Raw genomic sequence first — 72,089 nt, 5'->3', positions numbered from 1 at the left:
TATTCTCATCGAATCACACATCATACAAAAGATGGTATCATACAAAAGATGGTAATTCTGTTTTAGTGCTTAATCGTCTCCATCATCAAACAACCTAACTTGAACCTTTCAAACAGATCTGATGAACAATTAACTTTCTTAAACCCTAATGTGCGTGAACCCTAATGAGTATGCCAATCATGTCCGACAATCCATATCGCCTATTCATTCAAAATAATCACATACAATACTATGTCTCACATACACCACAATTAATCACATCATTCAATTAACATAGAGTCAAGATCATTCGACAAGATAACACAATCAATCACCATAACAAATGACTCGATTACAGGGATGATAACTAACCGACGAATAGGTGTGCTAGAACCAAGGACAGTCTTCACGAGAGGATAGAAGGCTTCGATGGAGTGGACTGCCATCGCAAGGAAGGGGAGGAGGGAAAGGATATTAGGGTTTTGCTATATTTTAGTGTTAAAAGGATTATGAGAAGAACCATCCCCAATATTGAGTGTGCATGCGATCCCCATGAGAGTCGGGCCCTTGTTGGGCTTCGAAGGATTTGGGCCGAGAGCCCCTTTTGGCGAAGGATCGTCTTGACGAAGCATTGTACTTCGTGAAGAGTGAAGATGACGAAGAATCAACTCTTCGTCCAGGAGAGTTGTGACGAAGGTCCCTTTTCGTCGAGAGGGGGAGTTGACGAAGGATCCTAACTCTTCGTCAAGAATTATGAAGCATGAACGTGAAACATTTAACAACTCCTAGGTTTTCATCTAACAACCAAACATATCAAAACTTTAATCATTCATAAATCGTGCACACGTTACACATAAAACAAATTATGAAAACAGGATTGTGAAACAAGTAATGCGTAGAGGAAAGACCTTGAAATTTCAGGTTGTCACACAGAATCTAGGAATGGACCTTGTGTGTTACACAGGTTGAATAAAGAAAACATTTCATATAAGTAAAAGATGATAAATACCATAAAAAATTTGCTTAAGCCCATCAATAATCAGAAAAATATCAATTTCTTTGAAATTTGAAGAAAAATAAAATAAATTAGCATAATTTAAAATGCTAATAATATATCATAGATAATTATTGTTATTTATAAATATATACATAAGTTAAAACTTACAATTTATAGAACTTGAATTATGAATAATTTGAAATTGAAAGCTAAACATGATAAATCTGCTAGTATACCTAAATCTTAATATTAGCTAGAGCACATATTTTATAATGAGTTTCACTTTAATATCATGTTTTGTTTTTTGTGCAAGGAATAGTAAAATTTAGTTTTTAAGTCTCACTCTAATTTAATCCAAATACAACTAATTAGCTAAGCAGTAAGTGGGTATCGAACACAGGGAGTTTGTGGAAAATGTGTTATCTAACTAGCTTATCTAAGTGACTAAATTTAAACTAAGTTGCGAAAAAGTAAAATTCAGAATTTGGATTGACTGATTTTGATTATCTAAATTGAACTAAACTAGATTGCAAATCAAAGATTGAGTTGTTTTAAACAGATTAAGAGATAGCGACCATCCTAAGTTTCAGGTTTTAATTGACACTAATGTTCATGCTTACTAGAAAGAACCACATAGACATGGCTCATGTTTGGTTAAATGTTTGTGATAAAAGGGAACTAAGTACTCGGATTACTAGAACGCGAGGTTGTTACCCGATGACAAATTAACTAATATCCAACCCTAATCTCTCCCATGATATCTCGATTGCCAATGGCACCAAGAACGTATGGTTTAGACTACGATCAAACACAAATTAACACTTTACAAACAAATATCCAAACACCATAACAAACTAAACAAGCATTGCAAAGTTCATTATTCTAGAAATTCAAACATAAACATAGTGTCTCAAACAAACCTTACACCTAGGATGATCACTAACGAAATTAGCCTCTCATAGTACGGTGAATCATCATAACATCAAGAGTATTGTTCATAGAAATAAAAAACATAAACCGAATGTTTGGAATCTTCAAAATCACCAAGAGCAAGCCAAAATTCCCCTCTAACGAGTTCCCTAACGAGAATGATGATTGGAATAATGAAAAGGCACACAAATTGTCCAATAAAAGAGGGAGTTACATTTTTTCTCAGGCGCTACCGTAAGCTACGGTTACGGTGGCTACCGTAGCTTACGGTAGCCTTCAATCTTGTACGCCCATATCCTATTGCCTTACGGTAGACATTTGTGACTGGAGGCTACCGTAGCTTACGGTAGCCACCGTAAGCTACGGTAGAGTCTGGGCCAGCCTCTTTTGTTTCTTCATCTTTGGTACTTGAAGCTCCAATCCATCAAACTCATCAAACAAGCTGCAAGTCCACTCCGTTTACGCCCCGGACATACCTGAAACACAAGCAATCGTAGTCATCTAATCATAGACAATTACTTGACTAAATGCAGGATTTCGCTACCGTTTACCATTTAGGGTCGTCCTACGGACTACCCATCAGAGGGAAGATGGTGGTAGTGGTGGGTGTTTAGTGGTGGTGGTGGTGATGGTGGTGGTGCTTGTAGTGGTGGTGGTTTGGGATAGAAGAAGTGGAGGTGGGGTGAGAGCCACAAAGATATATTTTTTTTAAAATAAACAATATTTTATTTTTGTTTTTCTTAATATGTTAGGGTACTTTGGTTATTTAACAAGTCTTAACTGGAGAACTTAACAGAGATTACTGGTAAGGTTCGTCCGAGGGTAAAAATTACAACCACCGAAATCACCTATATAATTATTGAAGTCTCGAGACCAACTCTATAAAAATTGCAAACCACAAGAACCAATCAGACATTTAACTCAAAATAATATAAAGAGTAAAATTATACATATATCTAAGTATAAAACAACATATAAAAATACTTTGAGTGGAGTGTGGACACATTGATATGTGGAAATTAATTTAATTTTAATATTACTCATATATTATTTATGTTAAAACGTCATCTCTATCTCATAGATTATAAAAGTTTGTGGCCTAAACACATCTTGTGTATAGTGGCGGAGGTTCTTGGTGGCCTGTCGGTGCTCCTATCTCACTGATTTTTCACTCGTAGTGTTAATTTATCGAAAATTTTTGATTTTTTTGTAGTGAAAAATATTTGATTTTTGAGAGTACGGTCTCCACTGATCTAGATTTTAAGAGTCCAACCCCCATTGATTTTTCGTTCAAGCTCCGCCACTACTTGTATACATACTTATCTAAATGTTTTAAACATATTAACAATTAAAACGAAATATAAACAAGTTAAACGGGTCACAAACAAATTGATAGGTTATAAGGGTTGAACTTGTTTGACTTTTATCAACAAAAATAATAACACGTTTATCAAACGTATTAAACTTGTTAAATCGAAACCTAACATATAGTATAAAATAAAGTTGGTACGCACACATAGGCAATGAACATGCAAGAACATGGTTTACAGGTGATACTCCGTTGGAATGAAGGGAACTTCGTCGTACATATTAGTCTTTATGATTCCCTATATAAAATAAAATATATTCAATCATTTCATATGATTATATACATTAATATATTAGTTTCAAATATCCTTTGATCAATAGTTTTTCAAGCGGAGATAGATATGATACGGTAGTTCCGCTGATAGCAAAGTTATATTTCAGTGGTCCGTCAGTGATATAAATTTGCTGTTTAAAATTAGTTTTTTATGTACAAATAAATTATTTAAACATTGTTCAATATTTGTTATTGACTCGGGATAAGAATATGTCATCAAATCAAACAAATAAATAATATATATTAAAGATCCCGTACAAATAGTCTTATCGTACAAAACGTATGAAAGACATGAAAGGTGAAAAAAACGTGGTGACATTTTCGTAATTATTTTACTCGTAATTACCCTACAGGATCAAAATTACCCTACAAGATCAAAATTACCCTAAAAGATTATTTGGAGAGTAATTATAATACGCTACACAATTACCCTACAAAATTAAAGTTACCCTACAATATAATTTGTACACTAATTATAATGCTTTACAAAATTACCTTATAAGATCAAAATTACACTACAAGATTATTTGTAGAGTAATTATAATACTCTACAAAATCACCCTACAAGGTCATTTTACAAAATTACCCTACAAGATCATTTGTAAGGTAATTTTGATAATTGCTATACAAGTAAATAATTATGAAAATGTCACCGCGTTTTTTACCTTTTCATGTTTTTCGTACATTTTGTATGATAAGGCTATTTGTATTTAATCTTTTTCCTTGTATATTAAACATGAATGATTGTTTTGTTGGTTTTTTTTTTTTTTTTTTGAACGGCAAAATTTTGTTGGATTTTAGTAGTTGAAGTTAGTTGATATGGTTGAGAAAATAAATGGAAATTATAATTCACTAGAATCGTATATAGGTATGTTTTATTGAAAAGTTTTCAAGGCTTGGTATAGTGGATTCATGCCAAAATCTACAAGATCCCATTTAGCTGGCCAAGAAAGATGTGAGATCCATGAGTTGTTGGACATATTCCCCTCTCTTCTTCGCGCTCGTTATCACAGTGACGCCCCGGCCCTTGGTGCCTGGTAACGCCGAGACGGAGCGGTGTTGTACGCATATGGTTGCTGAGTTGGACATTGGCGCCATTACACTACACTCAGCCTCAGTGGTGGACCCAGGATTTTTTTCCTGAGGGTGTGAAATTTTTTTAAAGATTTTAGACCCCTAGCTTAAAAAAATCGGTTCATAGCGGGTCGGGTCATGTAAAACAAGTAAACACAAACAAACGAAGTTTCATAGCGGGTCGAATCAGATCGGGTCGGGTGATTCAAGTGTTCAACCATAGCTAATTGTTATTTACCAACCAACAGTCATATAATTAACAAAACCACCCAACTAAAGACTAGAACAACCTAAAAATACATGAAAACATATAAAATTTAAACCTTTTTAACAAATATATATATATATATATCTATTTCTTTTAAAAAACCCAATAAAACATCAAAACAAATCGAATTACCTGTTTAAGTTCAATTTTTAAATTTCATCTTTTCAAACCCTATACTAGAATCATATAATTAATAAGAAATTAAGAAACAACAAACTCATCCTATAAAGACTAGAACAACCCCAAATTACCTAAAAACACATAAAAGTTTAAACTTTTTTAACCCATCCTAAAATCCTATTATCTCATGACTCTTGAACAAAATCATATAAACATCAAAAACAAAACAAAACAAAACAAAACATGTACATGTCAGAGGCGGCCTGAATTAACCAGTTTGCAGCTGGAATTTTGTAGTCGTCGGCCGGAATTATGCTATCGCTGGGCGCTGAAGTGAGGCAGAGGGAGGGTGGGAGTCACTGGTAAGTGGCAGCGATTTGAGTTTTTTTTTTATTATGTGGACTGATTTTGTTTAACAAAACTATTAGTTGGATTGGGCTTGAATGAGTATTAAGTTATTGGGCTTGATGGATTGAATTTAAGTTTTATTAAAGGGGTTAGTGGGCTAACTTGTTTACATAATTTGATCGGATTTCAATCAGTGTTAACAATTTTTTTATATAACTTCCTAAGGGGTGCGGACGAAAATTTCCAATGGGTGCGGTCGGAATTTTCCAAGGGGTGCGGTTGGAATTTTTCAAGGGGTGCAGACGAAATTTCCAAGGGGTGCGATCGGGATTTTTCGCGAAAAATACCACTAAATTTTTTTTTAAGGGGTGCGGCCGCCCACCCACCCCTTAAGGTGAGTCCGCCACTGCTCAGCCTAAGAAGTATACAAAGCAAATCCAGTCACTAATGTAACTAAAGCAAATCTAGTCCTCAGGGGCGAGGCTTTGTTTTTAGTAGATTAGGGTTTTCTATTCAGAAAGGGATGGCGGCGCAATTTGTTACTCGTCTACCTGCTATTCTTATGTAATTTCCCCTGATGATTGGAATGAAATAGAAAAGTATTCAATGAAAAAGATTGTAATTAGTAGAAAGTTATGAGAATGTCTCGAGTGACTAAATAACAAACGTGAATATAATCAGTTACATGCATTTACTTTCTTTTAAATTTGAACACATCACAGTTTGCATTATAATTTTTACCCTAAAATATATTAGTATACTTCAAATTCGAAGAAAAATAGCTAGCCGCTTAGCATAATTATCTAGGGACAATGCCTCAGAATTTTTACGATTTTATTTGTGTTCGTTTGTATTCGTGAACTGTTCATGAACACATTCATTTTATTAATGAACGAACACGAACAAAAAATCTCGTTCGGTAAGTGTTCGTGAACCGTTCATAAACAGATAATATCCTTAACGAACGAACACGAACAACGCCAAGACCTTGTTCGTGTTCGTTCGGTCGTTTACAACCCTAGTTTTAATTAGTATTGCGCACAAATACATAACACACAAATAACATACTACAGCGGCGTGTCTAACTTCTTTGGTTATAATTAGTTTTGACACAGATCTATATAAATATCAAACTTCAAAGGTTTGAGTAACTGTTATAATGAGTTGTGATTCATTGCAATGATGTGTCTATTCTATATATGTAATTTTGATCCAGATAACTCAAGTCCTTAAAGGGATGTCTGAGTAAGGAAGTAGTTTAAAATTATTTATGTAAAGTAGAATATGAGGAGGATTTGCTATTAAAAAAAAAAAAAAACTTAAACTCCTTTGTCAAACCTTATTGCTTTATTTTTAATCACTTTGCAGATTGCAGACTACAATTCAAACAGTACAACCGTTAAGTGATCTAACAAATTTTGCTTTTTTCTCACATGTAAAAGTACATATGAATATGTAGAAGAGACATGTGCTTGACTATAAATCTTTGTTATGTTTCCTAAAAAACATAAATATTTCATGTAAGCTGATAAAAAATAAATAATTCATGTAAGCTGATGAAATTCTAATTTTTTAAATCAATAAATTCTCAAGGTTCATAAATTTTGTATCTTCATTAAATTGTTTAAGAGTTAACTGTCATTTTGGTCCCTGTGGTTTGTTCACTTTTGCCATTTCGGACCAATTTTCAAAAATACACCAGTTTCAGTTTCCTCCCTGACATACTGGAAACGTGTCACTTCGGTTCAAAAATTAAAACCCAGTTAAGTCAGACAGGTTAAATGAAGGGTATTATTGTCAATTCGTATATCTTTATTTTTACCTTATTTTATCAATTGACAATAATACCCTTCATTTAACCTGTCTAACTTAACTGAGTTTTAATTTATGGACTGAAGTGGCACATTTCCAGTATATCAGAGAGGAAACTGGTGCATTTTTGAAAATTGGTCTGAAATGGTAAAAGTGAACAAACCAGAGGGATGAAAATGAAAGTTAACTCATTGTTTAATAATGTTTTTTTTTTTTTTAAATTGTGTATAAAAATCATACAAAGTACTACAAACTATGAGCTCGGTTCAGTTTGTGGTTAGACGGGCTTTACAGTTTACACCATTACATACAATGGCCCATTATGCTTATCATTTTTATTTTCTTGGCCCAAACTGGGACTTAATTTTGGGTTGAGATATATGTCTGAGTGTCTTAACTAGTTTCTATCAATCATTACAATAACTTTACCGTTAATGCAAAAATATACAAAAGGTCAAAAGGTGATATTTGGACTGAATAAGAACGTTGGGTCGAGCACAATTGAACGAATCTGAGATGGCCAGAGGCCTAGAGCCCAATATGAGCCCAGATCTATATTCTGGAGACGTCGATTTTTCATAATTCTGTAAAAATATGGGTTGTTATACTCAAATAAAAGTATACTTCTTTAGTTCTTTATGGTCTTACCTAATTAAAATTTCGCATTGTATTCTCCAATCATAAACTCACTCAGAAGTTGACTTAGATAGAATATGGGGTGTGGGGCGTGGGTTTGGGCAACGGATTGGGTTTAACGCTGGCTAAGCGTTGGATATGGCGTCGCCCCTTTGGCGTGGGGATTGTGCCTGGCGTACTGGGTGACATGGCGGGCCATGATTGGTTAGTATTTGATGACCGTTTGGCTAGCCATTAGACATAGCCGTTGGCCAACGGCTATTTAAAAAAAATCTTTTAATTATTTCCTATATAAACCTTTCATTTCTTACTCATTTTTACCATCCAAAAGATGAAAAACCACTATCAAACTCTAAAAATATATATATAGTCAACATAATGGACGACTATTTAAAAATGTCGGCACGAGTGGATAGGGAAAGTTTTCACAATTTTTGTGCGTATATCATTGAACTACATATGAAAAGATACTTGAGAGAACATGTTTCGACACTTCCTAGATTCGACTCCAATGAAGATGAAGATGAGGATGATTGATTTTTTTTTTTTTTTTTTTTTGTGATGTAATGTATTTTTTTATTGTAGTTATTTAATATAAATAAAATATGTTTTTAAAATTAGTTTATTAAATTTTATGATTAATATAAAAAATTAAAAAAAAAAGAAAATTAGGTGCCACATGACACCCCAATGCCGCCTGGTCACACCCCTTCCACACCCCACTTTTTTGGTGTGGACTGGTGGAGCCCACACCTGCCACGTGTCAAGCAATGCCCCAACCTAAGCCCCTCCACACCCATAATCTTAATGTACAACAATTTCATATCTTTTAAATAATTTCAAGTTTCTAACAATTTAAAAGATTGTTTATTATAATTTGAGTAAACTGCCATTTTGGTCCCTGTGGTTTGGTCACTTTAGTTCAAAACTCAAAATTTTGGCATCTGGATCCTTGCGGTTTCAGTTTTATTGCCATTTTGGTCCAAAAATGAAATCATATCATATTTGTCTTATAAAATCCTGCTATTTTGTCATTTTCTGTAAGGGCAAAATGATCATTTCTTTTTTATAAATAAATACCATATTTTATAAGACAAATATGACCTGATTTGCCTCTAAGAAAAATGATAAAATTGCAAGATTTTACAAGACAAATATGACCTGATTTCATTTTTGGACCAAAATGGCAATAAAACTGAAACCAAAAGGACCCAGATGCAAAAGGTTTGAGTTTTGAACTAAAATGGCAAAAGTGACCAAACCTCAGAAACCAAAATGGCAGTTTACTCTTATAATTTTTAAGATTATATAATATATATCAATATATTCGATTCTAATACGGGTAAACGGAAAAAAGACAATTTCAAGTAAGTGGATGTGTATCACCTTAGAGCATTCACATCCAATCCATCAAATTATACATACATTCCACTAAAAAACAACTCCTATATCAATATATTTTCATTAAAAACAAATACTTTTTCTCTCTCATTTTTAATTAAATAATATTATCATTACATTTTTCTCTCTCCTTCACTCACAACCACTTTCAATATATATTAAAAAATTATAGTGGGTGAACAGTGTCCCCTCAAATATACAGATGAACAGTAACATTTTCTCTCTCCTCCACTCACAACCACTTTTTATACCTTTTATAATATAAAAACTCCCCCTCACGTATTTTGATGGATAGAATGTGAATGCTCTTATACAAATTTAGAATATTCGCGTAGTATATCAATTTTATATCTTTCTAATAATTTCAAGTTTCTAACAATTTAAAAGATTGTTTATTATAATTTTTAAGATTATATAATATATTAGTATATTCGGTTCTAACACGCATAAACGGGTAAAAAGATAGTGTCAAGTAAGTGGATGGGTATCACCTTATACAATTTTTAGAATATTCACGTATCTGGCTTGATACCCGAATAACCATCTAAATGTTTCAAGTTTCGAGTTATTCTATTAGTTTGTGTTTTTTTAATCTATTGTCCATCATAAAAATAGAATAAGTAGAATCAGTTCTCAACCATAATCGTTTCATGTGATCTGCTATCAACTTATACATTTAAACTTTTACAAGTTTTCTTGACCAAAATCGGACGGTTTAGTTGATTTTTATAACTATAAACTAGTGGGATTACCCTGCTAAAGATCCAAAACTTGGAATGATGTCTGGTCTGGCGTGATTAGATCTCGAAAACTTGTGAACAAGATAACCCTGCACAAGCAACAGACTGTTAGGCTCGTCGCAGAGATGGGAGGGCCCCTCTGCGACAACCATGTGATGTAAGGATAAGTATTTGTTTAGGGAGAGAAAGATAGGACGAGGGTTCAGAGAAATCGTACTTGAAGTGTACTTGTGGAGGGTATTTATACTTGTTAATGTGGATGACATCACCCAGCCTAGATCCACCTTCTGACGTGTGTCCTTGAGTAAAGACCGGATACACTTTATGTGACTTGTCCGGATGTCTGGCAATCATAAATGTATGTTCGGTGTATCCGCCGTGGCCGATGGTCTGAATCGGCCATGTAGCTACAAGTCCCTCGGTATGCTTACCTTCGGACCTGCCTTGGAGGTTTAAAGATCTGACCATGAACTTTGAACTCAAAGAAGGCTTTATTTTTTATGAAGTTTTGGCCCAAGGTGAAGATACACATCCGAGGCCGGACATGATCCTCTAGGACGAACCAGGCATGTCCGTCCCCATGCTCTCTACTTGTACGTGCACCTCAGATATGTCCGCTCTCCTCACAACTCCGAGGACGAACCTTCGTTCGAGTGCGTCTGGACGAATGACATCATCTTAGTTGACCACTATAAATACCTCACCAAAGTACAATGTCAAGTACGATTTTCTGAACCTCCGTCCTTATTTTCTCTCTCTATTTTCTCTCTCTACCTATACTTATCCTCACGCCGGAGGATGGTCGCAGAGGGGCCCTCCCATCTCTGCGGCGAGCCTAACGGTTTTCTGTTTTGCAGGACCGTCATCCAGTCAGCTTACAGGAGCCAAACTCTCGATAACAGGCTCCGGCCTAACTTCGATTTCTTGGTTCTTCAATTGGCGCCATTTGATTTCACAGTTCACAGTCCTTCACTTTGGTGAATTTCTTGAGCAACGAACTGATCTATGGCGGTCTCGAGTTCTATGAATTCGGGATCCATAGCTGTTAGTACGCAAACTACAGCACTGGCAAGCATCACTTCCACAGTTTCAGCTCCTTTGAGCTCGGCACCAGGAACAACCTTGCCATTCATATTTGTCACACCCCCAAAATCCCACCTGCGGAGTACTACCGCTTGGAGGCGTGACTGACCAGGATCCAGCCACCAATCATACTGAACAAGCATATAAGTAATTATAAAAGTTTAACCAATACGATTGGTGTTCCAAAACAAATAAGTTTAAGTTGTAAGCGGAAGCATAAGTTTAAAGTTGTAACATAAGTTCCAAAAGTTTCAAGTTTAACATAGTCTTGTAGCAATCCCTGTCCCACAACGATCCTCCTCCATGCAAGCTCCCACTGAGTACCTATGGTCCTGCAAAGCATGTAGTAACGAGTCAACAACTAGTTGAGTGAGTTCACGGGTGGGCGTTCGTTTTAGTTGTTTCGAAAACAGTTTACTTTATCTGGCATCCTGCCGTGGGGGTTACCCCATAGTTTTAAAAACGTGACCAGTTCGTTCCCAGTTACTCCGGCACTCCGGCCGTGGGGGCTACCCCATGTAGTTATCAGGCATTTCGGCCGTGGGGGCTACCCCATGTACATCATCTGGCTCTCCAGCCGTGGGGGCTACCCCATGTGTATACTAGACTCGTTACCGTATCGATTGCTGACTGTAGTCATGTTTATGTGCCCTGAAAACATCAATGTCTATCATCATTGACGTGCCCCAGATCCATTAGTTCACGCCCGTCCTCTGCGGCACGGTGTGAGGCTTGTCAGACCTAAATAGCGCTATCTAACTAATGACCCGCTCGCCATTGGCCCGGCGATTAGTCGATACAAAAAGGAGGGACTTCGTGATAGAGTTTTAGTCTAGTACGTTTATCCGTCCATCCGGACGAGGAATCACATTCCTGAACCACTGACGTCCTGCCCAAGGAGGACGAGGAACCCACGTTCCTTAACCCAGTTCCCAACCCAGGGAATCCCATGCTTTGTAGAGGGTGTGAACTCACCTCGGTTTGCTCGGCAGTTAATCACAGAAAGTCAATCAAGTCGCAAGTAGTCAATAACGTCCTATCACGGTTATCACGTATAATCAGATTCGAACCAAGTAGTGCACAAATGTTCAACACATATGGCAGACACGTTTAATCAGTAGCAGTTCATAGGTAACAGTTAATCACATGTTCAAAGTCCAAACAGTTGGGCTCGTGATAACAGGCCCAAATAACTCATCAACAGTAGCACAGAAGTTCATAAGTCCGGCCCACTAACTAAGGCCCAAAGTGTGGTCTCGAGTCGCAACCGGACTCGCAAGCATGGTCTCGAGTCATGCTGTGTGTTGATCATGGATGGTTGCGAGTCGCAACCGGTGTCGCAACCGTAGTCTCGGTTCATCATGCTAAGGTCTCGAGTCGCAACGGGACTCGTAACCTGTGGTTTCGGCTTGTCCTGCTATGGTTGCGAGTCGCAAACCGCGTGGTCTCGAGTCATCACGCTGTGGTTGCGAGTCGCAACTGCGTGATTGCGAGTCGGTAGCAGTCGTTTTCAAGTTCACGTGTTGATGCAGATGTAGTCAGATTAGTGGTACAATATAATCAGGCCCAAATCCGGAAATAACCAATAGCATTCCACTAACAGTTTTCCTAATCAGGTTATTGGTCAAAGATGGATCAAAATCACAAGGGTTTTCAATCTTCAACTATCATTCAAAGTGTTCTTCACATATTCAAACATGTGTTCATCAAGTTCATAACATATTAATCACTTATTCAACCAACACTATGAACAACAATCAAAATACAATTTACTATCATGCATCCTATATGACAAACATGTTCATTAGCCGATTTGTTTAGTATAAACACCCAACTTTTCGGATCCAAATCCAAGTGCAACCAATATCATCATTCACCTTTTAACATACAATGAACCCATTTTTACATTAAGCATTTATGCATAGTTCCACACATAACAAGAACATTCATGAACCGATTTCTTTTCAAAACATCATGCATAACTAAGTTAACTACCATATTATCACATAATCTCATCATACAAACATAACATGAACATACTAACACTAAGCATTCAACCATAATCTTTAAAAACACTAACCGGTTAATGGGTTTCGAGGGTGTGTGTAAAGCTTCCAACCGGGTGTGTGTGTGTGAGCCGATCCAAGTCCAAAGATCCAAGAATGATGAAGTGTTTGTGTTCTTAGGTTTAGAGAGAGAAGTAGGAGGGTGTGTGTGTGTTCTAATGTTCAACAAATGGTAAAAACTAACTAAGGTGGTGTATATATAGTCAAGTTCCAAGTGTGCACCCTTAGTGGGTTTCGAGTGGGGGTTCACGGCCCAAAGGCCCAACCGGCCACTAGGTTCTCGGCCCAAGTCCACTCGAGACCTCATGGTCTCGAGTCGGGTTCTTTGTTCTCGGGTTGGGTTCTCGGTTCACATAAAACACGTACACATATATATACAAATGCACACATAACAAAGCACTTATCACATAAAAAGGTTCACGTTATCATTTTAACTAGTCACATAACGTACAAGCAAGTTACAACGAAAGGTTCTAGATTTCGAGTTGTCACATCATCCCCAAGTTGAAAGAAATTTCGTCCCGAAATTTGATGGCACTCACTGAGGAAGCTAGTTAGGTTGCAAGGTTTTCCCGGTTTTCCTGGGGTGTCACATCCACCCCCCGTTGATCTGGAATTTCGTCCCGAAATTCCGTAGCTTCAGCCTCAGTAGCGTTTGTACTGTTCTCAAACAGTTGGGGATACTTTTGTTTCATCCGATCTTCGCGCTCCCAGGTAAACTCTGGGCCGCGACGTGAGTTCCAACGAACTCGTACAAGAGGTATTCTAGTGCTCTTGAGGACCTTAACATCCCGGTCCGTGATCTCGACAGGTTCTTCGACGAATTTCAACTGTTCGTCGATCGTAAGTTCCTTCAGAGGAACTACGTGCGTCTCATCTGACAGACACTTCTTCAGATTCGACACATGGAAAATGTTGTGAACTGCACCGAGTTCTGCTGGTAATTTCAGTCTGTAGGCCACCTTGCCTATTTTCTCAAGAATTTCAAAAGGTCCAACGTACCGTGGGTTGAGTTTGCCGCGTTTACCAAAACGAACCACACCCTTCCAGGGTGAGACTTTGAGTAATACCCGCTCCCCAACCTGGAGCTCAAGTGGTTTCCTGCCCTTATCGGCGTAGGCCTTCTGACGGTCACGAGCCGCCGCCATGCGTTGTCGTATTTGAGCAATCCGCTCAGTAGTGTCTACCACATGTTCTGGACCAGTGATCTGACTATCCCCCACTTCTGCCCAACAGAGGGGTGACCGGCATTTACGTCCGTACAATGCCTCAAACGGAGCAGCTTTAATGCTGGTGTGGTAGCTGTTATTATACGAGAATTCCACGAGTGGCAGATGCCTTTCCCAGCTGTTGCCAAAGTCGATTACACAAGCGCGAAGCATGTCTTCTAATGTCTGAATAGTTCGCTCGGACTGCCCGTCCGTCTGTGGGTGATACGCTGTGCTCATATCTAAACGTGAGCCAAAAGACTTGTGCATTGCCTGCCACAGTTCCGAAGTAAAACGTGCATCTCGATCAGAGATAATAGAAGTGGGCACCCCGTGCCTCGAAACAACTTCCTTGAGGTATATTTCCGCTAGAGTGGAGAATTTATCTGTTTCTTTGATTGCCAAGAAGTGTGCGGATTTTGTGAGTCGATCCACGATCACCCAGATAGTATCGTTCCCGCGCTGTGATCTAGGTAAGCCAGTAACGAAATCCATGGAAATTTGCTCCCATTTCCATTGTGGTATCTCTGGTTGCTGAAGTAGGCCTGAAGGTTTCTGATATTCTGTCTTGACTCGCGCACAAGTCAAACACTTGCTGACGTAGGTTGCTATGTGGGCCTTCATGCTAGGCCACCAATACGTAGTTTTAATATCGTGGTACATCTTGTCCGAACCAGGGTGTACCGAGTAGCGAGATTTGTGCGCTTCATCCATCACAAGTTCTCGTAAGTCGCCATAGAGTGGGACCCAAATGCGTCCTGTTACATAATAAGCACCGTCTTCCTTCTGTTCTAAGCGTTGCCTTGACCCGCGTAGAGCTTCAGCTCTAACGTTTTCTGGTTTCAGTGCTTCTATCTGAGCAGCTCGTATTTGCGAAGGTAGACTAGAATGTATCGTGAGTTGTAAAGCTCTTACGCGCTTAGGCGTAGTGTCCTTCCGACTCAGGGCGTCTGCCACAACATTGGCCTTGCCCGGGTGATACCTGATAGAGCACTCGTAGTCATTCAGCAGCTCGACCCATCGTCGCTGCCGCATATTCAGTTCCTTCTGCTTGAATATGTGTTCTAAACTTCTGTGGTCGGTGTAGATGGCGCACTTGGTTCCGTACAGGTAATGCCGCCATAACTTAAGTGCAAAAGCAACAGCTCCCAGCTCTAAATCATGCGTAGTGTAGTTCTTCTTGTGAACTTTAAGTTGTCGTGAGGCGTAAGCTATGACTTTATCTCGTTGCATCAATACACAACCAAGACCTTGAATTGATGCATCACAGTAAACCACAAAATCTTCTGTGCCCTCTGGCAGTGAAAGGATAGGTGCACTACAAAGTCTATCCTTTAGATGCTGAAAAGCTAACTCTTGTGCATTTCCCCAATGATAAACAACGCCTTTCTGCGTTAGTAAGGTGAGAGGCTGCGCGATCTTAGAAAAATCCTTAATGAATCTCCTGTAATATCCTGCCAATCCCAAAAATTGGCGAATTTCCTTTGGTGTGCGAGGCGCAGGCCAGTTCTTAATAGATTCCACTTTGGATGGATCAACGTGAATCCCATCCTTGTTCACCACATGCCCTAGGAAATGGACTTCACGAAGCCAGAAGTCGCATTTCGAGAATTTTGCGTAAAGCTGTTCCTTCCGAAGGAGTTCCAAAATAAGTCGTAGATGTTGTTCGTGCTCTTCCTTGCTCTTAGAATAGATCAGGATGTCGTCGATGAAGACTATAACAAACTTGTCCAGATACGGTTTGCACACTCGATTCATCAAATCCATAAAAACTGCCGGTGCGTTCGTCAGCCCAAACGGCATGACCAGAAACTCATAGTGCCCATATCGAGTCCTAAAGGCCGTCTTAGAGACATCCTCTTCCCGAACTCTCAGCTGGTGATATCCCGATCTCAGATCGATCTTTGAATAGTAGCTCGACCCCTGCAACTGGTCGAACAAGTCGTCAATACGCGGTAGAGGATAACGATTCTTCACAGTCACTTTGTTGAGTTCGCGATAGTCGATACACATTCTGAAGGTACCATCCTTCTTCTTCACAAATAACACTGGAGCTCCCCAAGGCGATGAGCTAGGACGAATGAAACCCTTATCCAAGAGTTCTTGTAGTTGCGTGGAGAGTTCTTCCAACTCTGATGGCGCTAAACGATAAGGTGCACGGGCTACAGGCGCGGCTCCAGGAGCTAGATCAATCTGAAACTCGACTTGGCGATGGGGCGGAAGACCAGGTAATTCCTCAGGGAATACCTCAGGATAGTCGCGTACAACCGGAAAATCCTCTAGCTTCTTCTCCTTCTCTGTGGTATCAGTAACTAGAGCCAAAATCGCAGTGTGGCCCTTTCGTAAGCATTTCTGAGCCTTAAGAAGAGAGATGATGTTCTCAACAGCACTTCTCTTGTCGCCACGAATCATGAGAGGTTCACTACCTAAACCAGGAATACGAACGATCTTCTCGTTGCAAAGAATCTCTGCTCGGTGTTGGGATAACCAATCCATCCCAATGACAACGTCGAAACTACCCAAGACAATAGGAATAAGATCGATAGAGAAAGTCTGGTTAGCGAGAATAAGCTGGCAACCCTTGACTACGTGAGAGGCTTCCAAACTCTTACCATTAGCTAGCTCTACAGTGTGCTTGTCGCTCAGGGGTGTAGGAATACGCTTAAGCATCTTACTAACTTCTAGTGACACATAACTAGTATCGGCACCCGAATCAAATAAGACTGTAACATAAAAGTCGTCGAGAAGGAACTTACCCGTCACCACGTTGGGATCATTCCTTGCTTCACCTTGGCCAATCACGAACACACGTCCCCTAGCACCATTGTTGTTGTTCCCATTGTTACCATTCCCCTGATTATTGTTGTTGTTCTGGTTCAGTTGGGGACAATCCTTCTTGAAATGACCTTCAGCTCCACACTGAAAACACCCTTTGTTGTTACCCTGCTGCTGTCGCTGGTTCTGCTGAGGTTGCTGACGATTCTGATTGACGGGATATGCGCTCCTGCAATCTTTTGCAACATGACCAGGCTTGTTGCATCGATGACAGTTGCCCCTGGTGCATGGCCCACTGTGGTGTAGGCTACAACGATTGCACTTGGGGTGATTTCCTTTGTACCCACCATGACTTTGACCACCAGACGATTGCTGACTGGGGCTCTTGTGATCGTCCGTCTTTCTCTGCTGAGACTGAGTTTGCACCGAAGTTGAACCCCTGCTTGAAGTTCCATCCCATTTCCGTTTATCCCCACTAGAAGCACCAGAAGTAGTTGCAGCACCTATGCGCTTCGGTAACTTGTTCTGCTCCACCGCTTGGTCAGTGAGACGGTGAGCCAACTGTACAACCTGCTGGATAGTAGTCAAGTTCGCTGAAGTCACATGACTTTGGATCTCTGGCACCAAGCCCTTGAGATAGAGTTCAATTCGCTTGTAGGGAGGATCCACCATAGTAGGACACAACAAGGCAAGCTCATGCGATCTCTTAGTGTATGCCTCAATCTCCGACCCCGACATCTTGAGATTGTAGAACTCATCTTCCAGTTTGTGAATGTCGTCACGACTGCAGTATTCTTCCCTGATCATTTCCTTGAAAGTTTCCCATGGGGTGGCATTGGCAGCAACCAACCCTAACATCTGCACTTGAGCATTCCACCACGTGAGAGCCAAACCCTCGAGAGTACCAGTAGCATACTTCACCCTGCGCGCTTCAGGGCATTCACACATTTCGAACACAGACTCCAGTTTCTCAAACCAGTGTAGGAGACCTACTGCTCCCTCAGTTCCGCTAAAAGTAGTGGGTCGACAGTCCATAAAGGTCTTAAAAGTGCACACCGGTGCCTGAGCATACTGACCTAAGGTAGGTGAAAGAAAAGACAGAGTTTAACACAAAGGTTGGTTCACGAGAGTAGGATCCAAATGATCCTAGAACAATTTCGGACTGCAGGATATACCTCCTGCGTGTGCAGCTGCGAGCGCTGCGTCAATTCGCTCGTTGATCAAAGCCGTCAACTGGGCTTGTGTCATGTTAACGCGTCCAGACATGGTTCTTCATAATAAAAGCAATACGTGTGAGAGAGGTTCGCGAAAGCACGATAGTAGGACAGAGTAAGTACGCATGTGTTCAAACAACAGTAGTTATACTAGTCAAGCATACCATGAGCAATGTACTACGCAACTAACAAGTAGGCCATATACATACATTATATTACCTAGAACGTCGAGCCTTGCATGAGGAGCGAAGTGTCGTTGTGGACCGTTGAGCACTAAACCGGTTATAGTCTGGTTTTAACAAAAACGTTTCTCCTTTATTAAAACCAAGTTCACTATAACCAATGGCTCTGATACCAATCTGTCACACCCCCAAAATCCCACCTGCGGAGTACTACCGCTTGGAGGCGTGACTGACCAGGATCCAGCCACCAATCATACTGAACAAGCATATAAGTAATTATAAAAGTTTAACCAATACGATTGGTGTTCCAAAACAAATAAGTTTAAGTTGTAAGCGGAAGCATAAGTTTAAAGTTGTAACATAAGTTCCAAAAGTTTCAAGTTTAACATAGTCTTGTAGCAATCCCTGTCCCACAACGATCCTCCTCCATGCAAGCTCCCACTGAGTACCTATGGTCCTGCAAAGCATGTAGTAACGAGTCAACAACTAGTTGAGTGAGTTCACGGGTGGGCGTTCGTTTTAGTTGTTTCGAAAACAGTTTACTTTATCTGGCATCCTGCCGTGGGGGTTACCCCATAGTTTTAAAAACGTGACCAGTTCGTTCCCAGTTACTCCGGCACTCCGGCCGTGGGGGCTACCCCATGTAGTTATCAGGCATTTCGGCCGTGGGGGCTACCCCATGTACATCATCTGGCTCTCCAGCCGTGGGGGCTACCCCATGTGTATACTAGACTCGTTACCGTATCGATTGCTGACTGTAGTCATGTTTATGTGCCCTGAAAACATCAATGTCTATCATCATTGACGTGCCCCAGATCCATTAGTTCACGCCCGTCCTCTGCGGCACGGTGTGAGGCTTGTCAGACCTAAATAGCGCTATCTAACTAATGACCCGCTCGCCATTGGCCCGGCGATTAGTCGATACAAAAAGGAGGGACTTCGTGATAGAGTTTTAGTCTAGTACGTTTATCCGTCCATCCGGACGAGGAATCACATTCCTGAACCACTGACGTCCTGCCCAAGGAGGACGAGGAACCCACGTTCCTTAACCCAGTTCCCAACCCAGGGAATCCCATGCTTTGTAGAGGGTGTGAACTCACCTCGGTTTGCTCGGCAGTTAATCACAGAAAGTCAATCAAGTCGCAAGTAGTCAATAACGTCCTATCACGGTTATCACGTATAATCAGATTCGAACCAAGTAGTGCACAAATGTTCAACACATATGGCAGACACGTTTAATCAGTAGCAGTTCATAGGTAACAGTTAATCACATGTTCAAAGTCCAAACAGTTGGGCTCGTGATAACAGGCCCAAATAACTCATCAACAGTAGCACAGAAGTTCATAAGTCCGGCCCACTAACTAAGGCCCAAAGTGTGGTCTCGAGTCGCAACCGGACTCGCAAGCATGGTCTCGAGTCATGCTGTGTGTTGATCATGGATGGTTGCGAGTCGCAACCGGTGTCGCAACCGTAGTCTCGGTTCATCATGCTAAGGTCTCGAGTCGCAACGGGACTCGTAACCTGTGGTTTCGGCTTGTCCTGCTATGGTTGCGAGTCGCAAACCGCGTGGTCTCGAGTCATCACGCTGTGGTTGCGAGTCGCAACTGCGTGATTGCGAGTCGGTAGCAGTCGTTTTCAAGTTCACGTGTTGATGCAGATGTAGTCAGATTAGTGGTACAATATAATCAGGCCCAAATCCGGAAATAACCAATAGCATTCCACTAACAGTTTTCCTAATCAGGTTATTGGTCAAAGATGGATCAAAATCACAAGGGTTTTCAATCTTCAACTATCATTCAAAGTGTTCTTCACATATTCAAACATGTGTTCATCAAGTTCATAACATATTAATCACTTATTCAACCAACACTATGAACAACAATCAAAATACAATTTACTATCATGCATCCTATATGACAAACATGTTCATTAGCCGATTTGTTTAGTATAAACACCCAACTTTTCGGATCCAAATCCAAGTGCAACCAATATCATCATTCACCTTTTAACATACAATGAACCCATTTTTACATTAAGCATTTATGCATAGTTCCACACATAACAAGAACATTCATGAACCGATTTCTTTTCAAAACATCATGCATAACTAAGTTAACTACCATATTATCACATAATCTCATCATACAAACATAACATGAACATACTAACACTAAGCATTCAACCATAATCTTTAAAAACACTAACCGGTTAATGGGTTTCGAGGGTGTGTGTAAAGCTTCCAACCGGGTGTGTGTGTGTGAGCCGATCCAAGTCCAAAGATCCAAGAATGATGAAGTGTTTGTGTTCTTAGGTTTAGAGAGAGAAGTAGGAGGGTGTGTGTGTGTTCTAATGTTCAACAAATGGTAAAAACTAACTAAGGTGGTGTATATATAGTCAAGTTCCAAGTGTGCACCCTTAGTGGGTTTCGAGTGGGGGTTCACGGCCCAAAGGCCCAACCGGCCACTAGGTTCTCGGCCCAAGTCCACTCGAGACCTCATGGTCTCGAGTCGGGTTCTTTGTTCTCGGGTTGGGTTCTCGGTTCACATAAAACACGTACACATATATATACAAATGCACACATAACAAAGCACTTATCACATAAAAAGGTTCACGTTATCATTTTAACTAGTCACATAACGTACAAGCAAGTTACAACGAAAGGTTCTAGATTTCGAGTTGTCACAATATTGATTCCCACCTCCAAGCATCAGAATTTGATGCGGAGTTTCTGTCTAAAAATGCAAGTCTTCTACGAAGACTAAAAGCCCAACAGGCTAGAGATGAAGAGATCCCCGGTTTATGAACTAGGCACTTCCATGAGGAAACACCGGTAAGGACTACGGGTCCTACAATTTTTACTTCACCAACTTTCTCCATGGTAGTTACTTCGGAAACTTATATTGGGTACATGCAGGGATCTTCCGGACCATCCCCAGCGATGGCAATACGAAATGAAACGCAAATGGAAGTAGCTCCTGATCCGTAACTCACTAAGCCGTATCATCCGGTTTCCATGACTGCTAAGTCCAAATTCAGTGCTCGTATCACGCACGCTAAGCTCCCTCCAAAGCTAAAAATGCCAACCACAGTCAAGAAATACGATGGTACCACTGATCCGGACGATCACATGTTTGATTTCGATGGGGCAGCACGAGTAGAACAATGGCCGATGCCGGCATGGTGTTTCATGTTCGCACAAACATTAACCGGCGCTGCCCGGGTATGGTTTGATGCCCTAAATGAAGGTGAGATTAATGACTTTGAAGAACTCCGAAGATTATTTCTCCAGAACTTTAGCCAACAGAGGCATTACTCCAAAGAAATCACTGAAGTTCATAACATCCTAAGGAAGGATGGGGAATCTTTGGATAATTTCATCGATCGGTTCAACCGAGAAAGCATGCAGATCAGCGGAGTAGTGGACCAGTTAAGGATATCCGGATTCTGCCATGGAGTCCGAAACAACCAGTTGGTCGAAAAGTTACGTGAAAACCTCCCTAAAACAATGGAGGTGCTCATGGAGCGAGCTAGAGCATTTGCACGAGGAAAAAACGCGTGTAATCCGGCACCAGAATCGGAGCACAAGATGTCCTCCTGGAAGAGAAACGGCGGATCAGTGTTCGACAAAACTCCGTCCGGGAATAGGGGACGATCGCACCCTTACAGTAGAAATGATAGACCTCAACGAGGAAGAAGTTCCGGATCAAGGTTTTATAACCTATCAGATCTCTCCAAGACTCCGAGTGATATCCTCAGTGCCGAAGGAGCAAACTTTCCAGCTCCGCCAAAGCTCCGAAATCCAGGCGATAAAAACTCCAAAAAATACTGCGAGTACCATCATGCGCGTGGCCATAATACGGACGATTGTTGGTCCTTGAAGCAAGAGATAGAAAAAGCAGTACGGTCCGGCAAATTATCGCACCTGGTAAAGGAAGTAAAAGAGGGGAAATCTTCGGGAAGTGCAACAGATAATCCGAACAACCAACCAGCAATTTGCATGATTAGGAAAGTAAATAGCCAAGGCATTAAGCGATCCAATCATCATATGGCCGTTTGGATGCAACAACCGATCGCTTTCCCTCCAATAACCCCTGGTGAAATCAAAGACGGACCAATCGTAGTATCTGCAGTAATAGCGGGCCACAAGGTTTGAAGAATCTATGTTGATAGCGGAAGCGCCACCGAAATTATGTACCAACAGTGTTTCCAACAGCTAGCGCCACAAACTAAAGCAAAACTGATACAAGTCTCCATGTCGTTGGTCAGCTTCTCCGGAGAAGTGGTGCAACCGATTGGGCAAATCACCCTGCCAACAACGTTGGGAACCGGAAGCCTGGTTAGAACCGTCAACTTGACATACCTAGTAGTAGGAGCAAATTCCATCCACAACGTTATACTAGGGAGACCAGGGATGTGCGCTTTCGGTATTATCAGCTCAACCATCCATGGATCATTAAAGTTTCCCACCAAAGCAGGAGTAGCAACTCTTCACTCCAAATTGGCAGTTCATATAGCTGAAGTACGACAAAGCGAAGGAAATGTGCAACCTCCGTCCCTCCTCACAGAAGAATGGGCTATACATCCACATTTTCCAGAAAAAAAAACCCGAACATACCAAAAAATGGTTGTGGAAGCTCCTGTCTAGTTCACTTGATGTATTCGCATGGCAAACCTCTGACATGGTCGGAGTTCCTCGGTGCTTGGCTGAGCATAAATTGAAAGTATCGCATTCAGTAAAGCCAGTCGCTCAAAGAAAGAGGAACATGGCCCCAGCCCGTCATAAAGCCATCTCCGAGGATGTGCGGAAGCTTTTAAGTGCTGGAATCATCAGGGAAGTACGGTATCAAACATGGGTCTCCAATCCGGTGATGGTAACAAAGAAAGATAAAACTTGGAGAATGTGTGTTGATTTCTCCGATCTAAACAATGCATGTCCAAAGGATTGTTACTCTCTGCCAGAGATCGACTTGAAAATTGATTCTCTATCCAGTTTTCGTCTTAAATGCTTCTTGGATGCATACAAAGGTTATCACCAAATGCAGATGGCTCTGGAAGATGAGGATAAGACCGCGTTCGCAACCAACGAAGGTCTTTTTTGTTACACCAAAATGCCGTTTGGACTAAAAAACGCCGGGGCAACATACCAGAGGTTGATGGATAAAGCATTCAAAGATCAGATCGGTCGGAATTCAGAGATATACGTAGACGATCTGGTCATCAAAAGCAAAGCCGAAGATAACATGATCATGACATACTCGAAACCTTCACTAGGCTTCGGAGTATCAACCTCAAGCTTAATCCCAAAAAATGTTCTTTCGGTTTAGAAGAAGGGAAATTCCTCGGCGTCTGGATAACTCAGTCCGGAATACAAGCGCATCCGGATAAGATTAAAGCGGTAATCTCCATGCAACCCCCTAAAATGGTCAAGGAAATTCAATCACTGAATGGTAAATTGGTAGCCCTCCATCGTTTCGTCTCAAAAGTGGCCGACTGGACCAATTCTTTCATGAATGTATTAAAAAAGCGAACTGGGAAAGGTAAAATAGAATGGACGGAGGAGGCAGATTCAGCGTTCCGGGAGTTGAAAATTTGTCTTGGGTCTTTACCTACTCTGACCGCTCCGATTACCGGAGAAACGGTCACAGTCTACCTCTCCGCTTCACATTTTGCCATCAGTGCAGTACTCGTGGTGCATCGGAACCAAGCGCAAATACCAGTTTATTACGTGAGCCGCATTTTAAAAGACTATGAGACTCGGTACCCGATGATAGAGAAACTGGCACTTGCACTAGTACATGCATCTAGGCATCTCCGGGGGTATTTTCAAGCCTTCAATATAGAAGTGCAAACCGATCTACAGATTCAACAAATTCTCAGAAAACTAGAAGTTTCTGGGCGCCTTACCAAATGGGCAATTGAGCTTAGCGCTTTCGATATTACCTACCGAACTAGGGGTCCAGTGAAAGGCCAGGCTGTGGCAGACTTTCTTACTGAAGTTCCAACCAGAGAAAGTATCAAAGCAAAGTCTGTCCTTCCAAGGGTATGGAATTTATATACAGATGGAGCCTCCAGTAAAGAGGGGTCGGGCGCCGGTCTAATTCTGATAGACCCAGACGGAATGGAATATACTTACGCTTTGCGTTTCGAATTTAAAACTTCAAATAACGAAGCAGAGTACGAAGCCCTTCTCGCAGGACTTCAAGCCGCAACCAAAGCTGGTGCGACCTCGGTACTTGCCCATGTCGACTCATTACTTGTTGCCAACCAGGTCAATCAAGAATACGAAGCACGGGAAGAAAACATGATCCGGTATCTGAACCAAGTCAACAGCTTGATCTCCACGTTCGACTCTTGCAAAGTAGTTCACATACCACGAAGCAAGAACAAGAAGGCAGACGCCTTAAGCAAGCTTGCATCAGTAGCATTTTGTCACTTATCAAATGAAGTGCTAGTCGAAACCCTACAAGCTTCGGCCATCCATCAGACGGAATCCGTAATGTCAATCTCCATACAAGAAAAATCGTGGATGTCCCCAATCTTAGACTATTTAAGGGATGGCACTCTTCCAGAGGAGAAAGGCCAAGCTCGGAAGTTGAAGGTAAAGGCACTGCAGTACCAAATCCATGATGGAAAACTTTACCGGAAGACCTTTCTAGGTCCGCTCCTCAAGTGTCTGACTCCGGAGGAGGCTAGCTATGTTATAAGAGAAATCCACTGGGGGATATGTGGCATCCATTCCGGAGCAAGAATGGTCGTAGCCAAGGCTATGAACGTCGGATACTTCTGGCCGGGCATGCACCAAAGCGCGGTTAATGAATTGCAATCATGTGAAGACTGTCAGCGGCACGCTCCCATCAGTCACCGAGCAAAAAACAATTTGGTTCCCGTAACTTCCGCATGGCCATTTCAAAAGTGGGGGATTGACATCGTTGGTCCTTTCCCAATTTCCACCGGAGGAGTGAGGTTTTTATTAGTGGCCATCGACTACTTCAAAAAGTGGATAGAGGCCAAACCTCTCCGAATTATCACCGGGGATCAAGTACTGAGGTTTGTTTGGGAAAATATAGTGTGCAGGTACGGAATGCCACTCTGCATCGTCAGCGACAACGGGAAGCAGTTCGCAGAGAAACCATTCAAAACATGGTGCGAAAGGATGCACATCGAACAAAACTTTGCTTCAGTTGCTCATCCCCAGGCTAATGGACAGGTAGAAAGAGCCAACCGCAGTATTGTGGAGGGCATAAAAAAGCGTCTGGGGAAAGAAGGTGTTTCTTGGGCTGATGAACTTCCGCATGTCCTGTGGGCTCACCGGACGATGCCAAAAACAAGCACGAGGGAAACTTCTTTCAGTTTAACATACGGAACGGAAGCAGTCATTCCCGCCGAAGTCGGCATACCCACTCCCCGCATGCAGCAAAGTCAAGAAGTGAACGAACAAGAACTTCGCCTGAACCTCGACTTGGCCGAAGAAAGAAGAGAATTAGCGGCCATCCAAGAAGCGAAATACAAAACAGAGTTGGAAAAACATTACAACTCTAAAGTAAAGGAGGTTTGATTCAGGGTTGGAGATTACGTCATGCGAAGCAAGGAGGCAAGTTTGGCAGAGGGAGCAGGGAAAATGGCTCCAAGATGGGAAGGTCCGTATCAAATCAAGACAGCCGGAAAAGATGGTGCCTATACGCTCAGTAAGATGGACGGAACCCTCGTCCCTCGCACCTGGAATGGAGTGCACCTCAAGAAATGTTTTCTTTGAAAAACTTCATTAATATGTTGAAATAAATTTGTAAAACGGAGGCTACGTCCTCCGTTATCTTTGATTCCTTGTAATGCGGACGGTTTTTCCCGCACCAATGATTTTATGCATTTCCAAGAACTGCGGAGGGTTCTGCCTGCAGACTTTTTTAAATGTTTTACCATGTGTTAACCGGATAACGTATTCCGGACAGATCAGATAGAATACTTAAAGTTTCTGTCAATAAAAAGTTGCAACACAAAAAATACCAATCGGCCGAATCAGGGATGCTAACCCTAAAAAGACAAGAACGAACTGGCTTTGTTCGTACTCTTTCCTTCGCATAAAATTATCCTAAAAAAGTAAAAATTGGATTCGTACCTAAAAAAGAACGTTCTAAAACTGGAAAATGTAAACACAAAAAACATGGACGCATTCACAAAGAAGTGGTTACATCAAAAATAACCGGATTTACATAACCGGAAGATACTGAAACTGTTTACACATTAAAAGGATAATTGTTAAGTATGGTAAGAACATCATTACATTTCAACATAAAACAAGGTGCATGTCCCAAGTGACCGGATATGTCCACCTTCTGAAAATCACAGTTTAACAAATTAAAAACTATCAATGTGCATACCCCAAGAAACCGGGCATGTCCACCTCATTCCTCCGAAGATCCACTGTTCGCAAAAGTAAGAGCCTCCTTTATCTTGGATAACGGTTCGTTTACCAACTTCGGAAGATCTTCGACCACTGGAAAGACAAGAGAGTCAAAACAAGCAACCGCCGCATTCAGCTCCTCCGCTGCGTTACGATTTAGCATCGGAACCTCTGCATAAGGAGTCTTTTTCTTTAAAGCATGGAGATAGCCGTTGTGAAGACCGGAGTTGACACCAACGGCGCTCATCGCATTATTTACAGCGGCAGTCATCTCCGGACCTTTGTGAATATTTTTAGCAAGGAGTCGCGCCCCTTCCGAAAGAAGTCAGGTCTTTGTCACTTGGAGATCATCTACCGAGGCCTTCAAGGCAACATTCTCTTTCTTGATCTCTTCAATCTTGGCTTCATGGTTACACTTCATCTCTTCAATCTGAGCCTTCAGATCGGCCTCCCCTGTTTTTAGCACGTCCCGCTTTAAAGAAAGTGTTAGAAATAATAATGCAAAAAGAATCACAATGAATAAGGTACGTACCTGCCATCATGTTCGCGTAAGCTAGACGAGCACTATTGAAAGATTCTTCCATCTTCGCCAAAACCGTTTTATGCTCCTCATCTTTCTTTTGCATGGACTCAGAGAATTTTTTTAACTCCGTGGCTACTCTATCCCTGTCTTCACCGTGGAAGCAGCTGCAGCCTGTGATGATTGACTCTGAGTAGTCAAGGATTTAACTTTCTCTTGCTGAGCTTGGAGATCTGAAGTGAGCTGAGCAATCTTTTTCTCCGTCTCCGGAGTCCTCTGGATCTTACGTTTCAGAGAACGAGTTTCTTTCTCCAAGTTCTCCCCCACGGACTCCGCCTCAACCCACCTCCGGTATAGCTCCGTCACAAAAATGTTTGATTGAGCTTGATTAGCTAAAACCGCGGCACCTAGATCCTGGTTTTTCATCCTTCGGCTCCGAGCATGGTCTAGCGGGGTGCTAATGTTGAAAAGAAGTGTCCTGGCAACAAGCTCATCCATTACCGAATCTTTATTCCGGATATCCCAATCCGGAATAAACTTTTCTTCAGCTGTTGCAGGATCGATCTCCATCTCGTCTGAAAACACATCTGCATATCGATAAAAGGACATCAACTCAGGTCCGAACCAAGATGGAGGAAGAGAGGACACTTGGTCTTCCTCGTCATCAAGAAAACGGTCCGGACCCAAAGGCGAGTCCAAAATCGTAGCTGAGAAAGTCACCACCTTCGGTCCGTCATGAGTTTTCTCCTTCTCTTTACTCACAGTTTCAGGAATCTCCGTCTCCATACTTTCAACTTCACTTGTAGGAAGAAAACCACAGAAAAGGCAGGGGTTGGTTCGGATCGTGCTCGTGCAACTTCTTCCCTGGAAAACTTGCCACCAGTCAGGTGTTCATCTAATTCAATCATCACATCGCCATCGGAGAGAGAGGAACCTTTTTTCACTTTCTTTACCCTCGGCATCGGAAGAGGGTCAGAGGAACGGATCTGAACAGACTCAGTTTTTCTCTTACGAACAAGAGCTTGCGGATCCACCTCATGCATAATACCCTTGCTCTTCAAAGAGCCAGAAGAAGGACGATACTCAAGGGCATCATCCAAACTACGAATCTCCGGGTCACTATCCACATCGTCCAAAATCGATTTCTTTCCAGCTTAAGATCCGGAAGAACCAGCCGTGTCCTTTATGGGCGTAGGAACAGATGAAGTAGTGTCTGCAGCAGCTTGTTCGGATGTACTTTGAGGAATGACAGGACGAATCTCTTGGGCTGAAGAGGCCACTTGTTTTATTAGAGGAACTTCATCTTCACCTTGGTCCTCCAGGTCGAAATAAAAAACATCAAAGCTCGGAACCTTCAGAGCATCCCGAAGAGACATTATGACACCTACATTTCATAAAAAGGAGTCAGTAAATCAGCAAAAAGTAAAAGTGCCGAAGGGGAGGTAAAGGGTCGGAACTTACAATCACGCTTTCGGCGAATAACCGGCCAATCCCCATCCCCTTGGCTCTAAGAAAAACAAAGTCGGCCCAGTAAAAGAAAGTGTTCATGAAGGGGATGGATAGGGGACTTATGCTCAATCAGGGCACGCGCCAGTTCCTGGTCGAAGACGAAGTCCTCACCCAGGTCGAAAGACATAGACTGATCCTTAAAACGCCACCTCATATCCTCCGGAAGGCAAGGATCGTCCAACCAGAAAAAATTATCTTTCCAGTTTTTTAGGCTAGATCGTTCGTCAGAGGAAGGAGGAGGTATACTCTTCCGATGGGCAAACGTGTACCAGTCTCCGACGGTTATAAATTCGTAGAAATATCGAAAAACTTTCAAATCCGGCCTCCGATCCTAGGTGTGGCAGGAAAGTTCAAAATGACTGATGCGACTTAATCCGAATGGGTTGACTTAACTAATGTGAACCCTAAAAAATTGTAAAACCCTAATCAAGAAACGGGAGAACGGGATCCTATAGTTCGCGAAATTACAGACGCGAGTATAGAAGGGAAACTTCCCTTGACAAAAGGGATAAATGGTCTCGTCCTTAGAGGGAAGCACCGGGTGAAGGTCCATGGGGATCCTATACTCTCTAACAAACTTATCCAACTAACGTTGGGTAAGAATGCTCACACTCGCGGACATATTGTCCTTACCAGGAGTCATAACAAGTAACCTATAAAGGAGACGCACCTTTTAAGAAGAAAAAGAAGTCGAAGAAGGTGATAAGAGGATAACAGATGAGTGAAGAAAACGAGAGAAGAAAGGGTAAAAATGAAAAAAGTAAAATCAGATTTTATAGGAAAAGTAAGGCGGTTAAGGGCAGTCAAATCAAACCGTCACTTCTGCAGACTCTCGTGATTCCCGATGCAGGGTTACGTAACCGTCACAAGCCGGTGACTAACAGTCAAGTAACTTCAGTCACCCGCGACACGTCATAGCCATTCAGATCGCACCACGTCACTACACCAGAACCACTCCTACATTGACATGTCACTCGGACAAAAAACAACTTGCACAAAACATTTTGCTAAGTCCCTTACAGAACTTAACAAACTAGGGGACTTGAAGATACACATCCGAGGCCGGACATGATCCTCTAGGACGAACCAGACATGTCCGTCCCCATGCTCTCTACTTGTACGGGCACCTCAGATATGTCCGCTCTCCTCGCAACTCCGAGGACGAACCTTCGTTCGAGTGCGTCTGGACGAATGACGTCATCTCAGTTGACCACTATAAATACCTCACCAAAGTACAATGTCAAGTACGATTTTCTGAACCTCCGTCCTTATTTTCTCTCTATATTTTCTCTCTCTACCTATACTTATCCTCACGCCGGAGGGTGCTCGCAGAGGGGCCCTCCCATCTCTGCGTTGAGCCTAACGGTTTTCTGTTTTGCAGGACCGTCATCCAGTCAGCTTACAGGAGCCAAACTCTCGATAACAGGCTCCGGCCTAACTTCGATTTCTTGGTTCTTCACAAGGTTTAGTTGACAACCGGAGTCCTATTCGCCGTCTACCTGAGCATCTTTTGTTGCTAGGCCGGGTTAGTAGGATCTGGACACAAGGGGATAGGGACTAGCCTCTAGTTGTTAATAAGGGAGATGGTGAGTAGTGTTGCTTCAGTTAACCGGAGTCAATTATTTTTTCTTTAAATTGAGATTTGTCTTTTATTTTGTAGGTACTACGATGTTTCTTAAGGATGCACTGAAGGTCCCTCAATTCTCGGAGCCGGAGTTTAACTTCTTGCAAACTACCGAGGAGACCGAGAGTTTTTTTACAACAAACTGCCCCTGCAACTTATAGTATCAGGGCCCGCGGGTGATCCAGAGGTTCCTCAGGCAAGTGCTGCTCCATCTGATCAGACAACTCTTGTTGTTGGTAGCTATAGTGGCCCTTTGGTTATGCTCACAGAGCCGGTGTTGTTGGTAGCTATAGCGGCTGTATAATTGATGTCCGATGTAGAATTGTGTAATTCTTGTTTCGTCATATTAATTTTTGAATCATGTGATTCAGTATATTATGATTCATGGATTTGGGAAGTTATAATTTTTTTTTAGTTAATCAAATGAATTTTTTAAGTTCTGACATAAATATTATATTTTTTTAAATGGTTGTTTAGAAAATATTTCTGGTACTTGAGAAAGTGTTATCTGATATTTTTTCATTTTGTTCAGAATCTTGTTATATGTCATGTGACAGTTGGAAATATTTTTTTTTTATAAACCAGGATGCCTACATGTTGAGTTGTTTAACAGTCATAATATTCTTGATGTTTTTGGATATTGAATCATGGGGGTGTTGAAGTTGGGCATGAAAATTGTGTGTTCAATTCAATTTCTCTAGTAATAGTTGTTAATACATGTGCTTTCTTGTATTTGTTATTTTTTGCATAATACTCTTCAATGGAGATGGGCTAAATGCTTGATTCAAATATTGGGTTCACGTCTGGGCGGCCCAACACACGACCAAACGTATTCATCAAGTGGACTTGGTTCAACTTTGCAAAACCATGCCAACTGCTAAAGAAGTTTGGATACCAAGTTTTTCTAGTTGGATGGTTATCATTGTGCGAATTCATGTTTTCTGTTGGTGGATGTGTTCACAAAGGTTTTTTTTTTTTTTTCTTTTTTTTTTTTTGCCAAAAAATAATTCATACATGTGTAAGTGTTTCGGTTAATTAATGATACTAGGTTAAAACCCCGTGTATTACACGGGTTGCATAAATATAATTTTATATAATAAATAATAAAAAGATATATTTAAAAAAAACTCGTATATTGCACGTGTTACGTGTTGAATAAAATATAATGTCATATGTTAATACAAACAGTCATCAAGATTTATATTTTAAAAATGAACATTGGTGTACAATTTACTTATTATAAAATTTTACTTTGTTTTTTTTTTATTTTGCATAAATGTAATTTTATATAATAAATAACAAAAAAGATATATCTTTAAGAAAAACTCATATATTATATGTGTTTAATAAAATATAATGTCATATGTTAACACATACAGTCGTCAAGATCTATCTTTTAAAAATTAACTTTAATGTACTATCTACTTATTATAGCATTTTACTTTGTTAAATATATATTCTTAACTAATTTTTTGTTTATTATTATTTAATATGATCATAATGAAAATAAACGTTTATATTCTTATCTAATTTTTTTTGTTTAAAATTATTATTATTATTATTTAATATGATCATAATAAAAATAAATGTTTATCCTTATTTAAATATTTATTCTTATCTAATACTTTTGTTTAAAATTATTATTATTATTTAAAATAAGGGATAAATAGGAAAATAAGGTGAGAAAGCACCAGAAAGTGACACGTGTCCAAAAAAGATTTTCATTTATTAGTATAGAAAGATTAAAACTGAGGGGGCTGTTAAAAGTGAAAACCTTTATACTTCAGTTTTAATATCTCTAGTATTGCTTTATCATCCAAAAGAAGTGTATGTTTGTGTGTGAGAAATATCTGAAGGTGATCTCTTCTACCCTATGTGAAATGGTTACGAAAGTGAAACCACAGGTACTGAAATCGCAATTTTTAAACTAATGGATTTAAATGGTGATTTTTGACAAACCACAAGGACGAAAACAGTAATTAACTCTTAATATTTTGTTTGTTATATTTTGAGGTCTGGACTATTAAATGATCGTGTTGTTGGCTGATGCAGCTGAGTTGTGGGCTGATTGAATAGGAGATCCGGCTTCTAGCAGTTGTTCTCATGGGTTGTTTATGTGCATGGGCAACTAATGGATGCTGATTCTTCACATGGGCCAAGGTTTTATTAATCCGTGTATATATGTGTGTTTCACAAAGGGTAGAAGAGATCACCTTCAGATATTTCTCACACACAAACATACACTTCTTCTGGATGATTCTTCTAGTGTTTATCTTAGTTTCGTTGTCTCGCAGATTATCCTCTACTACGATTTGAGCGTTGATCGTTCGTTTATTCGTTAGGTTGAGAGTTAGTGAATATAGGCCATCATGTTAGTGATCTAATCGATTAGTTGTGTGTTTTTTGTTGAGAGTTTTTTTATGCTTAGATTGGATTCATTCTTGTAAATCGGTTACATTTGTTTTGTTTCTATAAAGATATTTGACAATTTCAGCCGGCTATTTTGGAAAAGTGGATTAGTCATAGGCTAATTTCATTATTTTCCCTTGTTATAACGTGGTATAGAAAAATGCCAACTTAGGCTATGGGTATACTTTCACATCCCTTAACTACACGTAGACGTCACATCACCTACTTGACTCTCTTTCACTTCACCTCATAACAAGGAAATTGTTTAACCCCCTGTTAACGCCGCTTAAATTAATTAAAATACATATATATAGCATGTTTTGTGTGTGTAAATTTTGCAATGCTTGATTTCCTCCCTCTCTCTCCTAGTTAACTTCTTAACATGTGAAGCTTTTAATGTCTCTTAACACCCTTCAGGAGCGGTATAACAAGTGTTAACGGATGCCAACTAGGATTAACACCCCTGGATGTTAGAGTATACCAAGTGGCCTTATTGTGAAGGTTGTGAAGTTAGAGTAAAGTAAAAATATATAAAACGTATAGGAGGGATAAGTGCAGCTGGCAATTGTGAAGGGAGTCGGCTGCTCACTAAAGTAATTTTTTCTTTCCCGATTGCAGCGTTACTATCTATAGATTATAAGACAAATGATGAAAGTGGTATAGTGAACCATCACTAGTGCTCTAGTGGTGGTCACGGGTATTTAAGTTTCACCTATAGTAGATTCTGGTGAGTTTTCCCCTCCAAGTCTCAAGTTCAAGTCTGGGTGATAGGGGTTTCTCATTTAGGGGTTTAAATTGGGGATCTATTGTGCGAGAGGACTCTCTAGCGCGAACCCGATTAAGACACGTATCTAGACCTTCCGACATTCACGAATAATTCACACCTTTCAAAAAAATGAAAGTGGTGTGGTGGAGAACACTCTCGTCAGACTTGAGTTTGAATCATGTCGAGGGTGTTTAGGATTCCATCTCTTTTTCTTCTTTTTTAAAAAGTCACAACCAACTGACTTTTCAAACAATTATTTTCAAAGCACAAATATTCCTTTTTAAACTATTACCCAAACATCATTTTTTAAAAAACTTATTTTGAAAAAAGTTATAAGTTATAAGAAGTTAAGAAAATGAAATCCCAAAGAGCCCCTAAGTAATTCTCTCTTTTTTTTTTTGGTAAATTAGGAGCCTCTAATTAGAACCCTTAACTTTAATAGTTTACATTATTACCATCCAGTTTTAAAATTTACTATATAGTCCTCAAAATATAATAAAGTTAATTTGTTTTCGTTTTCCCTTTCGTTTTTTTACATTATCCAAACTTTAATAAAATTATTATTGTTCTTTTAGTTTCTTTTACATTCTTTTAGGTTTTTTTCCTTCCTTTAATGATTTCGTAAATTGATTTGTTAGACCAAATGCATGTACTGTAGCAATACTTTAATAAACCAAATTGATAATGAAAACTGCAGAATTCATACGTAAAATAGGGCGTCAGGTAAAAACTAGTTTCATTTAAATGCACACGTTTCATTTGAATAATCAACAATTTCGACCAGTATCTATTTACATACTTTACTTTGAGCATGATATCTCATTAATCTATGATTAATCATCACTTATATAACACGTACAAAGTGAATTGAATACTAAAAAAAACATTATTGTATTATTATGATTGATTTATGCATGATATATTTTTTTTCTCATATAACTTTCGAAATTTATATAACTTCAAAAAAATATACGATATTTTTATAAAATTTTGAATCTGCAGTTACGACATGCCTGTCTTTATCTATGTCTTGATATAAATTCATTTTGAAACCGAGTTGTGAGTACCAATCTACAAGTAATCGAAACACAAACATAACGTTATCAAAGCTACTTTGCATTTAGTTTTTTTATATAACTTTTAAGTTATTACTTAGAACCGAGTTATGGATGGTAAACATTTTTCAAAAGAGAATAAAAAAACTTTAATTTTCTGGGAATCAAAAGTGCAAGGGAAGTGAATACCGAATGCAATCACACAACAAACTAGAGAGACAAAATATTAATTTACTTGCACCCAATGCCTTCTTACAAAAACTTACATTTATGTCTCTCCCCAAACCCATCCTTGCTTATCCTTTACTCGTCACTTAGTTAACACTACAATAATTTCAATTGTTATCAAACACCCCCCCCCCCCCCCACACACACACACACACACACCAAAACAAAACTTCTTCAAACAGGACAAGGGTCAAAACCCATTCACTTAAAGCCCCAACACAATGTAGTACACCAGAGTGATTGGTAGAGCTATCAACATTCCAAAAATAACCCTGCAAGACAAAACATGTAACCCATGCATTATACCTTGTACATTTTCACATCAAGAATTGTCAATTTTGTGTTTTACCCAAAGGTGTAAATGGGCTGAGCTACTCGTAAGCTACTCGAAAGAAGTTCGAAACGAGGCGAGCTTAAATAAGCTCGAGCCTAAAAATAAATTTGTTTAGTAAACGAGCCCGAGCCTGAGCTTGACTTATCAAGCTCGAGCCAACTCGCGTGTCTAAACGAGCCCACTATTTGTATAATGAATAACTAATATATTAAATATATTTTTTAATAATAATAAATATCTTTTATAAATATATGAGAAAATAAATAAATTATATATAAATAGTAATTATAATTAATATAAACTAATTAATAAATAATAAACTACCTACGACATGAACCTTGAATCGAGCCGAGCTAAGCTCAAGCACCCCTGGTTTTATATAACATTTTCACATACATGAACTTTGACAAGTCAAGTAAGCTCATAACCATTTGGTGTCACATTTTTTGTGTACAACTTTTATGTACAAGTCATTATTAATGCATGAAAGTAGAACAAAAACTAACCCTGTGCTAAGTATATCAGGATGGACATTATATTCTTTAGCAAACACAAAGGGGACAATTCCTTGAGGAAGAGCAGCCTGGTATTTCATTAACAATCACAAATATATTAGTCAAAATAAAAGTCAATAATTTGACTTCCAATGGTCAAAATTAGTACCTGAACTATGGCCACATGTAGCAATGTTCCTTGTAGTCCAACCGCGACTGATGCAGCCGCCATGACCGCCGGACCAGTCAAGAAACGAACCACCATGGCAAAGGCTGCAACCGAGTTTCCACAAGCTATAATTTTTGGCTGCAATGCCATGAACAAACCTGCGAAGGTGCGGAAGCTTTGAAGTTTAGGGGTGGTATATTTGTTATTCTACAACTTTTTTTTTTAAACTGTGAGAACCCGTTACCAGAAAGCACATAAACTTTGAAGTTAAGGGTGTTTTACTTCAAACATAAAAAGTCAACATACCGAGACTAAACATGGCCATGCCAAGACCGGCATCAGATAAAATCGCGATGGATTTTGCAACTATCGCAGGCATTTGAACGTGCCACCTACAAAAAAAAGTAATTTACGCTCGGGAAAAGACAAAATAACCTTGTGAAAGCGAAAAAAACTTGTGACATACTTGAATGAGACTAGGGACCATGTGAGTCCAATTAAGCTCGAATACGTGTTTGGATTTCTGATAAGCTTGCGCCACACCATGATCAAAATGAGTCGGGTCATGACACTAGCTGGTGGCATAGAAGCGGGTTTCGTCTCACCAAGTGGGCTAGCCTTTGGGTGGAGCTCAGCGGTTGAGCTAGACCCAAGTTTAGATAGAACCGGGCCCACTCCATTTTGGCCGGGTTGGTTCCCAAAACTAAACTCTTTTTGTCCAAATTCATCATAATCTAGTGTTTAAGTCACAGAAAACAGACTAGAATAAATTAATTACTAAATTAACTAAAAAACACACAAATATAAAAAAAAAAATATTTGGAAAAGAAAGGGACAAATAGTTACAATATTTAGGGATACTTGATGTGCAAAGGGTAGAAACATGAGGCCCATGTTTTTAGGGTTTCATTAATATTAAAAAGGAACAAAACAAGAATTTACAAGAAACAAGACCAATAATATGGTATAAATGAAACAAAAACACCAATATCTTGGAAGGAATTTTCTTAATGAAGGTAACCATTGTTTTGAAAACCACCCCCACCTCGAGTTCGGTTAGCTAATGGACCACACACAAGTAAACTTGTCGGTTTTAAGCGAACAAGACAAAACCGATGGAAAACTGTAGATGACGCCTCTTTTGATTGTTAGTGGCCGGTTGAACAAATGAACCGTCGTGCAGTGTCCAAAATATGGACGCCGACGAAAATAAGAAAAATATGCAAGAACTTTTTACTTGAACTAGTTTGCAAAATCAAATTCTAAGCAAATTGTTTTCACTTTAAGGTTATTTCTACTAAGCCATTGGATCAAATATTGTAGATCAATGAGATGTAAGATTACTAATTTGACTATAAAAGTCAAACCTTGACCTTTTGGGACCAAATAAATGAATAAAATGCATCATGTAACAACAAAAGAAAGGGCTTAAATGAAGCATATATCCATCACAAGAAGACATGCATGGCCAAGATTTGAGGGGTATTTCAACATAATTGTCAACATCAAAAGCAAATAAACAAATTACAAAATCTCAAAACTTTGTGGACCATGCCCAAAATTGTGGGAATTGTTACACTCATATAAAACAAGAATCTCATAATATATACACCTCCAAATTAAGCAATTCATCTGAGATTATCTCATTCTAACAAGTAACAAAAAATTATAACCCTTTATCCCATCAATTTGATTAGCTGGTTAAAGAAAAAAAAGTATTTAAAACCATTAAAAGTAGTTTCACTGCAAAATAATAATTATAAAATTAGTAGTTTCACTCCAAAATAATAATTAAAAACCATTAAAAATATTTAAAACCATCAAAAGTTAAAAGTTCTATCTTTAGTTCCCTTAAAACATGAACCATTAGAATAGTATCTTAAATACTCATGGTATAAAAAGCCCATATTAAAACATGAACCAATAGAATAGTATCTTGAATACTCATGGTATAAAAAATCCATAAAATACATGAAAAAAAACCTCAAAATAAGTAGTCTGGTGGCAAAATAATGAAAAATATGTTTTTTTTTAGGGTAAATTACTTTTTGAGTCCCTGTGTTTTAGTGGTTTTAACTAGTTGAGTCCAAAAGCAAAAAGTTTAACGACCTGAGTCCCTATAAGCATTTTCATTAACCATTTGAGTCCTTTTGAGTCCAAATTTTAACCTTTTGAGTCCAATTTTTTGGACTCAAATCGTTATAAAATGAACAAAATTGGACTCAAAATGTTATAAAATAAATGGTTAGGGACTCAGGGCGTTAAACTTTTTGATTTTGGACTCAAATGGTTAAAACCACTAAAACACAGGGACTAAAAAAGTAATTTACTCTTTTTTTTACCGTGAGAATCATTACCAACTATTTTTAACCGCGAGAACCATTAACCATTAAGAAAAACTCGCAGTAACTATCAAATATTATGCTAACCAATAGATTAGAATTTAGATATGACCAATATAAAAGTACCCAAACGATTAGAATTTATATATGACCAATATAAAAGTACCCAAACGCTTATCACTATGTCAAAAAAAAACATATTTTATATATAACTTGCCACATTAAATGTAAAAAAGTTCTAACCTTTAGTATGTGGCACCCCTCCAAGATCATTCCCATACTCCCCACCCCTAAACACATGAATCCCACCTTCAGAAACCGGTGAAGCATTAGAACTCCATACAAACATATGAAGATCTTTCCCACCACCACCACCCTTCTTCCCACCCACCGGAGACAAGATTCCGGCACTATTCACCTTCCCATTATTCCCACATTCCTCATCACCCCCCACAAAACCAGACCCACGGGGACCCACAAAATCCCCGTGGTTAAAACTCGAACCCCTCGGGGTTGGGTTTCTCGACGACTGCAGAGAATAAATCTCTGCATTCGTCAAGTTCGAAACCCGAGGGGTTAAAGTAACACCACCACATTGTGACCTAGACAAGATCTCAGACTTTGAACTTGTAGACTTCCTAACCACTACATGTAGCTTCCCATCATCCCCAACCTCAGCTTGTGTCACCAACTCTTCTTTCCCATCTAAACTCAAAACATCTGAGTCAACTCTAAAGGAAACAATGGACCCACCATTGTCAGGAAACTGTTCCCCAATCAACAACCTTGCCCCCCTAAACTCAAACAAAAAGAGCATCAAAGTGTACCATATTATGCACTGGAGCACCACAATCTGAACCATCAAATCACCTGAAAACTCACCATACATCCCTTTCAAAAGTGGGATTCCCATCACAAGTGTGTTGGGAAGTGTGGATAAAGAAAAGATAGTGATTGACCAATCTAAAGACAATCTTTTACTCAATCTTGACCACAATGCTAACACCACAAGAACCATGAGTTTTTGAATAGTGTCAGCAGCTATGAACCTTGTGTTCATGGTGTAAGGATTGTTGGTTGAGATGAAGTGGAATGAGAGTAATGGGACAGCAAATAGAGCTACAAATCTGTTGATTCCTGAACATTGGTCTGGTGTGAAAATCTTCCACCATTTGACTGAACCATAGGCTAGAACCATGGCTACATAGAGTGGAACCACTGCTGTTAAAACATGATAAAGGTCTGAACTTGTGATCATGGTTAGGAAATGGAAGGTGACCCAGATGAGATAAAGTTGTGAAGATGAAAACCCAGGTGGGGTTTGGGGAGATTGTGGGTGAATCTTGGTTAAAAGGAATGATGAAATCTTTTGGGTTTGGTTAGAAGGGGAGTGTTATTTATGGGGGTTAATGGGGGACAGGAGAGTAAAAGATTATGTCTTTTGAGGAGGATCTAAACCCATAGGACAAATATTATGTGAAAGATATTGACCATGCAGGAACCAAGCATGTCACACTATATTATATTTTATATGAGATGTGTAAATTATATTTATTATTAATATTAATCTATGAGCTATATATTTTTTAAATTTTACATCACATATTCACTTCATTGTTTAAATTTCAATTGTTCATGGGCCGATCCTTGTGTATGACAAATAAATCATATGTTTTAGTTATGCAATCAATGCCTATTTTTTGGTGTATCTTACATTGTTTAATACATGAAGTTTACACAAATACTAATTTCCTGAATCGTATAAAACACAACGGATGAAGAATTTGATAGGAATACATGGGTATGCTATTGATGGCGTTAAACCAAACATATTGAAAAGATGCACGCTTACAAATCAATCATGCGAGTGTGTTGTGTAACGCTTAACTGCCAGCTAATCAAAAGTTCAAAAGAGTGGAAGAAAATTATTGGTGCGGTTCTAATGGTAGCGGCTTGGGAGATTTGGAAGGCGAGAGACGAAAACACTTTCAACAATCATCACACTCACTTCAATAGGACGGTGGAGCTTATCAAAGAGAACTCGTTCCTGTGGATAACGAGTAAATCTAAATTTTGTAGTACTAATTGGAGTAAATGGTCCGACTTTAACATTCGTGATGTAATTGTATAACTTTCGGGTTTCAGTTTCTTGCTGGCTCGGTTTCTATTTTTTTAATAGAAGTTTTGTCACCTTTTCGAGATTTACATGCCACCCTTTACCATTGAGATAGCATATTAATATTGAGAATGATGGTCAAACATCATATTATACCTTACTAGTGTCTTACATGCTGATATATTTTCATTGTCTTATATAGCTAGCTACCCATGTAAAGAGTAACTAGATACCAATATATACTTAAAACTATTTATTTTTTAAATCTTTATTGTAAAAAAGATAGCAATTTGTTCTAACCAGTTTGCTAGCAAATGATGATAGTCTTACTTACATGGCTCTCTTAGGACATAACAAATTAGGGGCCATTGTACCATGTAGACTTTACTCTGATAAGTTGCTTTCCTCCATTATTTTATTTACAATGAATTAGGGGGCCATTGTACTGTAAAATATTCTAGTTTCTTCAAGTTTAGGAAATGATAAATGAGCAATAAATTGATTAAAAAAGTTGTCTTTTAGTGGAAATCTTTTAGTTAAATACCCAATTTTAAAGCACGACATAGATAGAGAAAAATAGCACTATAATAATTTAGTGACTTGTTAAATCATAAATTTTATTGACCGTTAGTGGACTGTGAAGCTGAAAATCCTTGATGCTTCAATATTTTTGTTTGTTTATACTCTTTTCCTTTTCATATTAAATGTCTGTAGTCTGCGGACTACATCTGCAGACATCTGAAGTAGAAGAGGTGGACCAAACCTCTGCAGTCTGCAAGAAGAAGACTGTTTGTTTTTTAACTTCTGTAAGCTGCTAAAATAAACTGAAATTATATTATATTCTTATACAATTACCAACTTGGATCATACCCTTTCGTTTAAAAGTCGCGTCGTTTTTACCGATGATCCTATCCTACCGTTCAACTATCTTTCGTATGCCGCTCAGTTGCAGATACGATTAATCTTTCATTCAGTAACGTACTAATGTTTATATTTAGTTTATTTTGTGATCGTATTTTGATGATTTCACAGAACCATACACAATCATTGTACAAATTGATAAAAGGGGATGTGTCTTTGCATCCTATAACATCTGCCATTGAAGAGCTTGCAGATGTCGCTAAACAAGTTGAAGATGAAATCAAGGTTTTTCTTTTGTGTCTTCCCAATAGATATAGTTTGTTTTTTGACTTTAGAAGTTGACCGAACGTCGTTTAATTCAATTTTACAGAAAATAAAGGATGAAGAAGCCGAAGGGCATGTTTCAGATTTAAAAAGGCGTGTGTTGAATGATCGGTTGATGTTTGCTGAAAGAGGCTTCTTGGATTCAGACGGGTGTCGTCGGAGGGTAGGGTGGCGCCGCAGTGGAAGGTGGCGGCGGGGGCAGGGTGTCGCCGGAGTGGTAGGTGGCGGCGGTGGGTGGAGGAGAAGAGGTGAAGAGGTGCTAGGGTTTTGTGAAGAAGAAGAGGTCTGCAGACCCATGAAGACATTGGTCTATGTCTGCACCAAGAAGTGGTCTCGCAAACATTTTTTAATGAAAGGTCTTCAAGAAAACAAACAGTCTTCAGACCCAAAGGTCTGCACGCGGTCTGCGCGGCGAAGACATAAGAGGTTCTGAAGACCTTTTCAAAAAAAACAAACACCACCTTAGTATTCTTATGTGAGTGATTAAAAAAGAGTTATTGGAACAAAATAACCTTAATTTTTACCATTTGGTGGATAGCATTCATAACTTACGAATTGTATCACGTCACTTCTAACTTTCAACTTATTTTTATGTGACACTCGTAAACTAACTGAACCCTAACCCAGTTAGCTGACGTCAGATGACAAATCAGTAAACAAGTGCCACATTGTAATGCCCAGCGTCCCTGTACTTTAGAAACTTGTCAAGACTAGTCCCTGAAGTTTAACTTTTGTCTATAATTAGCCCCTAGTCTATGTGGATTGCCTATTTCTTGAAATGCCTAAGACTATGTGTTGAAAATGCCTAAAACTATGCTGGAAATGCCTAATTTTGTATGATTGGAATGCCTAATGCTATGCTTGAATGTCTATCTGGAATGCCTAAATGAGAAATGTCTATGTGTGGGATTGTCTAATTCTAAACGACTAAAATGCCTATTCGGAATATCTATATGCTTAGAATGTCTAATCACAATACTTGGAATGCCTAAATGTCTATACACTTGGAATGTCTACCTCTATGTGCTGGGAATGTCTATATACTTGGAATGCCTAAATCTATTTGGTGCTTGACTCCTTAGACTCGTGAAACTTGATTCTTGGTTAAACGAGAGACTGGAGCCTTGTCACTAGCAGAATCTATTTAATCTTGTAAACTTTTGATGTATATGCTATAATCTAGTTATTCTATTACTCAACATAACGCAACGCCTAACCCAACGCGTAAAACAAATCAGAATCGAGAACGCGGAAGGATGGAATGGCCAGAGTGGCCATCCGATCGGATGACCACCCAAGCCGAACCACCCTTTCATTTCTCCTCTTTCGCCTATAAATAGGCTGTCACATCACCATTTTGGGTGATGTGACAGCTCTGCTCGACCAAGAACACGTGCGCACGCTATTTCTTCATTTTCTCATCAGATTCGGTACGTTTCAAGCTAAATCTTTGTACTTCCTTGATCTACACATCATTCTCTACGTGATTCTCACTTGAAATCACACTTTTCACCGTGAAATCTCTCAGAACCGAGTTCTTGAGGGTGATGTCATCATGGCGGTTGTACAAACTACCATGTGATATCATTCTGAGCAAGATCTAACTCAGATCTAAGGTATTTCATGCGTTTTTACTCTAAATCTAAGCTAAAACCTATACTTTTCATATAAAACTTAAGTTTCTTCATTTCTTTCTTCAATTTCTGATTTACTTTGGTGATAAACGTGCCGGAATGGACTGTAGACTCGATCGGTGGTCTAGAGTTGGTTTAGGAACGGGTTGTTCACTGATTAAGATGATCACGGGATGGATTCCGGCATAAAACCATCACCAACAGACAAACGGGTCGAACTGGGGTGATTCACGACAGATCAGAATGTCTGTGAAATGACAAGTAACTGTTGCATCAGTCTGCACCGAGACGTCACCATTAAATTTCAAACTTAGAATTTTTGCAAACATCGGTGAGCTATCAATCTTGAAAGTCTAAACGGACAGCCGTCCGATCGGACAGCCATCCGGTTGGAATATCAAGTTATGTGCACTCACCCGTATGGCAATCCGATCGGATTACCATCCGATCGGACAGCCACATAAGTCTTTTCTGATCTTCATAAATGTCTTACCCGAACGGATGGCAACCCGATCGGATAGCCATCCGATCGGGCAACCATTGTCACTTTACACACACAAGGCCATCCGGTCGACTGGCCATCCGATCGGACAGCCGTCCGATCGGACAACCATCCGACTCAATGACCCTGTTAACTCCTTTATTCAATCTCAATACGCTGCCCGATTCTTACCCTATTGCAATCTAATCAGGCTAATCCTAAAAGAGCTCCCTTTGATCTAATAACAGTTGCAACTGTTAAGCAATCACTGTGAGTATACTCGACCCCCCTTTTTCCTTTAAACTTTTGGGGTGTAACATGTATTCTATTAAACTAAATACTTTAGGCAAGCTATACTCTATCCTTTGTGTTTGTGAAAACTTGTGCATTCTAGTATTCTATTTGTGCTATGTGACGTTTAATCCAGGGTGTTTAGTTCCGCCTTAACAATAGTAGCGCTATAGGGGGTGCACCTCTCCCATTATTCTTTGGGGGTATTGTTAGGAGGATTCTAGTTTACCTTGAGTCTTGGGTAAACACTAAAGCATCGGGATACTTGGGCTATCACTGCGTGGACTGCGACACTAGCACGGCTGTAAACTTTTTTTATTGCTTACACTATGGATATGAGTTGCTTTTGATCTATTAATCTAGTATCAAACTTGTATACTCGCCAATACTTTTGTATTGATATTTTCATACATGTTGCAGGTTGATATGATGAGATGGAACATGGAAAACAAGCTAGGGGAATGCCTAGAAACGTCACGCTAGGTAATCTAGACTTTGAACAATTTGAACAATTATGATGTGATGTTCTATAATGTGATATTTTGAGATATATGGATTTTAGACAATTGCTATGAAATCTACTTAATTCTATTGAAATATCTAGTGTTGTGGAATTCTCTTGAGCAATCTGCACGATTAGTGCTTGTACCCCGATGTTTCCGCCATCGGTTGGGGTGTGACACACATCATCAAAAGTCACGTCACTAAATAACTGTCACATCAGATGCCATATCATTAAATAAAGGTGATCATTTTAGATATGTAACGTCACTAAACAAGTGTCACATCAGCAAAAAACTGATTGGGTTAGGGTTCGGTTAGTTTGGTAGTGCTACAGAAAAATAAGTATAAAGTTGGGAATGACGTACAATTCATAAGTAAAAGTGCTATCGGCCAAATAATGAAATTTGATATTATTTAAATCAAATAATCAATTAAAAGATTAAAACCGCTTACAATAATGTAATAAATACCGAATGATCGATATCTTCTATTGTCACAACTTAAATAACGGTCTGCTTGAAAATGCCACTTTTATTTCACATTTGGACAAAAAAAAAATATATATATATATACAAAATAAATGAATTTGTCGTCGCTGTCTAACCCTAAATGTGTCATGCCTAGATACACTACTTGCTAAGGCTGCTTGGTGAAATTGGGAAATTGTGAGTTTATAACATTAACTACCAAGTATTAAATTGTAGACATATAAGTAATTATATTGTTAATCAAAGTTTCAGAACGACGACACACACTCTATGATTCTATGTCATCTAAAACATATCTAAATACCCATAATGAGATTTGAACCCTCATTAGTTGGTTTAGAGGAATTCACCAATACATTGGGCCAAAGGCCTCTTGATAAATTCATAGTTAAGTGTCTAATTGGTGGAAGTTGATAATAAATGGGGGTGTGATTTGTTTAAATGATAATGACGTTTTGGTAAAAAATAAAAATAAAAAATCCGTCATTGTATTGATCAGGCTACTCTCTCAAACGAGAACCTTGCTACTAGATGGAGCAAATACGTTCCTAGAAAAATAAATATGAGTAAATTACTATTTGAGTCTCCGAGTTTTAATGGATTTAGCCACTTTAGTCTAAAGTCAAAAAGTTTAACGCTTTAAGTACCCAAATTTTCATTTTGTAACGTTTTTTAGCCCAATTTGCTAACATCATCCACCAAGTCTGTTAACTACAAGAGCATTTTAGTCATTTATACAAAGAGTACAACTCTTTAATGCATACACACACAAACATCTCTCACACACACACACCTACACTTCACCATCACCATCGCACCTTCACCGCCACTCCACCATCACTCACCTGCCACCACCCACCTGCCACGTGCCACCACTACACTTGCCACTACCATCGTGAATTGTCCTTACTACACACCACAACCACTAAAACGCCGCATCTAAACCATCTTCGAACCAGCACCCTATCCCCACCAACACCAACTAGTGCCTCCCATACACACAAAGACCACCTAGTTCTCTGACGACATAAAAACACACAAAAGTTCTTCAATCTCAGGCAAAATCTGTAACCATATAACATAAAATAAAGCAGTAGCTAACATGAACAACAAATTCAATCTCTTCATTTCCAACAATTTCCCACAACTCATCTTCTCCAATTCCAAAACTCCCAAAACCCTAACCCTCTCAATCTCCCCAAATCATAATAAAACCTTCAACATTCATTCACTAATCAACACCACATCACATCTACTTCATTCACCGGCGATGCAGAGGTTCAGGTTATTGGATGAGAATGGTGTGATGAGGAATGATTTTAAGTGATGGAAGACTCGCCGGTGGTTGTAGGGCACAACCCATTGGAAGAAAGCAATGGTAACTCGACCTAAGGTAACTGATTGGTGGTTGTTGGGCTTTGGCTCTAATGGTGTGATGACCACTAACCTACAACTAGGGTTCCGACCTAGGGTAACTCGACCTCTAGTTCCACCATCACAACTCCATAGATCTCTCTCTATACGTTGGGCAGTAGTGGTCCATAATGGTTTGTTGGTGTTTGGATGTTGTTCTAGCAACTTGAGTGGTGACGAGATGGATGGACGTTTACACTCTGTTCCCGAGTCTCATTTAACAGGGGGAGGGGAAAGAAAAGAGATGAAAATATGAAAAAACCATGTTCCTAAGATTTTTTAAGGATAGAAGGGGAGGGGAAAGGAGGGAAAATGGAAGAAAATTTGTACGTATATTTATCCTCCCAAATCGGAGAAATTAGGAGAGAAATCAATTACTAAATTACCTCATATCTAATTAAAATGTTTTATGTTTAAAGGGTATAATGGTAAAATTGTTCCTTTCTTTTCTTTTCCTCCTAACTCTGTTAAATGGGACTCGGGAACACAGTGTTAGATATATATATATATATATATATATATATATATATGTATATCTATATATATATATATATACGGTAAGGTTCATGCGAGAACCACCTTTATTGCGAGAACCGCGAGAACCAATGTGAACACAACCTAAAATAGCTAAAAAAACCCTAAAAAAAAACTAACCCCCACACCCCCCCCCCCCCCCGACAAAAAAAAACCTACCCCCACCCCCCAAAAACCTAACCCCCCCCCCCCCCCCACCCCCAAACTAAAATGCTAAAAACGAAACCTCCAAAAAACCTAAAAAAATCTAAAAAAATAAAAAAAAATCTAAATTTTTTTTAATATTTTTTATGTTAAAATCGCTACTTTTAGTAGCCAAAAAACAAAAAAATTTTTGGCTACTAAAAGTAGCGATTTTTTTATAAAAAATATTTAAAAAAAAATTGTGTGTTTTTTTATCTATTTTTAGGCATTTTTGGTTGTGTTCACATTGGCTCTCGCGGTTCTCGCAATAAAGGGTGGTTCCTAACGGATCTTTGTCCTCTCTCTCTCTCTCTCTCTCTCTCTCTATATATATATATATATATATATATAGGGTAAGGTTCATGCGAGAACCACCCTTATTGCGAGAACCGCGAGAACCAATGTGAACACAAAATAAAATCTAAAAAAAATCAAAAAAGCACTCAAATTTTTTTTTATTTTTTTTTTAATATTTTTCTTCAAAAAATCGCTATATTTTGTTACCATAAAAAAAAACGTTTTTTTTTTCGAGTAACAGTTATCCATGCACATGTTCATATGTATCGTTACTTCGACAAATTCAGTAATACGTTATCAGGAATAGACAATTGCACTTTAATTTACAATACCATTCGTAATACACTACTTTTTACATTACCAATATTCAAAATGCACATGTGCATCATTAGGTATAACCATGATATAACGTATTTTATCACAAAAAGTTTGTGATTTTGAATGGCGAAGTAAGCCCATATACATGGTTTTTGGTTAGTTATTTCTAGTGGTTGATGATTTGGTTATAGTTGTCAATTTATGATGTAATATGTTGATTGTATGGTATAAATGGTGTTTACATACATGTAATAAAGTGAAAATAATTGTAATGGTATTGTATTATGGATGGTAGGAGATAATGGTAGTGTATTATGGATGGTATGATAGATGAGAGGGAAAGTGTATTCAAAGTAGTGTACCAAAACACCTTATTTCATGTTACTACATATAGATGCACATGTGCATTTCTAATATTGGTAATGAAAAAAGTATTGTATTACACATGGTAGTGTAAATGAAACTGCAATTGTCTAATAGTTTTAATGAATTACGGAATTTCTCAAAGAAATGACAAAAATGCACATTTGCATGTTTGTGTATTATGGATGTAATGATAGATGAAAGAGAAATTACTGTACCAAAACACCTTATTTTATGTTGATGCATATAGATGCACATGTGCATTTCTAATATTGTTAACGTAAAAAGTAGTGTATTACACGTGGTAGTGTAAATGAAAGTGCAATTGTCAAATATTTGTAATGAATTACGGAATTTGTTAAAGAAATGATACAAATGCACATGTGCATGGATAACTGTGACTCGGAAATTTTTTTTTTGATTTTTTTTTATTTTTTTATTGTTAAGGAAATATAGCGAATTTTACAAAAAAAATAGTAAAAAAAATAAAAAAAAAATTTGGGTGTTTTTTAGATTTTTTTAGGTGTTACTGTTTGTGTTCACACTGGTTCTCGCGGTTCTCGCAATAAAGGGTGGTTCCTAACGGATCTTTATCCTATATATATATATATATATACACACACACATAGGGAGCCGCTAAAATAAGAACCATCCCCAGTTGTAAGAACCGTGAGAACCACTCTCCACCAATCATATTCAGCCAACAAAAAGGGTAATTTGGTCATTTACCCCATATGTCATATACTTCCTCTCTCCTCTCTTTTTCTTTTCTATTTAAAAGATGCAGATCACCATTACCGATCCATTTACTCATATCTCTCTCTCTCTCTTGAAATACCTCACCACCATCATCTTCCTCACCTTTCAGACCTTTGAACCCCACACACAAAATTCAAAACCAACCACCACACACCATCGTTGATCACCGTGGCAACAACCTTATCCGGCTACCACCAGCCAAACACCCCCCCCACCTCGATTTCTGGCGACAACCACCAACCAAACTGCGAAGATGATGGTGGTTGGTCGATGATGATGATGACCATACCCATCATTTCCGGTGAAGGTGCGTAAGATCTGACAAGTAGGAGAAGTTGATGACGGTGGTGGTGGGTTTAATGGCGACGGTGGTGGTGGGTTTGATGGCGACGGTAGTGGTGGGTTTGATGGTGACGGTGGTGGTGGTTTTTTACGGTGACTGTGGTGGTGGTGAGGATTGACGGTGACGGTGGTGGGTTTTTCACGGCGACGGTAGTGGTGGTGAGGATTGACGGAGACGGTGGTGGTGGGTTTTGACGGCGACGGTGGTGTGTTGCTTAGCTTTGTTTCTCTGAGATATTTGGGTATTCTTTTATGAATGTTTTTTGCTGGGTTTTTGCTATTGATTTTTGAATATTTGAATCTTTGATGTTTTGCTGGAGCTTTTTGAATGTCTTGCTGGTGCTTTTTTGAATCTTTGATGATAGGGTTTTGATTTTTTTGGCAGTTAATATGTGTTTTTCTCTCCCTGAAAAACGGTGGGTGTTTGATCTGTGTTTCTTGATTCTATGGTAATTTTGAACAGTAAACTATGTGGGTTTGATGTGTTGAATCTGATGGTTTTTTGATATGTTGGGGGTTTTGATATATGCGGGTTTTGATACGATCGATTGGGTGGCGATGATGCAAAAAAAACATAGATTTTGATGACGATGGCACGGCAAGGACGGCGGAGGGTAGGTTTTTTGAACCTGCAACCCCATTTTGCAGCCTTTTTGATTATCGGAGAATCTGAGCCAAACCCCGTTTTTTTTTTCGAGATACGCTTTGTTTTGATGTTGTTGGATTTTTATTTTTTTTCCCTAGTCGATGACGATAACAATCTATCTGAGACACCTACCGTGTTTGCGTTTTCTGGGTGTGTTCATGTTGCGTAAAAAAGTTTTTGTTAAAAAAAAGGTTAAACCGTAAACTTTTTAACGTAAAAACGTAAAACGTATAACGTAAAAAGTTTTACGTAAAACGTATAACGTAAAACGTAAAAAGTTTTTCGTAAAACGTAAAAAGTTTTAGGTAAAATGTAAAACGTAAATTTTTTTTTAGTAAAACGTAAAAAACCGGCGCGTAAAACATAAAAAAACGTTAACGTAAAAAACCGGCGCGTAAAACGTAAAAAACCGGCGCGTAAAACGTAAAAATGTAAAAAACGTTAACGTACTTTTACGTTCCGTAAAAAAACGCTCGTAAAAAAACGGGGCGTAAAAAACAGGGCGTAAAACGTTCTGTAAAATAACGCTCGTAAAAAAACGGGGCGTAAAAAACGTAATATAAAAATCTGTTTTTTAATCATTAAAAAAATTATCATTAAAATCTGAATTTAAAATATTGTTTTAATATAAAAATTTGTTTTTTAATAAAAAGTAATAAGTGAATGGGACAAAAAAGAGATTTAAAAATAATATATATAAAAAGACAAAAAAAAAAAAACAATTTTACCTAAATACCCTTTAACAATAAAATATATAAAACATAATAAGACAAAAAGTTTTTAATATTAATATTAACTACTTTTAATCTCATCTATCCATCTAGTTGATCAAAGGGTTAGAAAGTGGTTCCCATGGTTCTTACAACTAGAGGTGGTTTTCATTTCAGCGGTCCCCTATATATATATATATATATATATATATATATATATATATATATATATATATATATATATATATAGAAAAAGTATATTGTACGTTACGGCTTAACGTACTTCACGTACGACAACGTGCGTGATTTGTTCTATAACATGCGTGATTAATGTTTTCAATATGCGTGATTTTTGTGTTTCAACATGCGTGATTTTGGATTTTTGAGTTATAACGTGCGTGATTTTAAAATGAACATGCGTAATTACCTGTCGTATGTGATGTACGTTAAGCCGTAATGTACGTTAACCTTCCTATATATATATATATATATATATATATATATATATATATATATATATATATATATATATATATATATATATATATATATATATATATATAGAGTAAGGTTAACATACAAAAAGCCTTATCATACATCACGTAGGAGATAATGGTAACCGTTGGATAAGGGGTATAATCACGCATGGGACCACATAATCACGCATGGGACCACATAATCACGCATGGGACTATAATCACGCACGTTCTATGATAATAACGCACGCTATATTTTTTGTCATGTATCTTAATGTAGGTTAAGCCTTGAAGTACATTATACTTTCTCTCTCTCTATATATATATATATATATATATATATATATATATATATATATATATATAGTGGAGGGTTCAAATGAGAAGAATTTTTTTGTAAGAAAAAAAAAGAAGTTTCAACCAATAAGAATGCTTCATTTTACTTCATTTAATATTTGCATTTAATTTTAATATAAGGGTACATTGGTAAACTTACAAAAATCATTAATTTGTATTATTCCCCTTTAATAACTAACTAAATTAAATTTGTAACTCTTTTTCAAAATATATATACTTTTTTCCAAATTAAAAAACCAATTTAATTTAAAGTGTAGAATAAATTACTAGTTGTGTAGGATAAATTACGAGTTGTGTAGGATATATTTCGAGGTGTGTAGGATAAATTTCGACTGTGTAGGATAAAATTCTACAATATGTAGGGTATATGTAGGAAAATTTTGATATGTGTAAGTTTTGTAGATTATATGTAGGATAAACAATGATTAGTTGCCTAATTAATTAAAGAGTTAAAAATTTCTTCTTTTTTTTAATTTTCTTCTCAAATAAACCTTCTCCATATATATAAGAGATGATGAGTAAGAGAGAGAGAAAACAAATATATAGAGGAGTGATTAGAAAGAGAGAAATAGAGGAGGGGGATGAGTTAGAGTATATTAGTTTTTTTTTTTCTTTTTTTAATAGCAAGGATAATTTGGTTATTTGATAATAGTTAACAAAATATTTCATACGGTTTTAGGATTTTGGAATCAAAAAGTTACAAAATGAGAATTTTGGTATTTGGGGTGTTAAAATTTTTTAATTTTGAACTCAAGTGGTTAAAAACACTAAAACACAGGGACTTAAAAAGTAATTTGCATAATAAATATTCATATTTGGAGGTTGCCGTTGAATCGTCTTCCAACTTGTTTGAATCTCAATTCAAGATACAAAATATTCTTTGCCCATTGTGCGCGAAAAGGGTGGAATCTACAACGTATATTTTCAGAGACTGCAGTGTTGCTAATGAGGCGTGTAGTATTCAAAGGTGTCTTGATGTTTCTTTGGAAAAATAATTTTATAGGACACATGTAAAAAAATATTTATATATTAATGTATGAGTTATATATTGTTTAAATTTTATGTTACATAGTCACCTTACTTGGCAATGAGCTATATCTTTGGAAGGAAAGTGAAGATTTAAGTTTGAGGTTATAGGTCTCAAGTTTGAATTCGATTCCAACCGGATTTTCTCATAATGGGTCTTCGAGAGGTGGGTTTTCACTGGAACTGAAGATGGTGTGCTTAATTTTTGCGTACCTATCAATATTTAATACATGAAGTTTAAACATATTAGAAAACCAATTTCTTGGCCCGTATAAAAGACAACGGGTAGAGAGCTTAATACGAATATGTGGTATTTTTTTGATGACGTTGAACCAAACAAAAGACAACGGGTAGAGAACAAAACCGATCATGCGAGTGATGTTGTACAACGCTACGCTGTCAGCTCATCAAAAGGGTAGAGCATGAATGGTGACATTTTATATCTTTAGATATTTATAAAATCTGCTTGAAACATGTAAAATCTTTTTCTTGTTTGGTTTTTGTTAAAAAGATGATAGGTTCTCAGTCATTTTTAATAAACTTAAATATTTTTCTGGCAAATGATGGTCTTACTTACATGGCTCTCTAAGGGCATAACAAATTAGGGGACATTGTACCATTGTAGAGTTTACTCTGATAAGTTGCTTTCCTCCATAATGTTTTTGCAATAAATTAATGGCCATTGACCATTGTACCTGTAAAATATGAATAAATTTATTATAAAGTTGGGTTTTAATGGAAATTTAATTTAATTGGTAAAGTTAAATACCCAAATATAAAGCACAACGTAGATGAGGAAAAATAACATCATAACAATTTAATGGTTGTGAAATCATAAATTTTACTGACTATTATGGTATGGGGTTGTAACAGTGTCAAAGCTGAGAATCCTTGAAACTCAGATGTTCGGGTCAAAGCTGAGAATCCTTGAAACTCAGACGTTTGGGATGATCTTGTAATACATGTTGCAGTTATTCTAGTCGCGTGTGTATTTCATTACCCGACCCCAACGTAAGAATCATTTTGATGTGGTCCGGTCGTCTTCGATGGCCAAAAGCAAAAAGTAAGAAGCTAGAAAGAAGAGGGTTACAAATTTTAAATACTTCAAATGGAAAATGCATGGGCCTAACTTTAAGGAAGTAGTGCTACATGATAAGAAAAATGGCAACGTTGTCGAATCCTACACTAACAGATGACGAATCTGCTGCCGGAGATCCATTTTCGTTCTCTTCATATCAGAACTGTCCTACAAAAAAGAACATTGTTAGCCTCGTCATGGAGGGCCCGGGGGGGGGGGGGGGTCCGTGATCAAGTTCCGGCGTGAGAATAAGTCTCGTTCCTAGGTATGAATTTTTGACGATAATGAATAGATCGGAATGTATTTATCATCTCGGAATGGAATGTGAAGAGTTATTTCTTCATAGTCCATAGAATCTTTTCTCCCACTTACCTTCGCATGATCATCGCCCTTGCTAATATAAACAAGGCCCCCTACTCGAGGTGGTCCCTGTTCTGCAAGAGTTGGTGAAGAGTCCGCCGGACAACAAGAATGTTTAGTCGCAGCACATGGAGTTATTCCCTTTTCAGGATACTGTGTGATCTTTCTCATTAATGCATGCTTCTCCTTAAGCAAGTCAGTTGTCTGTTATGTCGTTTAATCTCTTTTGTCCCCGACGCCATTTGTGGCATTAGATGCCAATGAGAAGTCACACCATTCATCCTTCTGCCTGAACAAAGATTAAGGGACGTTGGACATGGGCGGGAAGATTAGCATCTTTGACTAAGTTTTTTCTTTGATGGATTGTTGTGGGGGAGAAATTATGTTGGGCTCGAGTCCTGTATCTTAGTGAGAAACAATAAGCCCAGACGAGGGAGCCCACTGGGTGACCCTTGTCGTCAAGTCATCCTTAGTCCTAGCCCATTTATTTTTGAGTGGGCCTGGTCTTAGTCCCATCTCTCAGAGATCTTGTGGTGCCTTTGAGGTGAATAACCGCTATGCGGTGCTATTCTCTTTCCTCATGATGCTCCGTGTCAGATGTGCGATCAGACGGTTGAGGAGTTACTCATTTTACACGTGGAAAGGATCCAGGGACTCGCATTCAAATTTTGATAAGACAGTTACCGTCCCATTCCCTTATATTTCCTACACCTTACATCTTTTCATTTTTACCTTCTCTTTCTCTGCAAATCTTGGTTCATAACTATCCCGATTTTTGCTATGAGTCGTAAGGATCGATCTCTAATCCCTTCTGTTGTAACCCTAGCGGAACTGCAATCCTTTATCAAATACTATTGGATCCCGCCAGAGTTGCTTCTCTGTTTGCCGGGTCCCAATGATTCCGCAGCATGCACCCCTGATCGCATAGTTATCTACACTCCGTCGTTTACATTTTGTGGAGTTCGATATCCTCTATTGTCTTTCAAGATGTCCCTGTTCAAACATTATCAAGACCATTTTTCTCAGGTCCATCCCTTGAAGCTTTATTGTCTCTCCCTGTCCCAGGATCCTCTGACCAGACCCCCTCTTCATGAAGTTTTTGATGGTTGTCGTCTTTTGAACAATATTAACGTGCCATAGTAGTTCAATATGGTTGTAACTCATACAATATAACTTCTGGCATGGAGGCCTTTGTGTTGGGATCTCCAGTACTTTGACTTTTGAGGGTCTTGGGTCCTTGTTTTGACTGGCCTTCGATGCCATCTATTTTGCTATTTATGTTTATGTTTTCATGTCTTTTCTTTGTTGCATTGTCGTTTGTTCTTTTTCTTTTCGTGCATGTATCACTAATTCCTTCGTGCAAGGTTTGTCCGACTATGGGACTTGGAGAGCTGCTTAGCTGGTTTTTGGCATTGTAATCTTGCTTTTACATTTGTTTGCTTGTAACTTTTGTTAAGTTGTAAGAATTCTTCCGATTATTGGCTTCAATAAATGTAGTTTATGTTGTTTTCTCAACGCTATTAAGTTGCAAACTCAAAGGAGTCAGTTTGTAACTGTTATTTAAGTTGTAAACTTATTGGATGTAAAGGTTAGTTTGTAAACTTCCGGTAAATTGTAAACTTGTTAAACAAAAAGCTTCTTTTTTGTTATTTGGACACAGTCGACTTCGTCTTTGCCTCACAGTCGGGCTTTTGCGTAGTCACTACGCTAGTGTACACGTTGTCGTGGGGTTGGTCCAGTAGGCATGTCTACCATGGTCCTTCCCCATTTTCTATATGGTTAATATGTTGTTTCATATGGCCACATGTTTCAATGGTGAGATGGTATGAAAATTACACATCTATTGCCATTCACATCTATTGCCATTTCATTAGGGATCAGTCTAGTACAAACTTGTTCAAAAGTTCTACACAAAATGGGAGTTAACATTCCCTGGAAATTATTAAAAAGGGAGGTATCTTCCCCTTATCAATTTTCAAGCATTTCTTTTTCTTTATGTCCCCCTATTTTTCTTGGCTTGTCCTCCCGTTCTTTGGCCTACCTAGGCATAGTACTTGCGTAGTTACATCAAGTTCTAGGTCCTGGGTATTTCTTTCCCTTCCAAGGTTTCAAGCTTGCATGCTCCTTTACCATTAGCCCGAGTGACCTTGTAAGGTCCTTCCCATTTGGGTCCCAGTTTTCCATCGTTTTCTTGCAGACTGACTTCATTGTCCCTGAGGACCAAGTCTCTAGGTACCACGTTAAGCTTCTTCATTCAGGAGTTGTAGTATTTTTCAAGTTGTCTTTTATACTCGGGCTTTCTTATCGCGGCAATTTCCCTTATTTCTTCAAGCATGTTGTTTGTTCTTAAGTCTTTTTCATTTTCTTCTACTCTCAGCCTCATTCGTGCGGTTGGGGATCCAATCTTTACTGGGATCACTGCTTCCGTCCCATATGTAAGGCTGAATAGGGTGGGTACTTGTCTAGTTTGTGTGGTCGCCCGTGTGGTACGTATCACAATTTTAGACGATATGACCCAACATAAATTTTAAAGATGATTGGGATAATTATAGTAGGTTTTCTTTTTTGTTAATTGTACACTTTTCTATTTCATATTAGGTTTTCTTGTTAATCTTATACGAGTGATTAAAAGATTTAAATTGCTTAACACTAAAATGTAATGAAATACCGAATAATAATATCTTCTTCGATTGTCACAATTTAAAGAGCGATCTGTTTGAAAATGCCACTTACAATAATATAATAAAATACCGAATAATAATATTTTCGATTGTCACATAGTTAAAAAGCGATCTGTTTGAATATAGAGTAAACTACAATTTTACCCCATGGGGTTTAGGGTGATTGGCACCCTTACCCCCTCCCCTAACGAAAGAATTGCAATTTTACCCCCCAACGTTTGCTGTTATGTCGCAACCTTACCCCCCGACTTCAAATTCGTTGACCGGTCAACAAAACCATGGGAGGGTCAAAGGGTAAATATGTAATTTCAAGTTAATAGTACCTTATATATTATAATAACCCCTTAACTCAACATTATATCTCAACCTTACCCCCTAAGTTTCACCTCCACTCCTCCATTCCCTCTTCTTCACTTCCGTCTTCTTCACTTCCCCCCCCCCCCCACCTGCGACCTCCATTCCGGCTTCTTCATCACCCACCGGCGACCTCCACTCTGTCTTCTTCACCACTTCTTCTTCTTCACCACACGAGCAGAGAATGAGCGAACAGAATGCAATGATGCATCTACCTCCACCGGCAGAGCCAGGGCCGACGACCACACCACCGGCCACCGTCGTTCCAGCTGTGGTCCAGCGATCCTCCCTTTTCTCGCAGTTTTCAGGTAAAATCAAAACAAGTATTTTGATTGTGGGGTAAAATCAGGTCAGAACTAGTAATAGATGTTTATGTGTTTGTAGTGGACATGAGGATTCATGTTTCACTACGATTGATTGTGGTCTCACTGGTTGTCAAGATGCGAGGCCGCCCTTTCCTGCATTTCCAGTTTCCCCCTCAGCAGGAAATGGTTGTGTAGTTTACTTAAACTCTAATCTTCTAGGATCTTTTGGGTTAATATGTAGTGTAGTTGAACTCTAATTATATATTAGGATCTTTTGGCATGCTTGATCAGGTATAATTGATTGTACAGGTTATGTTTGATCATAGAACAGATATGCTTGAAAAGTTTGAAAAGTTAAATGGTTATATCAAGATTGACTGTTAATGTGGATTATATTTGCATCTATGATTGTACATTTGCATCTATGATTGTACAGGTTATATTTGGTTATATCAAGATTGACTGTTAATGTGGGTTATATTTGCATCTAAGATTGATTGTTAAAAGCTTGTACAGGTTATATTTGCATCTATGATTAGTGGGTTAATGTGTCTGTTAATGTGTCTGTTAAGTTGCTGCTGTTAAGTTGCATTACAGGTTACTGGAATTGTGTGTTTGTTCTTGAACATGTGTGTTTGCTTACTCTGGTAAATGCAAACCAAATAGTGCTTCTGATACAGAGTAGTGCTTCTCATACAGAGTAGCCAAATACTAGAATTGTGTGTAATATGAGATTAAAGTGACTGAACAGTTTTGAGTAACATGCCAAATACTGTAAAACGAACTAGTGCTTCTGATGCAGACTAGCCAAACACACAAGTTAATGTTGTCACCCAAATTCTTCTGATATAGATTCTAATTCATTCGAATTCCAATTGCCTGGACAAAACCATTACAGAAGGCCTTTAGCAATGGTTTTAAGCTGTGGCTGACGGTTCTTCATGGTTGAGGCCTTGAGGGTATATACACACAAAACTCCAATCAATTCATGTTTGGTTCAAAGTAAGAATTCTGTTACAACTTTTAAATGAATTTGAATTGAATCAATATGTGAGTTATCCCAAGTCAACAGATCAGTCAACATATTTGATGCCAGGGGGTTTATATGGGTGGTGGAATCGAATATGGGTGGTGGCGGGAAAGGTTTTGGAAGTTGCAGGGTGTAATATTGCTTCGTAACACAAAGTATAGGGGGTAATAAGAAAGGGCATTTTAGTCATTTACCCCAAGTCAACAGATCAGTCAATATATTTGATGTCAGGGGGTAAACTTGCGACATAACAGTGAATATTGGGGGGTAAAATAAAAGGGTAAAACAATCATTTAACCCCCAAGTCAACAGATTAGTCAATAAATTTGAAGCCGGGGGGTAAGGTTGCGACATAACAGCAAACGTTGGGGAGTAAAATTGCAATTATTTCGTTAGGGGGGTAAGGGTGCCAATCACCCTAAACCCCAGGGGGTAAAATTGCAGTTTACTCTTGAATATATTAACAACATATACAGAAATTCATCAATGAACATATTAATGGCATATGTCATTGATATACATCTACTGATATATTGATGTATTACTGTACTTAAAACTCTCTTTTTTAAAATGCCAATTTATCACGAGACAGATATTTGAATTTACTAACAATGGGTGTGGTGGTTCATTGATAAAGGCAAATCCTTTAAACATATGAATTTAGAAGGATGGGGTAATTTGATATGCAGGAATGAAAGAAAAAATGGAATGGACCATTACGAGAGAATGAAGTAAAACGTGTTTGGTTGCTCAATGGAATGGAATCACCCATTAAATAAAGCATTTCATTCCCTCAAAATCATTCTATCATTCCCTTGTTTTTTTTCATTCCATCCCCTCTTGCATTCTTTATTAAAGCGCCACAACCCACCATTGTCGCCACCACCCACCACCGACGCCCACCGCCGGCACCCGCCCGCCACCTCCACCCGCAACTCGTCGCCACCACTGCCACCAACCACCACGGTCGCCACCACCGCCACCAACCACCATCGATGCCGACACCCACCCGTCACCGCCACCCATCGCTACCGACACCAACGCCACTCACTGCCGCCACCCACCGTCGCTGCCACCACCCACCACCCCACTCACCGCCAATTTTATTTCTTCGTCTTTTTTTGCCTGCCAGACAATACATGGTACTAATCCATTCCATTCCTTTATGATAACCAAACAAGACATGGAATGGTAATGGTCCATTGCATTCTCTCGTCCATTCCATTCACTCGTCTATTCCATTACCGCATACTAAATAGACGGTTTAAATCCCACAGACAAGACAACAAGGATTTAAAAGAAATTTGTTGTTAAGAAATATTGGAATTTACTAGTTATATATTGAAGAGTTAATTGCCAAAATCGTCCCTGAGGTTTGGACATGTTTGCCATTTTCGTCCAAAATGACACTTTTGTACCAAATTGCCCCCAAGGTTTGTAACTTTTTGCCATTTCATCCAAACCACTAACTTAGTTTATTTTTTTTTTGTTAACTTAAGGATATTTGGATGAAACTGCCAAATATAAAACCAAAGGGACAATTTTGGCATTTTACTCAAACCCTTTTTAATTTCTTTTATTTAATTATTTTTGTTACATATATAATAAAAAAGAATATACATAAAGTTTTTAGAAAAAAAAATTAATAGTTTTGTCACATAATTTTTATAAATTTTCATCCAAATCACTAACTAAGTTTATTTTTTCTGTTAAGGTGAAGGATGTTTTAAATTTTATAAATTAAGACAAAAATTAATTTACAGCTTCTTTATATAAATCAGTTTTATAAAGAAAAAACGTCATTGGTGTGCAACACATAATACTCGATTAAAACTTTTAGTATTTATCAGTTGTAGACAGTGTTGTAAAAGTCGGATTCCAAGGCCGAGTACTCGGCGAGTACTCGGTCCTCGGAACCCCTCTGAGGCGACTTCCTCCTAAGCAAACTCAATTAGTCGGCCTCGGTCAAACTCGGCGCCTAGTCGGCCTAGTCGGCGCCTAGTCGGACGTAGTCGGAAAGAGTCGGCCTAGTCGGTCTAGGCGGTCAACGTGGTTTGTTGACTTTTAATTAGTCAAAATCGGTCAAAATCGGCCTACTCGGCCTTGTACTCGGATTACTCGGACTTGTATTCAGAATATTTGAACTTTAAACATGTTTTATTTTAAATTATACTCATTTGACATGAATTATGCTTATTTTAACATATGTATAATATATAACAATTAATTTTCTTTATAGTTACCATGTCCGCGTACTCCCCGAGTACTCTCCAAGTACTCCGATTACTCCCAACTCCCCAGTCGGCCGACTAGAGACCGCCTATCGACTTCTACAACAACGGTTGTAGAGATAGAAAAAAGTTGTAAATGTTACATATTTTTTAAATGTGTTGAGCACCTAGGAAATATGTTGGTAGAAATAAAATATTTATTTAATTAAGATTATGAGGGTAACTAACTAATACTTATTCTGAGTGGCTTGAGTAAAGAAACTTTTGGTTCATAGCATTATAATTACAATTTGGTGGGTAATTTTAAGGTTTGGTAACGATACGTTGTTTGATAGAGGGGGAGGGGGTGGGGGGCACTGGCTTCTGTTTTTCCTTAGGAGCGAATTTAAAAGACTAGAAGATGAATTATAAACTTGGTACATATGATAAGACTTTTTTTATTTGACCTTTTCAATAAAGTCACCAGCATTTTAGTTTTATAAAATTTAGAGGTGTAAGTAGATTTTATTTTTAGAAAACTGATCTATATAAAAAATTAGAAATTAATTTCTGTCTTAGTTTACAAACATTCTTCGCCTTAATAGAAAAATTAATTTAGTTAGTGGTTGGATGAAAATTTATAAAAGTTATTTGACAAAGCTATTATTTTTTTCATATAAAAATTGCATGTATATTCTTTTTTGTTATATATGTAACAAAATTAATTAAATAAAAGAAATTTAAAAGAGTTTGATTAAATTGCCAAAATCGTCCATGTTGTTTTATATTTGTCAGTTTCATCCAAATATCCTCAACTTAACAGAAAAAGTAAACTAATTTTGGCAAATATAAAACAACATGGACGATTTTGGCAATTTACTCAAACTCTTTTAAATTTCTTTTATTTAATTAATTTTGTTACATATATAACAAAAAAGAATATACATGCAATTTTTATATGAAAAAAATAATAGCTTTGTCAAATAACTTTTATAAATTTTCATCCAACCACTAACTAAATTAATTTTTCTATTAATGCGAACAATGTTTATAAACTAAGACAGAAATTAATTTCTAATTTTTTATATAGATCAGTTTTATAAAAATAAAATCTACTTACACCTCTAAATTTTATAAAACTAAAATGCTGGTGACCTTATTGAAAAAAGTCAAATAAAAAAAATCTTATCATATGTACCAAGTTTATAATTCATCTTCTACTCTTTTAAATTCGCTCCTAAGGAAAAATAGAAGCCAGTGCCCCCCACCCCCTCCCCCTCCCCCTCTATCAAACAACGTATCGTTACCAAACCTTAAAATTACCCACCAAATTGTAATTATAATGCTATGAACCAAAAGTTTCTTTACTCAAGCCACTCAGAATAAGTATTAGTTAGTTACCCTCATAATCTTAATTAAATAAATATTTTATTTCTACCAACATATTTCCTAGGTGCTCAACACATTTAAAAAATATGTAACATTTACAACTTTTTTCTATCTCTACAACCATTGTTGTAAAAGTCGCTAGGCGGTCTCTAGTCGGCCGACTGGGGAGTTGGGAGTAATCGGAGTACTCGGAGGGCTCGTCATAACGGCGGTCACAGAAATATCTCCCCCAGGAGACGCGGTCTCCTCAATGGAAGAAGCAGCTACATTGGTCGCCGTATGTTTCTTTCCAGTAAGCTTTATCCGGGTGGACCTTTTCTCCAACGCAGGAACACCGGTGTTTGGAACAGCTGGCAGGGGGGAAATGTATATAGCAGGGTCCGCTGGTATAGCGGGTAAAATAAACTGCTCAAGGTGCATCCCTAATACATCCAGTTCCCCTTCATCTAGCACGCGGTCAGCAGGCCTCAACGTAAGGTGTCGCGGAGGATTAACAAAATCAAACATACTCCATTCCCCTGTGGATTATGTGTACATCATTTTTAAAATCTAAGGAAAATGTGACAAAAGGTAATTAAACATACCTGCATCATCCGTTTGAAACGAAGGGTACCGCCTAATATCACGCCACAACAAACTCATGCCTGCCATCACCAGGGCACCTTCAGGGATCACCGTGCACTCGAAAGGACGACCACACAATTTCGTGTACAGGACATTCGACACCTACGCATCCTCCGAAGGACCGTCATCCTTGACCTTATCCTTCGGCCCTTTTTCCCTCCAGTACATCTCACCGGGAATAACAGAGGCATCAATATAGAAAAACTTTTTCTTCCAATCTTTGTCTCTAGAACTGGTAGGAATGTCCCTAAGACAGGACACATCGGTGTCTCTCCGGTCAAAGGTAAAGAAGGGGGATTTCCATACAAGAACGAAGAAGGCCCTAAATACAACTAGTTCCGGAATATGACCTAGGGCAATGCAAGCAAATTCGAATTGGCGAAGTTTCACCAACCCGAGGGGATGTAATTGAGAAATGTGAATACGGTAATAATCAAGCACCAATTTAAGAAACTTGGTAACGGGTAACCGGAAGTTGCAGAACCTGAAAAAATCACTAAACAACGTGATTTTGCTCGATTTCAATGGAAACGCGGTGTCCGTTTTGGACGGCAATACAGGGTTCCATTCGGCCCGGATGCCGTAGTCTTGCACAATGTCACACCCCTCCAAAACCCCACCCCGCCTTGGAGGCGTGACATGCCCAGGATCATAGCCACCAATCATATTGAACAACGTATTTAAGTAAATAAAACCAACCACAATACAATTGGTGTCAAAACATAGTTTAAGTTTACAGCGGAAGCAAAACATAAGTTTAATATAAGTTTTCCCACAACGACCACGCCTCCTCGTGCAACCTCCTTAAGCTAGGGACCTAACAACCTGCAAGGCATGTAACAACGAGTCAACAACAAAGTTGAGTGAATTCACGGTTGGTTCGCTGGCTTACTAGCCCGTATCGCGGTCTCCCAGACATGTGTGCGAAGGTTAGTATCCGTATCGCATCGTATCGTATCGTATCGTATCGTATCGTATCGTGTCGCGGCCCTACAGGCATGTGTGCGAAGATTAGTGGAGTGGCATCCTACCTCTGGAGGATGGCCGTGCCTTGTAGAAAGTTCGTGAACTCACCTTTTGCTTTTGCTTTGCTCGGTTTGCTTATCTTCCTTGATTGTAAGGGTATGGGATAGAGTTTAGCCTACCGATAAGCCTAATAATCTAATGCACACGAAATTAGGTAAATAATCAATACAGCATTTACGATAATTCACGAGATTAAACCCTCACAACGATTAACAAAGTGCAATACTTAACAATTCAACGGATTCACAACGAATAACAGAGCATAGTCCGAAATTGGATAATACTCAAATATTCAAGTCGAAATCACGATGAATAACAAAGTATAAACTCAATTTGAGCAGCACTTAACCATACGTTAGATAGTTTCAATCGATCGGACGTTGAATCGTAATAGCGATCGAATTAATACCCTGAATCGTAGCAGCACTTCGTGATTGTGGGTGTTTTTGGACTGTTTCCTCTATAATTCGACGTACACAGAGAGTTTGTGCGTCGTTGTAATTTCCTCAGGCAAGTCCCAAGGTCTGCTATTTATAGCCGAATTTTGGTCTTGCTTACGGACCGTATGCCATATCCCTTACGGTCCGTAAGGGAAGCAGTCTAATTATAAGGCGGCTAAGTTCGGGACTAGGCTTGCTGACTTGAAAATTTCCACCAATCCAAGTTAAACAACGAGTTTTGAGGATAATTATTAGCTAGGTTTTACCCCCCTTGAGTTTTAGGGGTCCTGATCCTGATTCTGATTGTTCTAAAACTTTCAGGGTTTCTGCAGAATCACTTGGGTTTCTCAATTTGGGTTTCAAATTAGACTAATTAAAATAATAAATAGGACTTTTAGTGAGAGTTGCTACATTCTCCCCTCCTTATAGAAATCTCGTCCTCGAGATTTATTGGAATAAGTTAGGATACCAGTACTAATCTTTTATGCTCGAGAAACTTAACCTTTCTGTCTTCTATATAAAGTGGTTTCTCAACTAATCTTTAAATTTTTCATTCACTTATATGTTTTGAAGAGGTACTACCAACTATTCGTCAGATAGATATTTCTTAAAGTTGGATACATGAAATACTTAGGGAAGACTTAACCTTAGCTGTAACACTTAAAATAAATAACACAGTAAAGTATTGAGTCTTGCACTTTGGAGCGAAGCATCGTTGCGGATTACTGTACAGGTTATAGTCTGGTTTTATCCAAAAGCTTTACCCTTTTTAAAACCAAGTTCACTATAACCAATGGCTCTGATACCACTCTGTCACACCCCTCCAAAACCCCACCCCGCCTTGGAGGCGTGACATGCCCAGGATCATAGCCACCAATCATATTGAACAACGTATTTAAGTAAATAAAACCAACCACAATACAATTGGTGTCAAAACATAGTTTAAGTTTACAGCGGAAGCAAAACATAAGTTTAATATAAGTTTTCCCACAACGACCACGCCTCCTCGTGCAAGCTCCTTAAGCTAGGGACCTAACAACCTGCAAGGCATGTAACAACGAGTCAACAACAAAGTTGAGTGAATTCACGGTTGGTTCGCTGGCTTACTAGCCCGTATCGCGGTCTCCCAGACATGTGTGCGAAGGTTAGTATCCGTATCGCATCGTATCGTATCGTATCGTGTCGCGGCCCTACAGGCATGTGTGCGAAGATTAGTGGAGTGGCATCCTACCTCTGGAGGATGGCCGTGCCTTGTAGAAAGTTCGTGAACTCGCCTTTTGCTTTTGCTTTGCTCGGTTTGCTTATCTTCCTTGATTGTAAGGGTATGGGATAGAGTTTAGCCTACCGATAAGCCTAATAATCTAATGCACACGAAATTAGGTAAATAATCAATACAGCATTTATGATAATTCACGAGATTAAACCCTCACAACGATTAACAAAGTGCAATACTTAACAATTCAGCGGATTCACAACGAATAACAGAGCATAGTCCGAAATTGGATAATACTCAAATATTCAAGTCGAAATCACGATGAATAACAAAGTATAAACTCAATTTGAGCAGCACTTAACCATACGTTGGATAGTTTCAATCGATCGGACGTTGAATCGTAATAGCGATCGAATTAATACCCTGAATCGTAGCAGCACTTCGTGATTGTGGGTGTTTTTGGACTGTTTCCTCTATAATTCGACGTACACAGAGAGTTTGTGCGTCGTTGTAATTTCCTCAGGCAAGTCCCAAGGCCTGCTATTTATAGCTGAATTTTGGTCTTGCTTACGGACCGTATGCCATATCCCTTACGGTCCGTAAGGGAAGCAGTCTAATTATAAGGCGGCTAAGTTCGGGACTAGGCTTGCTGACTTGAAAATTTCCACCAATCAAAGTTAAACAACGAGTTTTGAGGATAATTATTAGCTAGGTTTTACCCCCCTTGAGTTTTAGGGGTCCTGATCCTGATTCTGATTGTTCTAAAACTTTCAGGGTTTCTGCAGAATCACTTGGGTTTCTCAATTTGGGTTTCAAATTAGACTAATTAAAATAATAAATAGGACTTTTAGTGAGAGTTGCTACATTCTCCCCTCCTTATAGAAATCTCGTCCTCGAGATTTATTGGAATAAGTTAGGATACCAGTACTAATCTTTTATGCTCGAGAAACTTAACCTTTCTGTCTTCTATATAAAGTGGTTTCTCAACTAATCTTTAAATTTTTCATTCACTTATATGTTTTGAAGAGGTACTACCAACTATTCGTCAGATAGATATTTCTTAAAGTTGGATACATGAAATACTTAGGGAAGACTTAACCTTAGCTGTAACACTTAAAATAAATAACACAGTAAAGTATTGAGTCTTGCACTTTGGAGCGAAGCATCGTTGCGGATTACTGTACAGGTTATAGTCTGGTTTTATCCAAAAGCTTTACCCTTTTTAAAACCAAGTTCACTATAACCAATGGCTCTGATACCACTCTGTCACACCCCTCCAAAACCCCACCCCGCCTTGGAGGCGTGACATGCCCAGGATCATAGCCACCAATCATATTGAACAACGTATTTAAGTAAATAAAACCAACCACAATACAATTGGTGTCAAAACATAGTTTAAGTTTACAGCGGAAGCAAAACATAAGTTTAATATAAGTTTTCCCACAACGACCACGCCTCCTCGTGCAAGCTCCTTAAGCTAGGGACCTAACAACCTGCAAGGCATGTAACAACGAGTCAACAACAAAGTTGAGTGAATTCACGGTTGGTTCGCTGGCTTACTAGCCCGTATCGCGGTCTCCCAGACATGTGTGCGAAGGTTAGTATCCGTATCGCATCGTATCGTATCGTATCGTGTCGCGGCCCTACAGGCATGTGTGCGAAGATTAGTGGAGTGGCATCCTACCTCTGGAGGATGGCCGTGCCTTGTAGAAAGTTCGTGAACTCACCTTTTGCTTTTGTTTTGCTCGGTTTGCTTATCTTCCTTGATTGTAAGGGTATGGGATAGAGTTTAGCCTACCGATAAGCCTAATAATCTAATGCACACGAAATTAGGTAAATAATCAATACAGCATTTATGATAATTCACGAGATTAAACCCTCACAACGATTAACAAAGTGCAATACTTAACAATTCAGCGGATTCACAACGAATAACAGAGCATAGTCCGAAATTGGATAATACTCAAATATTCAAGTCGAAATCACGATGAATAACAAAGTATAAACTCAATTTGAGCAGCACTTAACCATACGTTGGATAGTTTCAATCGATCGGACGTTGAATCGTAATAGCGATCGAATTAATACCCTGAATCGTAGCAGCACTTCGTGATTGTGGGTGTTTTTGGACTGTTTCCTCAATAATTCGACGTACACAGAGAGTTTGTGCGTCGTTGTAATTTCCTCAGGCAAGTCCCAAGGCCTGCTATTTATAGCCGAATTTTGGTCTTGCTTACGGACCGTATGCCATATCCCTTACGGTCCGTAAGGGAAGCAGTCTAATTATAAGGCGGCTAAGTTCGGGACTAGGCTTGCTGACTTGAAAATTTCCACCAATCAAAGTTAAACAACGAGTTTTGAGGATAATTATTAGCTAGGTTTTACCCCCCTTGAGTTTTAGGGGTCCTGATCCTGATTCTGATTGTTCTAAAACTTTCAAGGTTTCTGCAGAATCACATGGGTTTCTCAATTTGGGTTTCAAATTAGACTAGTTAAAATAATAAATAGGACTTTTAGTGAGAGTTGCTACACACAAGGTTGTTGTAAGACGTTACACCCACTTACAGAAAAGCGCATCGGTGGTGGCGGAAACAGAGGAAGACGATTCACCAGGTTTCGAAGCCATTTTTGGGAAATTAGGGAAATGAAAAACAAAGGGTGTGAGGGAAAGGAATTTGAACCTTCATATGTAGAAGTGTTACTTATATGCAAAGGTAACCTTTCAAATTCAAAAAGGCGTACGGACGGAAATACGTGTCCAAACAGGGTAAATACAGTTGTCATCCCAATGATGACCCAACTGTCACATCCTATCTTGTCGCCGTCACTTCCCCACAACGTAACGGCACTACACCCAACGAATTTAGTATTAAGCATAATACACTAACTTTTCTTTTCTCTCCTAGTCCGAGCTAATGAAATTCTTTTCAAGAACTCGGACTGGGGGGACATGACGAGGTATGACCCGCATCGGTCAACCCGACCCGGTCATTACCTATTATTTTAATACAAATAGATAATTATAAATGATTATTCTAGAACTTTCCATCTCCGCACGGAAGTTACACAATCAAATCTCTAACTTTTCGGGAAGATCATGCAAATCCCTAACTTATCGGAATATATCCTAAGTTAGAGGAAACCCTTATGGAAAAACTATAAACAAAGGTAAACGTATAAGGTATGATCATCTTGCTCTCATATAGCTTTCTCCTCTCAATCTTTACTCCCACAAACCGAGACTTATTCTCACGCCGGAGGGTGGTTACAGGAATAACCCCATTCCTGTAACGAGTCCTAACGGTGTTTCTGTTTTGCAGCTAACTGTTCGGGTCACTGATCATTGAAGTCCTAGCCCGTGATCACCGTGTAGGTCAGTGTTTCTTCAGTTACCCTCATAATCTTAATTAAATAAATATTTTATTTCTACCAACATATTTCCTAGGTGCTCAACACATTTAAAAAATATGTAACATTTACAACTTTTTTCTATCTCTACAATCATTGTTGTAAAAGTCGTTAGGCGGTCTCTAGTCGGCCGACTGGGGAGTTGGGAGTAATCGGAGTACTCGGAGAGTACTTGGGGAGTACGCGGACATGGTAACTATAAAGAAAACTAATTGTTATATATTATACATATGTTAAAATAAGCATAATTCTTGTCAAATGAGTATAATTTAAAATAAAACATGTTTAAAGTTCAAATATTCTGAATACAAGTCCGAGTAGTCCGAGTACAAGGCCGAGTAGGCCGATTTTGACTAATTAAAAGTCAACAAACCACGTTGACCGCCTAGACCGACTAGGCCGACTTTTTCCGACTACGTCCGACTAGGCCGACTAGGCGCCGAGTTTAACCGAGGCCGACTAATTGAGTTCGCCTAGGAGGAAGTCGCCTCGGAGGGGTTCCGAGGACCGAGTACTCGCCGAGTACTCGGCCTCGAAATCCGACTTTTACAACACTGTCTACAACTGATAAATACTAAAAGTTGTAATCGATTGTTATGTGTTGCACACCAATAACGTTTTCTCTTTATAAAACTGATTTATATAAAGAAGCTGTAAATTAATTTTTGTCTTAATTTATAAAATTTAAAACATCCTTCACCTTAACAGAAAAAATAAACTTAGTTAGTGATTTGGATGAAAATTTATAAAAATTATGTGACAAAACTATTAATTTTTTTTTCTAAAAACTCTATGTATATTCTTTTTTATTATATATGTAACAAAAATAATTAAATAAAAGAAATTAAAAAGGGTTTGAGTAAAATTCCAAAATCGTTCCTTTGGTTTTATATTTGCCAGTTTCATCCAAATATCCTTAACTTAACAGAAAAAAATAAACTAAGTTAGTGGTTTGGATGAAATGGCAAAAAGTTACAAACCTTGGGGGCAATTTGGTACAAAAGTGTCATTTTGGACGAAAATGGCAAACATGTCCAAACCTCAGGGACGATTTTGGCAATTAACTCTTCAATATATAACTAGTAAATTCCAGTATTTCTTAACAGCAAATTTCTTTTAAATCCTTGTTGTCTTGTCTGTGGGATTTAAACCGTCTATTTAGTATGCGGTAATGGAATAGACGAGTGAATGGAATGGACGAGAGAATGCAATGGACCATTACCATTCCATGTCTTGTTTGGTTATCATAAAGGAATGGAATGGATTAGTACCATATATTGTCTAGCAGGCAAAAAAAGACGAAGAAATAAAATTGGCGGTGAGTGGGGTGGTGGGTGGTGGCAGCGACGGTGGGTGGCGGCAGTGAGTGGCGTTGGTGTCGGCAGCGATGGGTGGCGGTGACGGGTGGGTGTCGGCATCGATGGTGGTTGGTGGCGGTGGTGGCGACCGTGGTGGTTGGTGGCAGTGGTGGCGACGAGTTGCGGGTGGAGGTGGCGGGCGGGTGCCGGCGGTGGGCGTCGGTGGTGGGTGGTGGCGACAATGGTGGGTTGTGGCGCTTTAATAAAGAATGCAAGAGGGGATGGAATGAAAAAAACAAGGGAAGGATATAATGATTTTGAGGGAATGAAATGCTTTATTTAATGGGTGATTACATTCCATTGAGCAACCAAACACGTTTTACTTCATTCTCTCGTAATGGTCCATTCCATTTCTTCTTTCATTCTGAATATCAAATTACCCCATCAAGTTATTATATTGGTTTCATATTATGTTGGTTTATTACATAATTTGATTTTAAACATATTTTTTAGAGTAAACTGCCATTTTGGTCCCTGTGGTTTGGTCAGTTTTGCCACTTTCTTCTTTAATTGCCAAAATCGTCCCTAAGGTTTGGACATGTTTGCCATTTTCGTCCAAAATGACACTTTTGTACAAAATTGCCCCAAGGTTTGTAACTTTTTGCCATTTCATCCAAACCACTAACTTAGTTTATTTTTTTCTGTTAAGTTAAGGATATTTGGATGAAACTGGCAAATATAAAACCAAAGGGGCGATTTTGGCATTTTACTCAAACCCTTTTTAATTTCTTTTATTTAATTATTTTTGTTACATATATAATAAAAAAGAATATACATAGAGTTTTTAGAAAAAAAAAATTAATAGTTTTGTCACATAATTTTTATAAATTTTCATCCAAATCACTAACTAAGTTTATTTATTCTGTTAAGGTGAAGGATGTTTTAAATTTTATAAATTAAGACAAAAATTAATTTACAGCTTCTTTATATAAATCAGTTTTATAAAGAGAAAACGTCATTGGTGTGCAACACATAACAATCGATTAAAACTTTTAGTATTTATCAGTTGTAGTCTTGTAGAGATAGAAAAAAGTTGTAAATGTTACATATTTTTTAAATGTATTGAGCACCTAGGAAATATGTTGGTAGAAATAAAATATTTATTTAATTAAGATTATGAGGGTAACTAACTAATACTTATTCTGAGTGGCTTGAGTAAAGAAACTTTTGGTTCATAGCATTATAATTACAATTTGGTGGGTAATTTTAAGGTTTGGTAACGATACGTTGTTTTATAGAGGGGGAGGGGGTGGGGGTGGGGGTGGGGGGCACTGGCTTCTGTTTTTCCTTAGGAGCGAATTTAAAAGAGTAGAAGATGAATTATAAATTTGGTACATATGATAAGATTTTTTTTATTTGACCTTTTTCAATAAGGTCACCAGCATTTTAGTTTTATAAAATTTAGAGGTGTAAGTAGATTTTATTTTTATAAAACTGATCTATATAAAAAATTAGAAATTAATTTCTGTCTTAGTTTACAAACATTCTTTGCCTTAATAGAAAAATTAATTTAGTTAGTGGTTGGATGAAAATTTATTAAAAGTTATTTGACAAAGCCATTATTTTTTTTCATATAAAAATTGCATGTATATTCTTTTTTGTTATATATGTAACAAAATTAATTAAATAAAAGAAATTTAAAAGAGTTTGAGTAAATTCCCAAAATCGTCCCTGTTGTTTTATATTTGTCAGTTTCATCCAAATATCCTTAACTTAACAGAAAAAGTAAACTAAGTTAGTGGTTTGGATGAAAATGGCAAAAAGTTACAAACGTTAGGGGCAATTTGGTACAAAAGTGTCATTTTAGACGAAAATGGTAAACCTGCCCAAATCTCAGGGACGATTTTGACAATTAACTCTATATTGAATTTAACATGTCATATCCACGGTGCCTTTCATTTCCGTTCGTTAACATTGTGAAATACAAAAACTTTACTGCCAAAATAAAAACTCCCATATAATATTTTTGACCATCGTATATGTAAGAATATGTGTCCAATACACAACTTATAACGTTGTTGGTGACATATTTGTTGGACCTCTGTACAACTTATGAACGCATTCAAATATGATTTAAACATATGCAACTTAGGCAACATCATACATCATATGCATGATCATTTAGTTGAAATAGTATATACATCTAATAACATAACTCCAAATAATG

General features: G+C 38.4%; 3 protein-coding genes across 3 annotated transcripts; 1 reads left to right on the top strand and 2 right to left on the bottom strand.

The window, feature by feature from the left end:
* Positions 1 to 21,488: 21,488 nt before the first annotated feature.
* LOC110900415 lies at positions 21,489 to 22,628 on the top strand. The gene has a single exon (XM_022147305.1). The coding sequence runs from the start codon at positions 21,489 to 21,491 to the stop codon at positions 22,626 to 22,628; it is 1,140 nt and encodes a 379-aa protein (XP_022002997.1).
* Positions 22,629 to 34,889: 12,261 nt separating this feature from the next.
* LOC110897381 (probable auxin efflux carrier component 1b) lies at positions 34,890 to 39,766 on the bottom strand. Its single transcript, XM_022144132.2, has 7 exons — positions 38,567 to 39,766; positions 36,448 to 36,715; positions 36,288 to 36,373; positions 35,982 to 36,139; positions 35,825 to 35,901; positions 35,182 to 35,256; positions 34,890 to 35,047 (listed from the first exon to the last, which is right to left on the bottom strand). The coding sequence occupies exons 1-6, from the start codon at positions 39,579 to 39,581 to the stop codon at positions 35,190 to 35,192; spliced, it is 1,671 nt and encodes a 556-aa protein (XP_021999824.1). The 5' UTR covers positions 39,582 to 39,766; the 3' UTR covers positions 34,890 to 35,047; positions 35,182 to 35,189.
* A 17,174-nt stretch (positions 39,767 to 56,940) lies between these two features.
* On the bottom strand, positions 56,941 to 59,280 carry LOC110900413. The gene is made up of 2 exons (XM_022147304.1): positions 59,126 to 59,280; positions 56,941 to 57,208 (listed from the first exon to the last, which is right to left on the bottom strand). The coding sequence occupies exons 1-2, from the start codon at positions 59,278 to 59,280 to the stop codon at positions 56,941 to 56,943; spliced, it is 423 nt and encodes a 140-aa protein (XP_022002996.1).
* Between the last annotated feature and the right edge of the window lie 12,809 nt (positions 59,281 to 72,089).

This window comes from Helianthus annuus, chromosome 13, assembly GCF_002127325.2.
Source record: "Helianthus annuus cultivar XRQ/B chromosome 13, HanXRQr2.0-SUNRISE, whole genome shotgun sequence".
Classification (NCBI taxonomy): domain Eukaryota; kingdom Viridiplantae; phylum Streptophyta; class Magnoliopsida; order Asterales; family Asteraceae; genus Helianthus; species Helianthus annuus.
This window is presented reverse-complemented; position numbering and strand designations above follow the sequence as displayed.

Coding starts and splice junctions, on each gene's coding strand:
- LOC110900415 (XM_022147305.1), top strand. CDS start 21,489: ATGACTGCTAAGTCCAAATTCAGTGCTCGTATCACGCACGCTAAGCTC.
- LOC110897381 (XM_022144132.2), bottom strand. CDS start 39,581: ATGATCACAAGTTCAGACCTTTATCATGTTTTAACAGCAGTGGTTCCA. Junction 35,902..35,981: donor TACATGTGGCCATAGTTCAG/GTACTAATTTTG, acceptor ATGAAATACCAG/GCTGCTCTTCCTCAAGGAAT. Junction 35,257..35,824: donor CCTGATATACTTAGCACAGG/GTTAGTTTTTGT, acceptor TTTGTCTTGCAG/GGTTATTTTTGGAATGTTGA.
- LOC110900413 (XM_022147304.1), bottom strand. CDS start 59,280: ATGGGTGGCGGTGACGGGTGGGTGTCGGCATCGATGGTGGTTGGTGGC. Junction 57,209..59,125: donor GGTGGGTGGTGGCGACAATG/GTGGGTTGTGGC, acceptor CTGCGAGAAAAG/GGAGGATCGCTGGACCACAG.